Source organism: Glycine max, chromosome 2 (assembly GCF_000004515.6).
Source record: "Glycine max cultivar Williams 82 chromosome 2, Glycine_max_v4.0, whole genome shotgun sequence".
Taxonomy (NCBI): domain Eukaryota; kingdom Viridiplantae; phylum Streptophyta; class Magnoliopsida; order Fabales; family Fabaceae; genus Glycine; species Glycine max.
The window spans coordinates 8,899,918-8,972,006 of record NC_016089.4 but is presented as its reverse complement, the minus strand read 5'-3'; the positions used below and the strand labels follow the sequence as shown (position 1 = coordinate 8,972,006).

The 72,089-nt window shown below is 34.4% G+C and overlaps 2 protein-coding genes across 2 annotated transcripts; both read left to right on the top strand.

Moving 5' to 3' along the window:
• The first annotated feature begins 15,511 nt into the window (after nt 1-15,511).
• On the top strand, nt 15,512-40,535 carry LOC100801664 (mediator of RNA polymerase II transcription subunit 25). The gene is made up of 15 exons (XM_006574816.3): nt 15,512-15,977; nt 18,281-18,311; nt 18,762-18,825; nt 19,289-19,419; nt 24,940-25,149; nt 25,250-25,315; nt 28,804-29,008; nt 29,299-29,366; nt 29,486-30,328; nt 31,576-31,629; nt 31,828-31,856; nt 36,788-36,856; nt 36,941-37,025; nt 39,521-39,607; nt 39,699-40,535. The coding sequence occupies exons 1-15, from the start codon at nt 15,880-15,882 to the stop codon at nt 40,290-40,292; spliced, it is 2,634 nt and encodes an 877-aa protein (XP_006574879.1). The 5' UTR covers nt 15,512-15,879; the 3' UTR covers nt 40,293-40,535.
• Nucleotides 40,536-46,992: 6,457 nt separating this feature from the next.
• LOC100801117 (lysine histidine transporter-like 6) lies at nt 46,993-55,009 on the top strand. The gene is given in 8 exon segments (XM_041011884.1): nt 46,993-47,405; nt 48,373-48,589; nt 48,592-48,758; nt 53,578-53,971; nt 54,069-54,174; nt 54,476-54,567; nt 54,675-54,743; nt 54,843-55,009. Coding segments are annotated over 8 exon segments (1,266 nt in total). The 5' UTR covers nt 46,993-47,280; the 3' UTR covers nt 54,939-55,009.
• Nucleotides 55,010-72,089: the final 17,080 nt, after the last annotated feature.

Below are 72,089 nucleotides of genomic sequence, written 5' to 3'. Positions count from 1 at the left end.
GAATTCTTTGTCTTAACACATTGGAGCGTACATCCTTTGTGGTACAAGTAGAGCGTACATCTATTTGGGTTGTGATACTGAGAATAAGAGAGGGTACATCTCTTGTGGATCAGTTCAAGTGGAGCGTACATCCACTTGGTTGTTCAAAGAGAATAAGGGAGGGTACATCCCTTGAGGATCTTTGCTTGTAAAGGATTTTACAAGGTTATTGGAAATCTCAAGAACCGGTGGTTGCTTGGGGACTGGATGTAGGCACGGGTTATGGCCGAACCAGTATAAATCTTGTGTTTGTCTTCTTCTTCCCTACACTATTTAATTTTTGCTGTGTACTTTTATTTCCGCTTTACTTTTGTCTAAGTTATTGTTTTTGTTCTTTACTTCCTCATAACTTAGTAGTAAAGCCTAATTGAATCTAGTAACATTAAGAAGGATAAATTTAAAATTAGTCAAGGCACATTCATAATTAATTCAACCCCCCCTTCTTAATTATTCTGATGTCACTTGATCCAACACATCACACAGATAAGCCTTCAGGACAGTGTATCTAGCACACGTCTCATGCTTGATTTATTGGTAACCATATTTGTATATTGTGATTTGAGATTAATTGGTAAAGGGTTTGTGAGTACGTAGTTTGTGATTTTGAACGTCAAAGACAAAAAATATAACTTTCTTTTGATAAAGGGAAATGGATAATGATTTTTTGTCCAACTAGTAGTCATGATATTATGTATTAAAAACCAACTACTACACTCTTAATTATCTATATGTAGTGACTAGTAGCATATAATTAATAAAAAAAAGTGACAATAATTATAAAAAATTAATAGTATAGAAGTAATGGAAAGTTAATGTAAGTAAGAAGGAAAATTTGAAAAACTTAAGAAATGGTTTAAGGGTAAAATTGTCCAATGAAATGTGAACACCAAACAAGGATATTTCTTTTATTATTAATATTAATAGAATATAGAATATAAAATACACTGTTATGTATATAATCAAGGTGGTCCATTATGCACCATTATTTTTAGCCCTTAGATCAATCAAGGTGTAAAGTTTTATTATGCACCCTTCCATATTATAACTTTCCCATTTTTCTCTATAACCTCCTCCCTCTCCTACAATTTTCATGGTGCCTCTGCCCGGCCACTGTACACCCCATTACGGTGCATAATATTTTTCTTTCCTCTTTTAATTCTTTTCAAGATCCTTCAGATTCATCACTTTCCATCCTTGGCTCAAGATCACTTAAGATTCTGTAATAAGTGAAATTAGAGGCTTGATTAGCAAGTTAGTTGTCATTAGGAAAATCCATATTAAGAGGGTATAAATAAACGCCCTTATGTACATTCTCATTTATTCATAAATAAAGTTCTGAATTGTTCCTCTTATTCTTTGAGAATAGAGAGTGAGTGAGGTTTCAATTGGATAATTCTATTCCCAATTGTTACATTGGTATTAGATTAGCTCGGTGACGATGGTGACCACGAAGGAACTCGAGACTCGCATGGAATTCTATGAAAATAATCTCTCTGATCATCAAGAATCAATGCAGAAAATGTTGGAAACAATGCAGGTATCGATTGAAAGCCTCACAACAACAATCACAGCGATGAACGCCGGCAATAAAATCACAAACGACGAAGATCATCACAGTGAAACGCCGGAAACGGTTCTTTCAATAGCTGATAAAGCACAGATTCCATTTTTGTCCTTTGATGGCTCCAACTTTCAAGAGTGGAAAACAAAAGCAGAACAATTTTTGGAATTGGAGGGTACCCGTGAAGAACAAAGAAGTCGTTTGTTATTACTATGGATGGGTGGTAAAGCCTTTGCGTGGTAAAGACATTACATGCAGAACAACAATAACAAAGGGAATTCTTGGCAACAAATCATTCACGATGTGGGAAGCAGATTCGACACGGGTGCATTCGATGATCCAATAGCAGAAATTGCAAGATTGAAGCAAGATGGACCCTTGATCGATTACCTGGAAAACTTTGACACATTGTTAGCTCGAGTATTAATTAAAGAAGATTTAGCATTAAGTTTCTTTCTTTCTAGGTTAAACCCTGAGCTTGAGAAATTAGTAAGGGTGCATAGGCCAAAGACAATTCAAGAAGCTATACGAATTGCAAGATTACAATAGGGGGTCCTTCAAGAAATGGCAAAGAAATTCTCACCAGCAAAATCCGTAAGTTCCGAATCTCAATTCAGATATACAAGATCTTGGTCTTCTATATCTCCCCAAACTAAAAGTTATCCAATCACCACCTTACAACAAAGTCAATCTCAGAATCCTACATTTTCAACATTGCCAACAGATTATAAGGTATCATCCACAAATCTCAGCTCTAGGAAGCAAATTAGTGAATGAATTGCAAAGGGACTACGTAGATTTTGTGGTGAAAAATGGGATAGGGATCATAAGCAACGATGTAAAGTATGGGGTAAACTAACTGCTATTTTCAGTGCACAAGATAATATGACTGCTGAATTTACATCTGAAGATGAATGGGAGCAGGAAACTGAATTAGTAGAACAAAGTCTGGATTTAATTAGGGATGCAGATGTTCATATATCCCTTAATGCATTACAAGGTGTAGCTGGGGGGAACACCCTGCAAATGACATGCTTAATTAAGAAACAACCAGTGCCTTTTTTAATGGACACTGGAAACACACACAACTTCTTTAGTGCCAAGTGGGTAAAATCACTCGGACTTAAGTCTCAAAGCATAAAAATTTTTCCAGTTATGATTGCATCTGATAAACAAATGGTTATTACTAGAAGTTGTACTCAGGTAGAATGGCGGTTTGGTGATCAAATTTTTCAAGCTGATTTTTTAGTTTTGCCTAGTAGTATTTTTGGGGTGATTCTGGGTATGTAGTGGTTCAAGACACTAGGTGACATCAACTGGAATTGTGCTCAGCTGACAATGCAGTTTCAACATCAAGGAAAACTGGTCTGCTTACAAGGTGAACAAATTTCAGAGAACATCATGGAATTGGAAGGTAAATTAAAACTAGCTCATTGTCAAGCCATGTTAGTAGCACTGCAAGGACCAGTTTGCTATAATGAGATATCGGTGGAGGATCACAAGTTGACTCAAGAACAGGAATCTAAACTGCATCAGTTGTTTGAGACATACCAGCAGCTATTCAACGAGCCCACAACGTTGCCCCCCAAAAGACGGTATGATCACAAAATCTCCTTGGTTACTGATAAACCATTCTGTTTGAAACCCTACAGGTATCCACATGCTCAAAAGGAGGAAATAGAAGGACAAGTTAAGGCTTTTCTCAATATTGGGTTTATCAGAGAAAGTGGAAGCTGCTATGCATCGCCATTAGTTTTGGTTAAAAAGAAAGATGGCTCATGGAGATGTTACATTGATTTCAGAAAATTAAATGCTTTGACAATAAAGAACAGGTTCCCTATGCCTTTAATAGAAGATCTATTGGATGAATTAAATGGTGCGAGTTACTTTTCTAAACTGGACTTACGAAGTGGATACAACCAAGTCAGAATGGTAGAGGAAGACATTCATAAAACTGCCTTTAGAACCCATAATGGGCACTATGAGTGGGTTGTGTTACCTTTTGGACTCAGCAATGCACCAGCCACATTTCAAAATCTGATGAATGATATTTTCAGGGAGCACCTTAGGAAGTTCATTTTGGTTTTCTTTGATGACATCTTGGTCTATACCAAGACATGGTCAGAACACATTCAATGCCTGCACACTACACTACAAATACTACAAGAACACAACTTGGCACTCAACTACAAAAAATGCAACTTTGGAACGACCAAAATCAATTACTTGGGATGTTTGATTTCTGCCAAAGGGGTGCATCCAGATCTTGATAAAATTAAGGCAATCCAACAGTGGCCAAGACCTGAGACAGTACAAGAATTAAGAGGATTTTTAGGTCTCCTAAGCTACTATAGAAGATTTATTCAGAACTATGGGAAGCTTGTTGATCCACTTACACAACTACTGCAGAAGGACATTGAGTTCAGATGGATAGAAGACACTGAATCAGCATTTGCTAAATTGAAACAGGCCTTGACCTTGACATCTGCTCCGATATTAGCTTTACCAGAATTTGGTCAACCTTTCACAGTCGAAACAAATGCTTCAGGAGTAGGTATTGGTGTTGTACTTCTTCAAAAAGGCCACTTAATAGCCTACATTAGCAAAGCCATGGGCCCAAAGTATCAATTACTCTCAGCCTATGAGATAATGGACAAAATCAGGATAAATCAGGGTTCTTACAAGAAATACACATTTGATGGCACATTTCATAGAAGAAAAGGAAAAGTGGTAATTGGAGCAGATATGCAAATGAAAGAAAGGATCCTGCATCACTACCACAACACTGTAACTGGAGGAAATTCAGGGGACGATCTAACATATAGGAGGATTAAAGAACAATTTTATTGGAAGGGATTGCAGAAGGAGGTCAGGAAGTGGGTGCTGGAATGTCGCATCTGCCAGAAAAACAAACCATTGTTACAAATGCCTACTGGATTGCTTCAGCCATTATCTGTCCTAGATAGAGCTGGAAGTCCATTTCAATGGATTTTATTGTGAGGCTCCCTAAATCTAATGGAAGGACAATTATCTTTGTGGTTTGTGACAGATACACAAAGTATGCTCATTTTATACCATTAGCTTACCCTTTTGGAGCAGCTAAAATAGGAGAAGTATTTATGGACACCATTATAAGATTACATGGTTGGCCATTCGAGATCATTTCTGATAGGGTTTATGAGTGCCTTTTGGTCTGAGTTAATGCAACAACATGAATTTAAATTGCTTAAATCCACAGTCTTCCACCCTCAAACTGCTGGACAAATAGAGACATTAAACAAGACTGTAGAAGGATACTTGAGGTGTGTTACCGGTGAATTACCTAAGAAATGGACAGAATATATAGCCTTAGCAGAATTATGGTATAACACTAAGTTTCATACAACTATCAAGATGACACCATTTGAAGCACTATATGGCTACCCTCCTCTTGTGCCAAATATTATAGTACAAAGAGAATCATTAGTAGAAGCAGTAGCTTATACGATAAAAACCAGACAACAAATAACAAAGCTTCTATAGAACAATTTAACAAAGGCTCAGGAGAGGATGAAGAAGTATGCTGATCTCAAAAGGGTAGACAAAGAATTCAACTATGGAGACTTCGTTTACTTGAAAATACAACCATACAAGCAACTAAGTTTGGCAAATTCAGCATTCCACAAGTTGGCTGCAAGGTACTATGGACCTTTCAAAGTAGTAGAAAGAGTGGGCAAAGTAGCATACAGACTTTAGTTACCTCTTGGAACAAGAATACATGATGTATTTCATGTTTCACTGCTAAAAGAACATCATGGTCCTCACATAGCATCACAAGAACTACCACTGTACAATGAGGAGGGTGAATTTGTACCACAACCACTAGTGGTTCTGGATAGAAGAATGAAGAAAAAGGGCAACAGAGCTGTCACAGAGGTATTGATTCAATGGCAACATACCAACCCAGAAGATGCAGTTTGGAAGGAATTACACAGTATGCAACACCAATTTCCAGATTTTGATTGGAGAGCTAACAGGCCTTGAGGACAAGTCCTATGTTTGAAGAGGGGGAAAGTTGTAATAAGTGAAATTAGAGGCTTCATTAGCAAGTTAGTTGTCATTAGGAAAATCCAGATTAAGAGGGTATAAATAAATGCCCTTATGTACATTCTCATTCATTCATAAATAAAGTTCAAAATTATTCCTCTTATTCTTTGAGAATAGAGAGTGAGTGAGGGTTCAATTGGGTAATTCTATTCCCAATTGTTACAGATTCATCCACAAAACATGCATGAAATTAGGCTCTTAGCCTTCAACCACTCGAAACCGCGCCATTCACAATGACATTAGCAACGACACCGACACCATCATCTTGACTGCTTGCCACCAGCGTCTCCAAAACGACACCTCCAGCAACGGTGATGATGATGATAAGTGACTTCTTGGCAACAACATCGGCATGTAAAAAATCAAAATTTTTTCAACAAATTTTTTGTGTTCATAAAAAAAAAACCTTTTTGTTTAGGCGTAACTTTTTTGCCTCAGTTTTGTTGGATCGATTTGCATTTTTTTCAACACAATTCTGAACAATGAAGGAAGAATAATGTCCTTCAATGTCTCCTGCCTCAGTTTTTGTTTGTTCGTTGCAATAGTAGTAAGGGAGACACATGTGAATTTGAATCCCTAAATTAAGGTTCAAATGTTTGATACGCTTTGTTTCTTCTTGATATCATACCATGCTTTCCAAATTCCTAATTTGCATTGATTTAGCGAGATAAAAAGAGGAAGGAAAAATATGATGCACAATAATGGGGTGGGTGTCGAACTTATGGGTTCATTTTTTATTGAATAAGAATAAGAATTGTGTTTTGATTTTCATAGATAGTGGGTGGGTTTTGATTATCAAAGAGAAAGTGAAGGTGGGAACGGTGGATTAGAGGTTCCGTCTGAGATTGCGGGAGAGGAAGGGAGAGTATGGAAAAGGAGAAGCAGGGGAAAAGAAAGTGGCACTGGCGCCAGTAATCGCTATGATGGCGGTGCATGACCAAGAGTGACAGAGGCACCATGGAGGTTGCAAGGCAGGGAAAGGATTATAGAGAAGAAAAGGAAGGGGAAAGTTATAATATGGGAGGGTGTATAATAAAACTTTGCACCTTGATTGATCTGAGGGCTAAAAATAATGGTGCATAATGGAGAACCTATGAAGTTAATCCACTGTAGCAATGGCCTATAATCAATATTGCTTGTACTGCTAAAAATGCCAAAATATTGTATCAATTAACAATTGACTCCAAAATTATTTTAAATTTTTAATATCCTAAAAAAATACACAATTCACTCTTGTGATTCAAATTTTTTTAACTATTCTTTTAGAAAAATAAAAAATAATTTCAATGATCCAAAATAGGAAAGGATAATTAACATATTGTTAGCCCAAGTGAAACTAACCTCAAATTCCTTAAACAAGGCATTGAGTTCAAGTCATATAAATGAAAAACACGTGATTGAGAATGGAGACCCCAGTAAAGGTGCCCAACTAATTATTATAAGGCATTTTAGTTATTATGTTATTGTATGATATAGTAACATCCTTAGAATAGATTAACTATTCAAGGACTAAAAAGAATTTGATGTCACAAAGCGTTATGGATCAACCTTTGGTTCGGATAACACAATAATTACATAGGTTGAACATGAAACATCAACAACTTGAGAGGTATGGGCTTTTGCTCACCCAGGAAGGTGATGTGCTGCTTATGAATCAAGATGAGCCTATGACTTACTAGGTGCCATTATCGGGCCTGAATATGAGGAATGGCTTCAAGAAGAAGATTGGTTGATCCATCCGAAAAGGTAATGGAGTTTAAGTACAATAACCAAGTTTGGACCCTAGTTGTTCCACCCAAAAGGGTAAAACCTATAGGGTGTAAATGGGTCTTCAAGAAGAAGACTGGCATGGATGGTAAGGTGAATATCTTTAAGGTGCAACTAGTGGCAAAAGGTTTCAAACAAGTTAATGGTATAGACTATGACGAGACCTTCTCACTAGTTGTGATGCTTAAATTTTTTTGGATTCTACCTATTGTTGCGTACCATGATTATGAAATCTAGCAAATGGATGTCTAGATCACATTCCTTAATGGGAATCTTCCCAAGGATGTGTACATGACAAAACTGAAGATTTTGTTGATCCAAAGGAAGTTGGGAAGGTATGCATGTTATAAAGATCCATTAATGGATTAAAGCAAACTTTTAAAAGCTAGAATCTTGGTTCTGATGAAATAGTAAGATAGTTTGGATTCATCAAGAATGATGATGAGTCTTGTGTTTATAAGAAGGTTAGTAAGAGTGCAATCACTTTTCTAGTTTTGCATGTGCATCATATACTATTCATCAAAAACAACATCTTGACACTACAACATGTTAAGATATGGTTGGGAAGTTATTTTTTGATGAAATACTTAGGTGAAACATCTTATGTGCTAGGAATCAGGATCTATAGAGATAGATCATTGAGATTGTTTGGCCTTAGTCAAGTACATATATTGACAAAGTGCTTAGGCACTTCGGTATGCATGATTCCAATAAGGGATTCTTGCCTGCCACATGGCATATACTTGTCCAAGGGACAGTATGCTACTACATCAAATGAAAGGGAACACATGAGTAAGATTTCATATGCTTCAACAATAGGATCTATCATGTATGCCATGATGTGTACCTGACTAGAGACATCTTGTTTGCTTTGAGCATAGGGGTGGAAAAATGGGTTGGACTTAAACCAACCCATTCTAGCCCACTTCTTTGGTAAGCTGGGTAAGGTTTTCAACTTGTCAACCCACTTTAATCCGCCTTATTTTGACCCACCAAAAAATGAGTTGAGGGAAAATCGAGGCGGGCCAACCCATCAACCCGTGTTTTATTAAAAATAAATAAATTTAATATTTATTTTGATATTTTGTACATATACTATTAAATTTTATTTAATTTATTTTTGGTCTAAATAAATTATTATTCAAAATTTAAGGTAATATATTCATTTTTTTACTAAGTATTTATTATTTAATATTATAAAAGATAAATTTAATTAAAATATATTTATTATTTATTTTTTCTTAATTTTTCGGTTTTTGGTGGGCCAACCCGAGCATAAAAGGGGTAGACTTCAATTCTCAACCCATTTTTCTTATGCGAGGTGGGGCGGGCCAATCCGTTTTTGACAGGTCTGTGGCAGGGAAGGGTGGGTTGGCCCATTTTTTCACCTCTATTTGAGCACGTCAAGTAGATATCGATCTAATTCCAGTGAAGGTCACTGGACCGTTGTCAACAATATCCTTACTCACGAAACACTAAGGATGTATTCTTTGACATATGAAGGTGAGGAAGAGCTCGTTGTAAATAATTACATTAACACTAACTTCAAAATTGATATGGATGATTCCCAATAACAATTAAGATTTGTGTTTTGCCTGAATGACGACATTGTAAGTTGGAACAGTTCCAAGCAAGGGACAATCACCGATTCTACTACAAAGACTAAGTATATAGATACCTTTAGTGCAACTAAGGAAGATGTTTGGATTAGGAAGTTCATTGTTGATATTGGTGTCGTTTCTAGCATCACAAACCCAATTGACCTCTATTGTGATAACAATGGAGTAATCGCGCAAACTAAGAAACCTAAATCTCATTAGCGATTTATGTGACATCCCTGATTTTTTACTTCTTAGTGGCTCACACACTATGACACTTCACACAGTGACACTTAACTCAACATCCTTGTTGGTCAGAACCCTCTGTAGGTAGTCCTTTTTGAGACCTTGACGATCATTCCTACCTTCTTCTAGGATTAATAACTGACTCCACAACCAACACGAGAATTTTCAACGTGCTTTGTCTTCACTCATACACTTTCCATGAAAAATTCCTAAAAAGTCACACATCCTATAACTACTCCAAGCCAAGCACGCTTAATTGTGGAGTTCTTAAGTGATGACTACTGAAAAGTATATGCATCTTATTGATATAGGTAGTACCAATTAATTTCTTTAAGTCATCTTTAACTATATAGTCTCATATTTGCAAACCTTATGGATCCCTCTCATTTTGGTATGATTTTTCAGGGTGTTACATGTCCTCTAGGTTTCGCTTGGTTCATCCTCAAACCACACCGTATTGGGAGAAAGGTTTGCTCTGATACCATTTGTAACTCACCTGATTGTCGACTTTTCGGCGGATCTCACACTACGACACTTCACACGGTAACACTTTACTCAACTCCTCATTGGTTAGAATCCTCCATCAATCAAAATTCTCTGTAGGTAGTCTTTTCCAAGACCTCAACAATCTGATTTGCTTGCTTTTAGGATCAATGATTGTCCCCACAAACCAACTCAAGGCTTTTCAATGTGCTTTGTCCTCACTCACACGGTTTCTAGGAAAATTATCAGAAGGTCACCCAACTCATAACTACTCCAAGTCAAACAAGTTTACCTATGGAGTTTTTAAGTGATAGGCTCTCGAAAAGTAGATGCATCTTGTTAGTATAGGTAGTATCAATTAATTCATTTAAGTCATCCTCAACTATAAAGTCCAATACATGCACAACCTCTGGATCCTTCTCTTTTTGGTGTGAATCATCGAGGTGTTATAATCTAAACCCATATAATTATATGCTTCCATCTCATTCAAGAGATATGCAAAAAGCCAACGTTAAAGAATGTTGTTGACTCACTTATGGAGCACCTTGCTTAATAGAAGCATAATTCTCACATTAGATCAATGGGTATTATGTTTATGCCTGATTGGCTTGAGTGCTAATGGGAGATTATTGGAGTGAGCTATAGTGTCCAATCCATTTTAAGCTACATTTGTATCATGACTTTGATTTCTATATTTTATATAGGAGGCATTTTAGTTATCATGTTATTTGTTGTATGATATAGTAACACCCTTAGAATAGATAGACTATTCGATGATGTGAGATTCGTTGAATAATAGAACATGATTCTTAAAGTGTTTGTAGTAAAGTATTATTGTCAACCAATACAACAATAATACATTGAGACTATTGTGTGAACAATATGATGACCGCATCTCATATATAGGTCATAAATGAGATATCAAGGTGGCATACAAGTGTAAATATTATGAGTAATATTTATATTAGACTGGCCCACTATGAGAAGACTTCATAATAGTTATGTAAGTTTCATAAGTGCTTCTCATGGCAACCATTATGTGATATTAATCCTTCAACTTGAAGTCGCTATGATTCCTACATGCAATAATTGTAGCCTTTGATGATATCAAACATCATATGTAACTGAGTGATTATAAAGGTAGTAATCGGGCATGCAATAAATCATGTTAAGGGATATGAGTGATGCATATAGGATTCATCCCTCTTGCATAACATGAGTTATGTCTATAGATCTCTCGATAGAGTAAAACATACAATATGTGTGGCCATGCGTAGAGAATTTGAGTTCATTTGTATTTAGACGTCTACTTGGGTATCTGACTTAATGTCACTTTTGATCCATCATGTTTTATAATGGACCAAAAGTGATATTAAGCCAAAAATAATTGACAAGACTTAACAAGGATGAGACTCACACTCTAATGCCTTGTGTTCAATCAAGACATCTGAACGAAGGGATAAAAGCTACACAATGAAAATGGTTGCAGTAAGGTTGAAATCGAATCCTCGATTATCTTATAGGTTGGTTGGTAGCGATGCATTGATGGATATTAATCATTGTTTATACTATTATAAAGATAATATTATTGCTAGTCTAGTGGGAGCCTAGAGGATCACACACATAGAGTAATCAATTAGAGCAATTGAATACATTTAAATATCATTTAATTTAGTTCATGGTTAATTAAAAAATATGATTTGATTAATAAATAACATGTTTAATTAAATGATACACAATATCATAAGATAATTAATTATATATATTATTTAATTATTTATTTATATATCTAATCAAATATGATTTGATAAGATAGAATTGTGTCATATCTAATTAAATAAGATTGATGAAGATGTGATTGGTATTTGAGTTAGAACACTTTCCTATTTATGAGTGAGGTTAGTTTCACATGATTACATGAAATTCACTATTGAGTGAGAAAGTTTTGTGTCTATCAAATCTCACTACTTCTATCATCGGCTAACACTGAGACTCCGCTCTGATTGTTGCTTGCATGGATGCTATAAGGGTACATTTTAAACCCTTAGTGATTCTTGTGTAACGCGTGATCCATGACATGAGTTTATTTCCGCTCATGGTCTTTGTAGAATATTTTTATAAAAATGATAAACTGTGAAACCCCAACGCTTATGACAAAACATATTAAGTATACTAGTCCTACGTGACTCGAAATTTGATGGTGATTTAAAATAGATAATATTTGTATAGTTTTTAATAATACTTATAATGATATTAAATCGAGTTGACCAGGTCTTGTCTCATATATTATTTGGTCTTGATTGAGTTGGATTTGTGATAAATGATCCTAACAAATTTTTGGGTCAAATGGGAATAAATATAACTATGTTACAATTGTTCTACGCATAGTTTAAAAAATCGAATGGATCGTTAACCTGTGGTCAAGGCACTAGGTTGATGGGTCACTGGTCGAACCAATAGGTTAGTAGTTGAACCACATGAGCTGGTACAAGTAACATAAAATATAAGTATATGTATTAATGGTATTATAAGTTTAATAATTAACCATGAAGGTTTGGTGGTAAGTTGATCCATTAAATAAATTTTAGGTCATTGATTCAATTTTTGAGTGTGCTATATATTTTTATATTTTATTAAATTTTTTATTTTTAAAAAATAATTTCCGTCCAACTAATTGAGCCAAATCGGTTCACTTGTTCAATTGGACCGTATAACTTGTTCAACCATTGAATCAGTCGACCCAATTTAGGTCACATCAACTACACAATCGATCCGATGATCAAATCGACCTGGTTAGACCTCTGATTTGGGGTTGAATTGATTGGATCGGTTGAAGTGTTAAAACATAGGTTCTGCGCCTACTCCCACCAATAACATTATTAAGTTTTTTTCAAGGATTAAAATTAATCTTTTAAATTTTATGGGAACTAAAATCAAACTTTTAAATTTTATGGAAACTGAAACTAAACTTTAAGTTATATAGGGATTAAAATCAAATCTTAAATTTTAATAGAAATAGAATCAAACTTTTAAAATTTTTTAAGGATGAAAAAAAACTTACCATGTGGATAAAAAAATTTGCAACTTCCTTTAGAATATAAATTATGTCCACATTGGGAAAAAGAAAAATAATTAAGGATTTGATCTTGGTCCCCTTGAAACCAAATGTTGCCTTCACCACTGCACATGAATGTCATGTCATCCAAAATTGCTAAGAGTGTGTTTGGATGGAGAATTTCAATTTCTCACCTTTTAGAAAGAAATTGAAATTTCATATTTTTAGTTGTTTAAAATTCTGTTTTAAAATTCTAAAATTTTAAATTCTTCATAAAAAGCATCCAAACAATGAATTCTAAATTACAGAAATTCAAATTCTTTGATAAATTACTTTCCTCAGTTAAGATTCTCTATCCAAACGCACTCTAAATGTACAATGCTACATACAACTCCATTAGTCACGTTAGCACTAAGTTGACAAAGTTATGGTATGTTTGGGATGGCAATGCGGTGAATCAAATTTGATTGTAAAACCACGTTATCTTTGAAGCTACTTTAAATGCTTCAGAAAATTCACGTATCCACCACTATTTTATTGGATCTACCGCGATTTTGATGGTATCCAAACATGCTCTTAGACTTTGGATAAAAAACAACACATGTAAATTTTGAGGACTAAATAGGAGGATTTTTGTTTGCAAAAATAAAACTAAAATTGAAAAAATAATTAGAGTGAAAAAAATATAATTTATTCAATTAAAATTAATAAAAAAATAAAAAGCTAAACAATACTTCCCAAACATGTCATCAACAAAAGCAAGAAAATTAAATAATAATTAAATATTTGGAGTGAGAGCTTTAAAGTCCATAGTAATTATTTTTGGCTCAAGTAAGATTGTCTCCAATAGAAAATATTTGTGATTTTTAAAAAAAATAAACTAACACTTTTTTTATGTTTTGTCAAATTTCTTCTATACCCCCCTCTTTCTCTCTCTCTCTCTTTTTTTTTTTACTTCTACACTAACTCACTAATTATTTAAAAAATATTACATTAACATTCCTTATATATTATACTAATCCCTAGAGATGACAAAATGAATGAACTTTATGAATACCCTTAAAAGTATCCACAAGGGAGGATAATTACCCACTTATTAGAGTTGATGATGGGTATTTACTAACATTTTTTGTGAAGATGGGTGTGGGTACAAGTACTATAGTACCCACCCTGCCTCGCCCTGCATATATTTCATATATATTAGATATTAATGAAATTAAAATATATTACTTAAATAAATAATTGATATTATAATATACCCTTTTTTATAAAAATTATATTTTCCTAATTTTATAACTAGCTATAATAGTCTAAAAGAGAATAATGATTTCTGATTTAACATATCTTATATCAAATTTGCTTTACATTCTATTTAAGAATATTAAATTGCTATTTACTTTTATGTATAAATTTATGAATTTGTTGACAAGTTCTTTTAAGATTGACTTCCAATTGTGAATCAATATGTTGCTTTGTTTGATGCTTCAAATTAGTAGTGTAGATTTGTAACTATTTATTGATTGATCTTTGTACTGCTAGATGATTATATTTGTAATGTTATTTATTTATGACTTAAGTTTTGACTAATCAATGTTATGCTTGCTTGATTTTAATATTATGTGCACATGCTTTTAATGTTATATTTGGATTACTTAAGAGTAAAATTGTAATTTACTTGCACTAATTTTTTATAATATATTTCTATTGATTAATTAATTTTATACATAACTAAAATGCGTGTAGTGAGTATGAGTATATAGATATCCAACAGGTACAAGTATGAAAATGAATTAAAGTTGCTATTCATGTGAGTATGAGATTAAATACGGATATTTTCTTAAAACGTGGGTATAAGGACAAATATTATAAGACCTTACTTAGATCCTACCCATTGTCATTCCTACTAACTCTCATTTAAACAATATTACACTAGAGCCTTCATTTCACGAAATCTTGATGGATTTATGGGGATATAAAGATGGAAATATATATTTCCATGTGTTGTTACAAGCTTTTTTTTTTTAATTCTCGGGTATTATTAATTCATGAGGATGCTATAATTTTTTTTATCATTCTTTCTTACATCTATATTCACATGATGATGAGAGGTAAAAAAATGGAATTCCCATGAAAATATAAAATTTTATTGTCCAATATACATGTAATTTCTTTTTCATTTAAATTATTTTGAATTTTAAAAATTATTCCCAAAAATATTAAAATTATTTTGATTAAATATCCAAAAATGATATTCCAGTAAGAACATTTCATGAAACAAATGCTCTTACAATCTTATAAAAAAATTTATCTTAAATATTTTTTAAAAAAACTGAAAAACTATGCCCAATCTCAAACAACCATATAATTTACTCAAACAAAAAAAGTTACATAGTCTCTTTCATTTTCCAAGTTTAATTTAGATTGTCTTTGTCCCTTGGAGCATTCATAGCGCGCAGCTCCCTATTTTCAGCTCTCCATTTGACCTAAAACACCACATTAGTACATAATTCCACCTTATCTTCTTACCCATGCCATGTGAGAATCCTGTTACTAAAGATATAGAGACAAAAAAATAATAAAATATAAATTAAAAGGTAAATAAATGAAGCAAATTGCAATGGTATTGGTAAGAAACATTTAAATAGTTACCAATTTGATGACATCAGTCACAAACACAAACAGAACAAAACAAACAAACATCTTCAAACACAAACGACTTTTGAGTTCTGTTTGACACATCGAAACTAAAGTGCCCGAATCAGATTCATCAAACACCGAACAGCCAAACACTCCCCCGTGCTGGCCACTGCACTTGCCAACGTATTCATCAAAAAAATTAATTTCTCAAAAAAAAAAAAAAAGAAGAAAAGGGGAAGAGTGTGACTATTGATTATTCGTTTCACTATTATTATGGTAACCGTTTGAATAATTGAATGTAACCTTGTACTTTTCCAATTCTGCAAATGTGAGTATTTCAATTCCGCACATAAATTGAGATTTGAGACCAAACGCGACACAGCAAATCAAAACCTAGAATTTTCGACATGGCGGAGAAACAGCTCATCGTTGCAGTCGAAAGCACCGCTGCTATGGGACCCTATTGGAACACCATTCTAATGGATTATCTCGATAAGATGATCAGGTTCTCCTTCTCTTCTCTTCTCTTCTCTGTCGCTTTTTTCTTTCAATTTTAATATTAATTTTGATATTCCTTTTTTTTTTTGTTTTAAAATTTTTCAATTTGATCAAAATTAGGGATTTTTTTCTTTTTTTTTTCCTCTTCTTTTTGGTGTGTTGGGGGTGAGGGGTTCAAGTTCTGGTTTTGATTTTAATGTTAGTTAAGCCTTTGGTTTTGGTGTGGTTCCTTTTGGTTGATTGTTGTTGATTTTGAAAAAAAAAAGAACAAGAGAGATAGATGAGAAAAAACACAGATGTTGTTGTTCTTGGTAAAACCCTGTTTATTTTTATTTTATTTTTTATTTGTTGTTGGTGTTCGAGATTTGAGGTTGTGTACTACGTAGGTGTTGTGTTGGTGGTGGTGAAGTTGGATGAGAGTTTTAACGTTTTGTGATAACCTTTAGTGGCAGTAAAACTCTGATGCATTCTTTTACCTCATCACTGTTGTTGAGAAGTGAGGCTCTTTTCTGATGTGTTTTTTTTGGGTTATATGAACATGAGAGGTCTATTCGGGCAATTTGATAATCTTTTTGCAGGACTATTGAGGAACCATCTGTCTTTCTTAATTGTGTTTCATTCAAGTTTCTAGGAATACAATACTTTTGATTTTGGGGTTGATGTGTTTCTTTTGTATGCTGCTCCCTCTAGCACTGGATTAGATCGATGTATTAATAAGTTTTGGGATATAGAGAGGGTTGCCCAGTTCCAAAGTTAGGGCATGCCACAAGCCTCAATGGGGGATTTATATTTTAAGTGGCACTCCATCTGTCCCTAATTATAAGATCCTTTTCTAATTTCTAGATGCATCAATTATTTTTTCCCTGCCATTAATGAGAAACAATTAAGTGGATAGAGAGATAAGAATTAAGAAAGAAAAGAGTAATTTTGAAATGATAGTACAAATAATTGACAAATTTAATGTGATTAACTAAATTAACTACTTTTCTTAAGAGGCGCGAATTAGTTGAAAGGGTCTTATAATTTGGGATGAAGGGAGTACTTATAGACGACCTACCAATGAAGGATTGCCATATGAAATCAAACCCAATGCCTTTTAGTTGATGCTATTTGATCCTACCAGTTGAGCCAATCCTCAAATCCTTAATGGAATTCATTACAAGTTTTCTTAGCTCAAAAGAATATTTAAAACAAAAGCCATAGCAATTATTGGTTTCTAATCATGCTGTAAAAGCAAAATGTCACCAAGCATATTGTTTATAATTTGTACCTTCATATGACAAATGAGATTATAATATTTACTGCCGCACAAAAATATAAATAACCAAGCAAAAAGATCTTAGATGGCAATTGAAGGTTTGTTAGGCAGAAGACCATTTAAAAGAGGTGTTAAAAATATCCTCCTAACTGAGGCACGAAAAGAAAAAGAAGTAAAAAGAAGTGTGCTGTTTATGATGTCGTTTGGTGTAGTTAGTTGGAGCAGAACGACCACTTATTATTAGGGTTGACATTTTGTCCTTGTTATGGTTTAGATTCTATTTTCCTGATTGTTGCTCAAGATCATGGTTGTTCCAAGGAGGTTGCTGTTACTAAGATGTAGAGAGATTTGACATCCTTGTTACATTCTTATGTTTGTTTTATCTTGTCTTTTTTCTTTTGGAGGATTTCTTATTCTCACCCAGCTTGTATTTTCTTCAAGTTCTCTAAAAAATTTCCTTTTCCTATAAAAATAGTTACCATTACAATAAGGCTCTTTGATTGTGTCCCTTAGAGGCCATAGGCAGAATATCAAAGGAAGGTCAAGACAATCCTGCCCTACAAGAAATCTATAGATAGGGTAGAACACTTAAAATATCTAAACATTCCTTTGCAGTCTAATACACCAATAGGTAGCATGTGGGCATAAAGTCATCCTCCTTATTTCTGCTGAAAGCCCAAAAGAAACTGCTCTAACTCTGACAAGTGACAAGACTGAATTCACCAAAAATTCAAAAATCCAAATGATCTTTTCCTGAATGATAGTGGCTGCTATGCTAAATAAGTAAAGGTGTCTGATCAAGTACCAAAGAGTAGGACAATATATTTATTAGCCCTGTACTTGTAAAAATATTTTGGGAATTGAAATTCAACAGAAATCTTAGCTTAACATAGCTTATCTTGTTCCTCACCTGATTGGGACTTTGGAATTCAATAGAAAACATGCATCGACCACTATGCTTAAATGTTCCATTTTTGTTTATATGTAAATTTCAGTTTACTGTAATAGATGATACAAAGCACTTGTTTTAACCTATTGTGGTATTTGTACAGGTGTTTCGGTGGAAATGACTCAACTGGACAGGTAATATGCATTTTTTTGCCGATAAAAAAATATGCGTCTTTTTTATATGAAAATTTCACAATCTTTGGCAAAAATGAAAGAAAATACTATGTCTAATATTTCACTGCATGCTTTTGATTTAGTTGTTGTATATCTTGTTTTGGTAAATGTGTTGGTTATTTCATGGACTTAGAGAAATGCATTCTTTCCTAATTGCCTGCCAACAGAAGTAGCTATGCTTTTAGCCTAAAGTTTCTCTTGATGTGCCAAAATACAATCATACATATTAATACTATTAGTTACTAACAGAAAAAAGGTTTTGTTAGGTCATTATTGATTGTTTAGAGAAGTCAGAAGTGAATTTCTTGTAGTCATACTAGATGTGGTATTCTTTCTATCTTACCGAATGGTAATCGTATGGTTCTGGTTCTGGTTCATCATTAATCTTATGTTTTCCCTTTTCTTTTGCAGAAATTTTCTGCTTCCAATGTGGAGTTTGCTCTAGTCACCTATAATACTCACGGATGTTATTCTAGTATGGTTTTGCTAATTATCTTTTTTCATGTTACATGAATCATTGCTGGTTAAAAGCTGTTGATTTTGAAATTTTGGCAAAATTTTAGAACTAATGTTGTTCAGCTATCCTGTGCCACCAGTTCATTTTCTTTTTTGTTTACACCTGGTTTGCATTCCAAATAATTTCTTACTTTACCTATTAAAAAAAAGGAAATAGGAAAAAGACATTTCAAATATAAAGTTTCTGCAAATTGTTTGTGTGGAAGGATGTTTAGTTTCTAAATATAAAATTTATGCATTGTGTGTTTTCTTAATTTGAAGTTAAACTAGAAAGTTAACAAAGTTTATCTACGACCATTTATTGAAAATACAATCTCTTGGAGTATGCTACTTGAATTCTGCCTGGCTGTACTCTGGCGAATTTATATGCAATTGACTAGTCTATTGAGTATATATACTTAGTTGAGCATTATTGGATGCAGGTTGCCTTGTGCAACGGTCTGGTTGGACCAGAGACCCAGATGTTTTCTTCTCGTGGCTATCATCTATACCCTTTAATGGTGGTGGTTTTAATGATGCTGCAATTGCTGAAGGGCTTTCTGAAGCTCTGATGGTATGCATGATGGCTACATTTAGGTTCCTGTTTGCTTGTATTCTTTCAATGTTCCTTTGATATACATATCTCATCCTAATCATTCCTGTATGTTGTTTCCTTTTATTCTTTACTCTCTACAAAATGTGTCCTGGATTTATTTATTTTGATCAAAATATTCTTATGCAATAGATGGAATGTGGTCGACATTTGGGATATAGAGGATAAGGTTTGGATCACAGTGAGTGTTATGGTACTTGGAAATTTCCCCATGTCTAATTATTAGAGTAGTATATAGAGAGGTGCAGTGTTTAACTGCACTCTCACTTGACTGAGTTAGTTAGAATGTTAGTTAGAAAGTTAGTTAGTCATAACTGACTATTCTAGTCTATATATAGTCCTTTGTAACAGAAAGTTAAAGTACCAATAACAATCACAGTTTCTTGATTCTCAAGTTTTCTCTCTTTTAGACTTTATCTTTTTCTGTTCTGTTAAGAACTCTTTTACTAATTATTGGAAATGCATATAATATCTCAATAGCAATAGTTGAATACATGACAAACAAGTTTTAACCACAAAATAATTCAAGTATTTGAGCTAAAATAATGGTGGATCACAGTGATAGTGATATTGCTGTGCAGTGTTATTAGTGGATGAATGTATTTGAACAAAATTAATTTAATGAAGCTGATCAAAATAAACTGTCCAGGAGCTAAATTGGTTCACATTGGCTCATTTGTACCAATTTAGCTCCTTAGTATAATTTGAGCTAACAAGCTGAGTTGGAATGTCACAATATTCATTATAGCCAAACCATATTTATTAATAGCACCTTCGCAGTGCTATCATTTTTTTTTTTGCACAGCAAAAATCAATATATTATATATGAAATTCAGTACTAGGTGTACTGAAGATACAAAGATAACAATCAAGACAATTACAGTCTGCATCCCATTAGGAGAGACCGAATACAGCCCACAAAAATACAAACCCATCCCCTCTAAGAAAGAACACCCTTTAGATTGGTTGACCAGAAATTAAAGTGCATTTGGAAGTCCTTCACCACACATTTTATCCAGGACCAGGTGTGGAACAAGGCATCATCCATGACCTTTTGAGGAGTGAACAGCTGGTTCTTGAATATCTTGGCATTTCTATGGTACCAAATGGAGAAGGACAGGGCTAGCCACAGAAATTCCCATCTTTTGTTGGTACTATCTTTGCTATTCCACTGGGTGAATTGTAAAAAATTATTCTTTGGATCTATGGAATAGGAACCCACTCTATTAACCCATCTCATTGTCTCCCACCAAAGACTCCTAGTCTTTTCACAGTTGAACATAAGATGATAAATCGATTCTTCTTCATGTTCACATAAAGGACAACTATAAGAAGGCAGTGTGACCTGTCTCTTTCTAAGATTGTCCCTAGTAGGAAGTCTATTCTTGAAAAGTCTCCAAGAAAAAGCCCTCACTTTTGGGGGAATTTTCAATTTCCACATAATGTTAAGAACATTGTCTTCACTATCACTATGGTGAGCCTCCTGCAGCACTTTGTAGGCAGATTTTGTTGAAAAAACTCCATTAGTGTCTGGCTTCCACCAAAGGAGATCTCTACTGGTTTGGTGAATGTGAAGAATCGATCTCAGCTAGGAAATCAGCTGCCAAATGAATTTCATGATAAAAAAAATCCCTTCTCTCTGTTTTGGTGGAGTGACTGTCAGGCATCAGCAGCTACAAAAATTGATTCGTCATACGCTTTGTTTTGGTGGCCACAATCTAAATGGTTTATAGTACTAATTTATTGAGTGGTTTTGAAAACCCTTTTTGGCCCTTGGAAACTGTGTTGTGGGCTGTTTTCTGGTGCCAACCACCCTTCAATCTTCTCTCTGTTTTGAGCCCTGAACTCTCGACACCCTCTGTTATGTTCCATCTTTTCCTGTGTGTGATAGTGAACAGCTATGGCACCATGTCAAGGACCTTTGTTGTTATTTACTATGTTTTTGTTTACATCTATATGACTTTTTATTGTTAATTATAAATGTATCATGAATGAGTTTTTTTTATTCATTTTTGAGTATTTATATGTATAGAGTTGAAGTTTGAAATAATAAAGAATGGGTCAAAGACTGAGTGTACTGCACTCGGCTGAAGCTTTTATATATATATGAAATGACACAAAGGTCAACAAGTACAAAAGAGAGAGCAGAGGTGCAGACTAAGGCACCTTACAAAACATCTACAATAGAGAAAAGCTAACTACTACCAAGATAGAAATTAATATAAAACACATTATAATTTAACACTCCCTCTTGTAAGAGTGTATACTCAATATCTCCGACACGAACGATAGGGTTCTCCTAAGCTTTGAATCTCCGTCGTCCCCTACTTCCTCCACCATCCACACCCTATACTCAATATCTCCGACACGAACGATGGCCTCCTTCTTGATCGTCGGCGGAAGTGGTGTCCGAACCAGCAGGCGAGCTCGGTCCAGTCGGCGACGGTCATCGGTGTCGTCGTCAGGTTCGATGACGTCGCCGACGGTGGAGACGACCGTCTTAAAGTGGTCGATCTCCCACACCTCGATCGGGAAACCCCAAACTTGGAGCCACACAACTCGGTTGTTGGGCCTACATCTCGGCCGCCACTTCTCCTAGGAATAGAAAAGGGAGTTCCCGCTGTCGATCTCCATATTAATAAGCTCCTGCGCTTTTTCATCTGATAGCCTGGTAAGGAGGATCATATCATCTCCAAGGAATTTGGTTCGGATAAGCCCTGGTGCAGCGGTAAAGTTGTGCCTTGGTGACTTGTTGGTCATGGGTTCGAATCCGGAAACAGCCTCTTTGCATATGCAAGGGTAAGGCTGTGTACAACATCCCTCCCCCATACTTTCGCATAGCGAAGAGCCTCTGGGTAATGGGGTACGAAGAAAAAATTGTACCCTAAATCCCAAGCTATGCGGTCCTCCATTCTCTCCACTGCCATAGCTTTCTTTAACTTCCCAACCCATGCATTGTTGCACCAGTATCCCCTGCCTTCGTGGGGTGTGATCGAAATGGTGGGTGGTATGTCCTCACGTTTCGTCTTGCCACCTTGAATATTTCCCTTGATCGTCACTTCCGCATATGATCTCAGAGTTGGTCTGTTGGTTTTTTTCAGAGGTTTGCAAAACTCCTTGCTGGGTTCCCACCTATTGATAACCTTTTGCTTCAAAGCTTGAATCTGTGTTTGTCTTGCAAACCTAGGTAAGTTGACAAACTTCTGGTCATTGATGTTATCCAGCTTCACCTCCAGTCTTTTTGCATTCGAGACTCCCTTAAATCGCACAAATCCATATCTTCCGCCTTCCCTGCTGCAACGTTTAGCAATGTAGACCTCTCACACATCACCCCATGGTTTAAATTTTTCCCAGAGTAGCTTTTCATTGACTTCATCTGGGAAGTGAGTGAAGTAGTACGACGTGATGTCCTCCTTATTCCTCCAGTTGAGATGATGGTTTGTAGATTTAACCCGCGTCTCAGACTATGTGGTTGTCTCTCAGCTGTTGTTATCTTCTTCCTTTCCTTTGCTGTCCTCTTGCTGACCCCCTTAGTCCAGTTGCCTTCATTACTATAGCTATTATCTCTGCCATTCTCATTAATGCATTTCCTACCAAGTATCTTCTCCCTTTGTTCCCTGCTCCTCCATCTCCTTGAGTGACCTGTTGAGTTCCTTCTGTTTTCTCTAGTGGTGTCTCTGTCTCTGTTTCCCTGGCCCCTATGCTCCAGCTCTTTCTCTCGATGTTGGTGGCTCTCTCTCACACTCCCTCTCTCTGTCTCCCTCCCCCTCTCCCTCCCTCTCCCTCTCCCTCTCTCTCTCTCCCTCTCTCACTCTCATGTTTTCACAAACTATGATGGAATATATGACCACAAAATCACAATACAGCAGACTTGTAATTGTTATTGGTCCAAACATTTGAGGGACGAGAATCACCATAATATTGCCCAGAATTAGGGTAGGATTACTCTGACCAGAAGCACCATTGTACTGATTCTGAGGCCCATAATTCTGAGGTAGGATCATGAAGGACTAAAGAGGAATTTGGATGATAATTCCCATCAAAGGGAAAATGGCAAACAGAAGCAGTGTGCCCATACTTGTTATACACCTGACATTGGAAATTAGTGAAGTGACTGGCACCATGACCATGGCCACCGCCACCACCGGCGCCACCGCTGGCACCACCACGACGACCACCATTGCGGTTAAAACCGCCATGGTAGCTACCTCCACAGCTTGAACCGCCTTGAATATTGGAGAAGCTTTCTGGATCCTGTTTGTTTGACACCGGAGTGAGATTGATTGAAGGTGAATCAGAGGAAGACTGCTTGAACTTATTCAAGCGCGATTCATGAGCCAATAAAAACGCATCAACTTGATCAATAGGCTGGGGTTCAAATTTTCTTTCAATGATTGCAATGATTAGATGATAATCTGGCAAAAGACCTTCAAGAATAGAATCAATATGCTCTTGAAGCTTAATCGGGCTTCTAATGGAAGCAAGAGAATCATAAATTGCTCGAATCTGTGACAGAAATTCACGCATTGATTTGCCTGCAAGTGTCGTAGCACAAAGCTGAGTGGAAAGTTGATGAGCTACGACTATTGTTTGCTTGTGGAAATAATCATGAATGCGTTCCCAAACCTCATAGGAGTGGGTGCATCCTAGAACTCGCGATAAAATTGATGTAGAGAGAGTCCATTGAAGCCATGTGAGGAGCACTTGATCCTGTTGCTCCCAACTTTCATAAGCTGGATTTTCAATGCCAGCATCACAATCATCTTCAGAGAGGAAGCGGAGTGGAATGTGGGGATTCGCGACAAATCGTTGAAGTCGATGGGACTTGATAACTGGTTCAACTTGTTGTCGCCAGAGGAGAAAAGTTGAATCATCAAGCTTGTGAGAAATTGAATTCGGAAACGAAGAAGCAGAAGCAACACATTTTGTTGTGACACCATTGATGATCGTCACCAAGCTCTTGATACCATAAAAGAGTTCTTAACAAAACTGAAGAAGATGAAATAAAGAGAAAAAGAGAGAAAGAACCTTTAGAATCAGGAAATGTTATTATGATTGGGCAACTGATTTCTGTTACAAAGAGAAGTATATATAGAGTTCTAGAACAGTTAGTTATTACTAACTAACCTTCTAACAAACTCTTAACTAACATTGACACTTAACTAATTTGGTACCTGTCATAACTAACTAAGAACTAACTTGGTAACTGTCATAGTTAAGTGAGTGTGCAGTTGAATACTGCACCTTCCTTTCTACTATTCTAATATTTATGATAGCTCGAATGCATTTTTGTGTGAGAAGTCTTTAGCGATTTCAGTGGGATATGCCTTTCCATACTCCACAGTTCATAATCTATAGTAGGTTTTTCTAAAATAAAGTACATAATTTAAAATGGTTATTTAGAAAGTTGAAATTTTATGGGCATCTCTTTGGCCTCAAAGATGAATTTGGATACTCACACCTCAATTTTGGAATGCTTAGATGCTCTGGAATTCTCAAAGCGGAGCCCCTAATCAGCAGAGTGTGGATATGCACAAGCATTGTATCCTTGTTGCAGCAAGTAATCCCTATCCGTTGCAGACACCAGTTTATGTTCCGCGACCACAGAACCTAGAGCAGAGTGAAACCATTGACTCAGACTCAGGGAGCCATTTATATGATGCTGAAGCTGTAGCTAAAGCATTTCCTCAGGTATTCTTTATTTATTTTAATGGAACTCTTTTTTTGTTTTGTGTGAACTTAGTATGTGTCTGTTCACTTTGGTTGATGGTATGTGATCTTCTGCATGCAGTTTTCTATTTCTCTGTCAGTCATCTGCCCAAAACAACTTCCCAAAATTAAATCCATCTACAATGCGGTAAGGCTGGCATATCTCTCTTCTACTAAAATGTTAATGTCTTTATTTGTCTACTGTTAAAATAGGAGAAAACAGATATATAATGGACTAAACACTGAGTGTCAGAGTAAATAGCGAATGCTCTATTATAGAGGTCATTACAATAAATACTAATAATGAGAGGATATTTTGTTTCCTCAAAATCAGATTCTACTTTCCTACAAATCATATTTTCCTACTACTAATAAATGTATATTATTTTAACCTGGTTTTCAACATTCCCCCTTAAGCTGAAGGTACTATGCTCTCAGCTTGTTACAAGAAAATTTATTCCCAACTAATAAATAAAAAATATTAAAATTGAGTTCCACCATAAAACAGTGGTTTGAAAGACAACTCAGGGATGTTGGCGTGGTTGGGGAGTATTGCTAGAAAGATAACATTTCCAAAAAGTTGGAATAACCTTATAACCATCAACCTAAGAAAATTTATGGCAAGCAAAACAAGTTCCAACCTTCTTAAGAACCACATTCGGAAGCTTCAAATCAATAATATTGGAGGCCCAAATTATTTAAAACTTGAAACTAAAGACGAAAGCAGTTCATCTGGGATAAAGACAGGGGCTAATGCATCTGGGACAAAGACAGGGGCAGTGGAAGCCATTTTGGTTATGGAAACCTGAGCGGAAACGCAAAATAACAGTACCTGAAACACGAAAAAGTCACCGAAAAACATGCCAAAAAAGGATGGTGGCAGGATAGGCGATTGAAAAGTTCTTCGCCAGAAAATGAGCGGTGAGCAGAAGGGGGTGACTGGGAAACACACTGGAAAAAGACGACAGCAAGATAGGTGACCAGAAAGTTCTTCGCAGAAAATGAGTGGCGAGTAGACGACAGTGGCTTAAAAGCATGCTGGAAAAGGACGGTGGCAGGATAGGTGACCAGAAAGTTCTTCGCCGGAAAATTTGCTGAAACGTGGAACCAGGTCGTCAAAGGACAACCAACAAAAGGGTCCACTAGGGACAAGGGGTCCTCAGTGTGACATGATTTTCGTGCTGCCTTTCTCAAGTTCTAGATACCTTATTAAAATATGAGAAAACAAGGTATAATGGACTAAAACTTGTGTGTCAAAGTACACAAGGGATGCTCTATTATGGAGGCCATTATGATAAATACTAATAGAGGGTATTTTGTTTCCTCAAAGTAAGATTCTACTTTCCTACTAATAATAAATGTATATTATTTTATCCTAATTTTCAACATCTAGTTTTATAACGATGGCAAACAAAATGTGTTATGTGCATGTTGTCTAACATTAAGTAGTTGTGTGTTTGATTCGGCATTGAAAATTCATCACTGAATTTTGAGTTACAAAAAATTTATGCTGTGAAGTTCTATTGATTGAAATCATTTTTATTTTAAGTTCTGGATTTGTATTAAATGAATAAACTAATATGGTAATCTATAATTGTTGAGAATTGGGAATTTAATGTTTAATGATGTGATAGGATATGCTATCTGATTTTAAGGATATGATTTTAGAGGAAACTGAATATTCTAATTATGTGTAATCAATAATACCTGTCTATATAAACAAGCTCCATAGGGTCTCTTTGACACAATTTTCACACAAATATCCATCAGTTTATCTCATTTTACATGGTATCTAGAGCCAGGTTAAGGGAATAATGAAAACCGTCCCCCACCGGGGACCTACTGTCCCCAGTGGACCTTATTGGTTGTCGCATTTTTCTGGCCTTTGTCGGCCACCGTCACTTTTCTGGCAACCCACTGTCCCCGGTGAGCCCTTTTGCTTGTCTCCCTTCTTCTAGTGGACCCTTCCCTTTCCTTGACGTGCCAAACAATGCACTTCATCGGCACATGTGGCGTTCGTTTCGGCCGCTCTTCTGGCGGCGAGGTCGCCTACCTTGGATGATAATACCCTGGAGTTTGCCTTCATCAGAGTTGTTTTGCGTGCCCAACTCTTTAGCCTAGGTTTTGCATACGTGTTTCTTTTGAAGTTGCTGTTTGCTTGTTGGCTTCAAAACGTTAGCACCTTTGTTGCAGCACCTGTTTTTCTTGTCTTGTTTTAGCCCATTATGACACTCAGGCAAATCTTGCTAGATTTTTCTCTTTTTCAAGTTTTAAATAATTTTGGGTATTCACTAATATTTGTTTTTTCTCTTTTTCAAGTTTTAAATAATTTTGGGTATTTTCTAATATTTGTTTGAAGCTTCCAAATCTTTGTTTTTAGAAGGTCAGAATTTGCTTCACTTGCCATGAATTTTTCTTAGGCTGATGGGAAATCCGGCTCTCTGGCAATGTTACCTTTTTAGCAATATTCCTTGACTCCACCAAGATCCCTGAGTTGTCTTCAAAATATTGTTTGAAGCTTCCAAGTGTTGGTTTTAAGAAAATCGGAACTTGCTTTTCTTAGGTTGATGGATATTCCAGCTTTCTCTTTCTAGCAATATTCCCCGGCTTTACCAACATCCCTGAGTTGTCTTTCAAACTATTGTCTTGTTTAGTGGAACTCAAGTTTTATGTTTTTGTTGGGAATAAATTTTCTTGTAACAAGCTAAAGCTTAATAAGCTTCAGCTTGAGGGTAAGTGTTGAAAATCAGGAATTTAATGTATAATGATGTCATAGGATATGATATCGGATTTAGAGGATCTGATTTGGAGGAAACTGAATATCCTTCAATTATGTGTAATCAATACTACCTGTCTATATAAACAAGCTCCGTAGGGGTCTCTCTGACACAAGGTTTTCACACTAGTTTCCCTCAGTTTTTCTCATTTTACAATACTGAAAGAAACCATTGTCATTTAATAATTTTCACAAGGGTTGCTACTGAAAAATTCTAATTGCCACTTTTATGCTGAAATTTTTCAGCACCTTTTTAATTAAATTCCATCATTGGTGGTTCCAAAGAAGCATGACATTGACATGGACACTGGATGTGGCATTAACATGAATACTAAAATTATGACAATATATTCTATAGATTGTATAAGATATTGTAAATTCGAAATCAATTCAAATATAGATTTCTTAGAATGTGGAATATGGGCCTAATTGAACCCTACAAAATCGGTTTGTAAGGTGAGGGATGCCCCCAATTATATCCTCTATCTTGACATTATCTCTAACCGATGTGAAACTTGGGTCTTTCCCAATATGGTCCCGCCCAATAGTTTTGAGCTTGGTGCATGGATAATATGGTGGGTGACCCGTTTAATAGATCTAGGATAGACTTTGATAACATCTTAGAATATGAGATATGGGTCTAATTAAACCTTATAAAATCAGCTTGTAAGGTGTGGAGTGCCCCCACTTATATATTCTATCTTGACACTATCTTTAGCCAATATGGAACTTGGGTTTTTCCCAATAAAAATATAGATACTATGAGATATTTTGTAAATATTCTACGAGAGATTACTACTTTTTTTACTTCTATTCAATTTATTTCATAATATTGATCATATTCCTTTGGCATTGTGTAGGGAAAACGAAATAATAGAGCAGCTGATCCACCACTTGAGGCTAAAACGCCTCATTTTCTTATTTTAATATCAGAAGGTTTCAGGGAAGCCCGGGGTGCTTTGAGTCGTTCTGGGATCACAAGTTTGCCTTCAAATCAAAGTCCTGTTAAAGTAGATGCTGTTTCTGTAACACCAGTTACAGGGGCACCCCCAACTTCTATGCCAGGTCATTTATATATGCATGCTTTAATCATGACATTTTCAGTGTCATGTACTGCAATAAAATAGTTTGCATGGTTTATTTGTATTTCTTGTCTATCTTCACATCACATGCGTAATTTAATTAGCAACTTAATTGTACATGTATCTTTGCATTACATTGCTTTAGGGTACTAGTTTGTCATGTTTAGTTGGTCTATGGTCAGCAATTTATAACAAACGCAAGTGGCTTATTTTGTTGATGTTCTGGTTGAAGATTTATTATATAATTAACATGAGTTTTCTATGGATTTTTAGTTAATGGATCTATTCCAAATCGGCAACCAGTTCCTGCTGGGAATGTGGCCCCTGCTACTGTAAAAGTGGTAAACCTTGGATCCTTGAGACTATACTATTAACTTATTTCTAAACTATGGGTACCGGTTTTAATTTTTTTCTGACTCAATTATTCAAATGATCCTGGATTTATATAATAATTCTTTAGGAGCCAGTGCCTGTAACCTCCATGGTATCTGGACCGGCTTTTCCTCATAATTCGTCAGTTCCTCGTGCTACTAGTACTAGTCAAGGAGTTCCAAGCTTGCAGACGTCTTCTCCATCTTCTGTTTCTCAAGATATTATAACAAATAATGAAACTGCACAGGATACAAAGCCTACAGTGTCAATGCTGCCCCTTCGTCCAGTGAATCCTGTTCAAGCAAATGTGAACATTTTGAACAATCTCTCTCAAGCACGACAGGTGATGAACTCTGCTGCCTTAAGTGGTGGAACCTCTATGGGACTTCCGTCAATGGGTCAGACTCCTGTTGCCATGCACATGTCAAACATGATATCTAGTGGGATGACATCTTCTGTACCTGCGGCTCAAAATGTATTTTCATCTGGACAGTCAGGAATAACATCAATGACTAGTTCTGGACCTCTTACTGTTCCTGCACAGGTTGGACAAAATTCAGGTCTCGGTTCATTAACTTCGAACACTTCTAATTTGTCTTCAAGTTCGAACATTGGGATTTCACAACCATTGGGTAATCTTCAAGGGGTTGTTAGTATTGGACAACAGGTGTCCGGTATGAGCCAAGGAAACCTTTCAGGGGCCCAAATGGTGCAAGGTGGAGTTAGCATGAACCAAAATGTAATGAGTGGTCTTGGTCAATCAGTTGTTTCTTCTGGGACTGGCACGATGATTCCTACTCCAGGAATGTCTCAACCAGTACAATCAGTTATGCAACCACTTGTGAACAATGCCGCAGCTAATATGCCTTTGTCACAACAGACATCAGGTGGTATGCAATCGGCACAATCCAAATATGTGAAGGTCTGGGAGGTATGTTCACTTCCTCCTATAGCCTGCATTGAAGTTCACCTGTCAAACTTCTGTTTTACATCATCGTCCTTTTCTTTTCTCTTGAAAATTTCAGTCTGTTTGGTATAAATTTAACTTAATATGAAAAGGTAATTTCACCATTTTCTATTATTAACTCATTTTGTTTGGCACCAATAGGGCATCCTAGTTGCTTTATCATCATTTGATGTCTTGAGAATAACCAAGTGGTATTTCTCTTATTTCTTTTGAAGCTTGTATTTGAATGTTAGTGTAATGAGGTGGGCAAAGCATCACTTGTACTTTCTGTTTCATCCATTTTAACTTTCATTTAATGGACATTCAATTTGGAAAAAGTTGAACCTATTTCCAGATTTCTATTTCTATTTTAGTGCACTGCTCTTTCTGTCATGGTTTTTGATAGGAGCCCATCTCAGGTCAATCCCTTTAAGTTCTATTATTCCTGCTCTGATTTGGGGGAGCACTTGCTCTCATTTCTTTCTGTGCAATTCTCTGTTTATTTTCCTATTTTGCAGCATCTCTCAGAAACAATATGTATCAGTTTTTCTACAGCAATTTGGCATCTTATCTCTTGTTTGAATCTTGCTTGCCATTGTTGGCTTAAGTATATTGGATGTTGAGAACTTAAGCCTATATGTCATCAATATCTACTGTCTCTAGATCCTTGCCGTGTTTTCATTTTACTCACATTTTTTCATAGTTCAACATTATTACTGTTAAAACAAAACCATCTTTTTCTTATTTATTGTAAGTACATTGGTTTCTTTCCTTTATCTTTTTGAATTATTTATTTGATATAATTGTCTTCGTCCAAGATTCCTAATTTGTGACATACGATTATGTGTTATATATGGAGAAATATAAAGGTGGTTCTATGAATGCAGATTGTTGGAATATATGTAAATATAATTTTAGTAATTAAGAGTTAAGATATTAAGGATTCTTGTAATTATTGTATGAACAGTACAATGGTATATGATATAGTGCCTCTGCTGTGTCAAATAATAGCTTTTTCATGTCTCTTTTTTCTCTCGTCACAACATGGTATCTAAAACTTGATAAGAGGCAATCCTGAACTGTGTTTGCCTGGGAGACCCACTGTTGGTGAATTATATCTTTATAATTATAAATTAAAGAATAATTGGGAGGTTTAAGTGGTGGCAATTGTTTGGATTGTCTAGCATACTTGTGCATTGGTTCTTTATATTTAATAATTGAAATTTGTGCAGGGAAGCTTGTCTGGACAAAGACAAGGACAGCCAGTATTTATCACCAAACTTGAAGTATGTTCTTAAATGCATTATAAAATTATTTTATTCTGATATTGATTTGTTTATTTCTGTTTTTAATTTGGCCAGTCTATTTTCATATTCCTGTATGGCCTTTTTGGTCTCATTTTTAACAATAGAAATTGATGTAATTTTGTAGCAACTGTTGATCTCTTTGCTGTACGATCCTGATGCATAATTTCTTTGTAACAGGGTTACAGGAATTCTTCCGCCTCTGAGACGTAAGTTCAGGAAGTTTAATAATCTCTTCTCAGAAGTCTAGAAAATATTGAGTGGTTGAAGTTTATAATATTGATCCAAAATTATTGTTGTTATTTGCTGTTGAGTTGATTTTTTGGTTTGAATCAAGTATTAGGTATTAAGTTATAGTCGTGCCATTTGACTGGTGCTCAGTCCCCCAACACCAACTGCTGAAAGTTAGATTACTCGTCTAGGTTTATTATGTGAGTATTGTACTCAGTTAGTGAGTTATGAGCATGGAAGTTAGTAGTCCAGCTGTCAACTGACAGCTGGCAGCTAACTGTTAGATGCTTTCTCTGCAAGTCTCCTAAATCTAGTGTAAAAGCTAGTGTAATAGAAACTGTTTGGGAATGAAATTAGATTTTTCAGTTCCACAATTTTTAGTTTCTCTCTCTCTCTCTGTTTCTAATATGGTATGCCGAACTTGAAGGTCCTACAATGGCCGAATCTAATCCTCCACCTCCTGCTCCTCCTTGCTTCTCTTCATCTTCTGCTTTCGCGCACTCAATCTGAGAAGCTCACTGATTCAAACTTCTTGCTGTGGTAGCAACAATTAGAGTTGGTGATCAAAGTGCGTCAATTACACAAATACCTAGTTTGTCCGAATATTCCTCTTCAATATGCGAACCAAGCTGATCAGGATTCAGGCACCATGAATCCTGCGTACACTGCATGGGAGATACAAGATCAAATGCTCCTCACATGGCTTCAATCATTGTTTTCTAGCTCGATTTTGTCATGTGTTCTAGGGTCTGTTCACTCGTTTCAAGTGTGGGAGTAAATCCACGATCATTTTCAGAAATTAACTCGAGCAAAGGCTCGTCAACTTCGCACGGAGTTGCGATCTACAACTTTTGATAACAAATCGGTTTTGGAATTTCTTTTGTAAATCAAAGCTTTGGCTGATTCGCTAGCTTATGTCGGAGATCCGATCACATCACAACATGTTGATGTTATTCTTGAAGGCCTACCTTTAGATTTCAACTTTGTGATTTTGGTTATCGAAAGCTAATTCAAACCGATGCAAATTGAGGAGGTAGAAGCTCTCCTTGCGCATGAGATGCGTCTAGAAAAATCTCAGAAGAAACTTGCCTCTGAAACAGTTTCTTTGAATCTTACTGAAGCCTCTTCCTCGACTTTGCAACAGCAATCGTCCTCCTTTGCTAAGGCACATGTTGCTTCTGAATCTGTGAATTTGAACTACAACTTGAATTTTGGTTTTCACGGCTTTGGACGTGGTTGTGGTGGCCGGAACAATTGAGGTGGCGTCCGTGGTCATGGTGGCCGGTTTACTAATGTGCAGTGTCAAGTTTGTTTTAAGTACGGTCACCCAGCCTCGGATTGCTATCATCCTTATGATCAGAACTATCAACTTCAAGTGCCTGCTAATTTTCAAGGTTTTCAGACTTCATCGAATCCTTGGAATCAATTCCTGGCAGCACAGCAGCACTATGGTTCTTATCAACCCAATAATTTCCCTAATTTTGCTGATCCGTGGGGAATGATGCCAAGGAAATTGCAATTTCCTCAACAGTTTCAGCAATCTCACTCTCAAGAACAAGCACAAAATCCTCCTGGTGCTTTGATTACTAATTCTGGAGTACTTGGTTCATGTCCTACAACTAGCAGTACCTGGTTCCCTGATTCGGGAGCTTCCTATCATGCCACTGCAGACCAGAATAATATCCATCAACTTAGTTCCTTTGAATGTCCAGACCAAATCTTCATTGGTAACAGACAAGGTCTGCACATTTCTTCCTCTGGATCCTCCTATTTTAATCACCTGTTAAACCTGATCAGTGTCAGTCATTTTGCTAGAGATAATTTAGTTTTCTGAGTTTCATGCTGACTATTGTCTCGAAATCTTTAGCAACAAGAAATTCGGCTTCAAGGCAAAGTGGGTCCTGATGGCTTGTACCAGTTTCCAAGCCTCCACTTGCAGCCTCAGTCCAAGCTGTACTTTCCAGCAAACTGTTTAGTCTCTCATTCTGATTCACAAACAAATCTGTATCTACTGTTGCTTCTCCTAGTTTTAGGTTTATGTGTCATGTCCGTTTGGGACACCCCAATGATCATATTCTCAAACTTGTATTGATTCATTGTAATATACCCATATCAAATAAAGAGACTACTTTCTTTTGTTCTGCTTATGCTGTTGGCAAATCTCTCAGATTGCTCTCTTCTATATCTACTACTACTTATTCTAAACCTTTAGAACTGGTTTACAGTTATTTGTGGGGTCCTTCCCCTATGTCTTCTTTTGGGGCTTTTCGCTATTATTTGGCTTTTGTTGATGCCTATTCAAGGTTCACTTGGATATATCTTCTAAAATCTAAAGCTGATACATTCACTGTCTTTAAACAGTTTAAAAACATGGTTGAGTTGCAATTTAGTAATCCTCTTAAGGCATTACAAACAGATTGGAGGGGAGGGGGGGAGAGTTCAGACCTCTCAACAAATTTCTCACAGATTTGGGGATAATTCACAGACTTGCTTGTCCTCACACACATCACCAAAATGGTGTGGTGGAGAGGAAGCATTGCCACATTGTAGAGTTAGGTCTTACTCTACTTAGTCATGCATCAATGCCTCTTGAGTTTTGGGATCATGACTTTGTTACTGCTGTCTATCTTATAAATAGACTACCCACTGCTTCCTTAAATTTTTCTGTTCCTTATACTGTTCTGTTTGGTCAACCTCCTTCATATCAGCAGCATCTTAAAGCCTTTGGTTGTGCTTGTTTTGCTTTTCTAAGACCTTACAACTCTCATAAATTGGAATTCAGATCTCATGAGTGTCTTTTTCTAGGATACTCTAATCATAAGGGCTATAAATGTTTGTCTCCCAGTGGAAAGGTATTCATTTCCAAAGATGTGGTTTTTAATGAGACCAGATTTCCATATACTGATTTATTTTCTAAACCTAGTTCTCATTCATCATCATCACCCTCATCTTCATTTTCTGCAAACATTCCCCTTGCTGGTCTAGCTTCCTTTATTCATCGTCAAACCACTATACAGTGTACATCAACTTCTTCACAAAATAATGTACCCAATCCCTTTTCCCCTCAAGACATTGCACCCAATCCCTCTCCTTCTTAGTCTACAAATATTGTTTCTGAACCTGTCACTCAACCAGTTGCTAATGATTCTATCCCAGAACTTCCTTCTTCCACTGCTTCTGCATCTGATTCCTCCTCCTCCTATGAGTCAGCCTCCCATTATCCTATTCCTCACAATTCTCCTCCTATGCAGACCAGGGCTAAGTCTGGTATTGTGCAAACCAGACTTCATCCCTCATTATTTCTCAGAGTCAAAATCTGTCAAACAGGCGTTTCAGGATCCTAATTGTCAGGCTGCTGTAGTGGCCACAATCGCAGCCAAAAATAGTGTATGTAGCAGCTATTGAATTGATATTTTTGGAAAAACCCAATTTTACCCTTAAAACAGCCCTCAACCTCTTCTTTTCTTTTCTCTGAGCAACATCCACCCTAGTATATATTGTATTTGAATCTATAGAAATTTTTTTGTTTCCTTGATTTTTATTATTTATTTGTATGTTTTAAAACCTATGGCTTTTTGTTGTTAATAATGAATATGTCATGAATTTCGATTATTTTGTTGATGCCTGAGCATTTATATGTATATAGTATAAATTATTCAATCTGTATATAAAATATCGGAATAGTGGCCATCCTGCTATGCTTTATACCGATATACCACTTTTAGGGTCGGTCACTATGCGCGCCATCCGAGATTGATAATTATGGTTATTTTATATGCTCTTTGGTGGATTCCTGATCTTTCTGTTTCGTTCTTCCTGTCTTAAATAAACTCTTTTATAATACAGAAAAACATATTATAACCCTTGTTCTTGATTTGTGTGCTTGGTATTACTTAAATGGTATTCTTAGGCATAAACTTACTAAATGTTTGTGAAAAAGCTTTTATTATTTTGAAAGCTTTTATGAGGGAGGCTTCGGGCAACATAGATGCTTTTCAATAAAAGGCAACATTTGTTAGATGTTCTCTTGTGTCCATACTTTTGCAGTTGTCGTTTTCTCTGTATTATTTATTTCATAAAGCCATTAATGTTTCTTTATGAGGATGATTATTTTTTGTGTGCTTGAAATTCAACTTTATTGGAAAAATGAAAATTTTTTGGCCAAGTGATTTTGTGTTGCTAAACGCATGCCATTATTGATTTCTAATGAGAAGGTCATAAATTTTTTATTATAGTTGCAGCCTTTGGATGTGCCCCTTTCCTTAATAAATTTGTAAAACCTACATTGTCACTTAATTATTTCATTAGTGACACTGACACATAATTAATGCATATGCAGCACTTTAAAAGCATAATTTTGAGCATTACTAATTCAGTACTGAGATTCATTTTCACCAAAAATTTAGTAAATAAATTGTGTACTAAAAAATCAGTTTTATCAATCACATGCTAAATTAACTTTAAGATTCATACCAAAACTTCTCTTGCTTGAAGTGTTGGAGTGTCACATGTTTCCACAACACTTGTACGACACATGTTAGACACTTCTCAATAAGTATTTAATTAAGAAATTATTTGTGTGGGCTTGGATACTTGAGTTGATACTTCCATATGGATGGACACTTCAACAACACTTTTATTATAAAAAAGATTCAAATTTTTTGAAATTAGAAATGCCAACTTAGAATATAAAAGATATTTTATCTGTCTATATTTTGTGAGATAGATTATCAATGGAAGAAGGTTATGCAATTCTTGATTACCAATTTAGATCTTTTGTTATGTTTGTCAGGGTCCATGATTCATTGATATTGACATGGTTATCTGAGTGAATCATCATCAGATGCTCTATGTCCTATTAAATTCATTAAATTTCTGGATTTACTTACATTGATTTAATTGATATCAGACTTGCAGCAAACTGGCCCCCTGTAATGCAAATAGTTCGGCTTATATCTCAGGACCACATGAATAACAAGTAATTCCTTATTTCAACTTTTTTCATGCTCATCTCTCTTTCAGACTGTGTGTATTGGTCCTTAACATTTTGTTCTGCTGCTAGACAATATGTAGGAAAGGCAGATTTCCTAGTTTTTCGGGCAATGAACCCACATGGATTTCTTGGTCAGCTGCAGGAAAAGAAGCTGGTATGTTATCTTTGGGTGTTTCTATTTTTTTCCCTTTCCTGTAAAGCTCCCCTTCTCCTAAATGCTTTTCTAACTCAGTCACAATGTCAATTCTTTCCTGAATTTTTTCCCTTGATGTCTTCTTTCAAGTTTTTGCTCCTGAAAGATAGAAGAAATTTAGGTTTGGTACTATGAGCATTTCAACTCAACAATTTTATGCCAACTGATTTTGGTTAATAATACTTGTAATTCAAATAATATTAATGTAAGGTGCATGACATTCTCATCTGTCTCAATGATTTGACTTGATGGCCTGTCAAGGGTCAATTAACCTATAGGCTTGAGCTGTTTGGAGAAGATCTGAGACTATTTTTATTTATATCTGAATCCCTTAGGGTTATTGTGGAGTGCTAGATGTGTTCCTCTACTCTGGAGGATGCTTTGTTATGAAGGCTTTGCCAAAAACAAAATTTAATTTTTTGGTAGTGTGCAGTTTACACAGTTCATTGGTGTGTTTGGAATATAATGCTTATATCTTTGAGGGTGTCTCTTTGCCCATAAACTTGTTATGGGAGAGTTTGTTTTTCCCCCCAAATGAGGTAGAGTCCACATTCTTCAGCATTGCTAATCGTCTTCCCAATTCCAAAGCCTGAAATTTGCACAAGTTAGGTAGAAACTTAGTAACACAGTTTAGACTTTGTCATTTTGCTTATGGGCAGCAAATTACAATCTATACAATCCATGAGTTGATTCTTCTCTAACTAGCATTCAAAGCATTTAAAATTTACCTTTTTTGTGCTGCATATATTTTACCAATGTTATTTCCAACATCTTGCATAGTCTGCTGAAGTAGTTTCTATAGAATTTCCATCTGCTGCTCCCTGCTGAAAGAGGTTACATCAGAGGTTTCCCCTTGTCAAAGATATGATTTGATATGTTTTAATTACAGCATTTTAGTATGGGTTATTTCCACTAATACTCATTATTGTTTCCTTATTTTGTAATGAGTACATCCCACTTGTATCCTATGTGTGACATCTTCATTAATTTCTCCATCATCTTAACCAGCTATAAACAAAAATTTATAAATACTAATACTAAATAACTTTTTTTGGGGGTGCTAAAAGCAAGGGCTGGGGCCGCCTTATTCTTAGGCCAGCCCCTGATTGAAAAGCCGTATAAGCTTAGATTGTCAAATGAAAAAGAATTGAATGAACACTGCTAAATTTATTCTATTTGAATATTCCATTATTTATTTGTCACTGATTCACGCTGTGCACTCTATTTGATTGTTTCATTGCTTTCTTTCCATTCTTCCAAAATAAATTCTTCACAAACTTAGATATAACCAATAATTTTGTTTTATGAGTCTTATAGTTAAGTAGCTTTAGCTATTTCTAGTTTAAAACTATTACATTGAACACTATAAATCATATATATGGTATATTTTAAGTTATTTTTGTACAATTTGATTTGATACAAATTCTATTAATGAGTCAAATTATGTTGGTAATCCACAATTTAAATCTTGATTTTATAACCTTGGTTAGGATATTTGTGATCTCTATATTTATTTCAATAACTCTATATGATCCAGCCCCTGATGTGTAATTCAAACCCAGATTTCAGCACGTGTCTTTTTCTCCTCACTATTATCAATTATTATTGGATACTCGATATTTTTTTTTTGTACATTATTTATGAGGGGGAGCCCTGGTGCAGCTGTAAAGTTGTGCCTTGATGACTAGTTAGTCATGTGTTTGAATTCGTAAACAGCCTTATTACCTAGGCAAGGTAAGGCTGCATACAATGAGCCTCCCCCATACCTTTGCATAGCAAGGAGCCTTCTGGCACTGGCTTACGTTATCATAGTTTATGTTTGGCCAACATCGAGGGGTTTGCCAATAAAGTCTTTATCAAGATGCTTTTTTATTTAACAATTTCTTTGTATTGTTTTGGTAAAAAAATTTCTAGTGTTTGGAATGAGTACTTGACTTGACTACATGTATATGGGAATGGGAGTACATTGTCATGGGGCAGTGCTAGTCATTAAATATTATTTCTTGTGCACACATACCAAAGCTTAGTGATTCTATGGTAGGAAATTTCCTTGATTACTTCTTAAACATTTAATCTCTTATCAATGTGTGCTTCAAACATGTTATGTAAGCCTCACCTATAGAAGGAATTTTGAGCGCATCTTAACAATTCATCATAAAGTGTTGGCAACAGACATAAGCTCTAGGAAGGACCATTTTCATATCTGTTGGAGTATTCGTAGATATCTAGTTACATCTTGGACACAGTATATTTACAAATTTCCTGTTTTCATTTAGATTCCTGTAACACTTATCTGTAGAAATACTTGTTCTAATGACTGTCGGGTCTTACCCTTATAATTTTTTAATTTCTTTGTAACACTGTTATACGAAGAATTTCTCTGCCTGTGGACCATTGAATTCATGTCTCGCAGGAGGGATTTTTTTTGTGGTACTGAATTTGTTGCTCGATTTCAGTGTGCAGTTATTCAATTACCATCACAGACGTTGCTACTATCTGTTTCTGACAAAGCCTTCCGCTTGATTGGGATGCTTTTTCCTGGGGTAACATTTAGTTGCTTTTTGAGGTTCTATTATAATTATGGATCAATTATACCTTGCCTATTTATTTACTCGAAGCCTTGAATGCTAGCAGGATATGGTTGTATTTAAGCCGCAATTGTCGAGTCAGCAGCAGCAACAAATGCAGCAACAACATCAGCAGATGCAAAACCAACAGCAGCATCTTCCGCAGTTGCAACAACAGCAGCAGCTACCTCACATGCAACAACAGCAACTTCCTCAGCTCCAACAACAGCAGCAACAACTTCCTCAGCTGCAGCAGCAGCAGCAGCAACTTCCTCAGCTCCAACAACAGCAGCAACAACTTCCTCAGCTGCAGCAGCAGCAGCAACAACTTCCTCAGCTGCAGCAGCAGCAGCAACAACTTCCTCAGCTGCAACAGCAGCAGCAACAGGTCCAGCAGCAGCAGCTTGCGCAGCTGCAACAGCAGCAGCTTCCGCAAATCCAGCAACAGCAGCAGCTACCTCAACTTCAACAACTCCCACAACTACAGCAACAGCAGCAGCTTCCGCAGTTACAGCAACTGCAGCCGCAGCAGCAACAGATGGTTGGGTCAGGAATGGGTCAAGCCTATGTTCAAGGCCCCGGGCGGTCACAGCTGGTTTCGCAGGGACAAGTTTCATCACAGGGAGCAACAAACATAGGTGGAGGGGGCTTCATGAGTTAACTCAATTTTTGATAAGTTTCCCCACATCTAACGCAGGGTATATTTTGGGAAGCTATTTTATAATGTTATGGCATTTGTATGAACATGAAACTTCGGTGCTAGAAATGTTCTAGCATCCAGTCACAAGTATTTAGCTCACAATTTATGTCACAAATTGATAGGTCCTTCGTTTGATTTTCTTCAGCAATTTAGCCATTAAAAACTCAGCTAAATAATTTATATTGATAGAATGTTTGAAAGTTATTTTGAACGTCTTGATTTTAAAAGTTGGGTAGAATTGATTTTAATAAATTATTTTGAGCTGTAGAAGGTAATTGGAATGTGTGGTGGATTGATTGTTTAGAAACCGAGCATAGTTGTGTTGAAAGTCATGTTTTTAAGTAACTAATTTAAAAGTAATGCTAGTTGCACAATCTTCACAAACAAGGCAATGAACGATCTTGTGGAACCACTTGCTAAGATGTAGCACAATTTGAGGATGCATTGTATGACCAATGCATTTCTTAGTAGGTTGGGACGTTGGGTAAAGATAAAGTAAGAAAATTTCCAAATGAAAAACAAACTTGGATACTTTTGCATGGAAACCCGTTGATACGCTAGGAATCGACCCAAATCTTTTCAATCATAAGTTCATGGTTGACCTTCAAGCTAAAACGGTATGCCACATCACAAACGATGAAAAATGGAATTGGAAAGGTGCTGGGAGATCGAGAAATAGGTTTCAGACTTGCTTTAAGCAGGATTTATCTGAGAAATTAAATACATGACATAGCTGTGAACGTGGTCCTAGTATGTGTAGATTATGTGGATTGAAAACAAGCATTGTCCAAAGGATTCTTATCCTCTTCCTAACATTGATCAATTGGTTGACAATTCGTGAGGATTCCAATTACTTTCATTTATGGATGCTATTCTAGTTTTAACCAGATTCCTATGTATCCCAAGGATGAAGAAAAGATAGCTTATATAACGGAAAATGCCAACATTGTTATAAATTAATGTCATTCAGGTTAAAGAACGTAGGTGTCATATACCAATGCATGAAGCATGATGAATGATATTTTTGAAACAAATTGGTAGTAATCTAGAAGTGTATGTCCACAACATGATCGTGAAAAGCAAGCAACATGAGCAACATTGGGCACTTTTGGAGTACAAGTTGGAAACTTCCGTAGTACTCACCAAGCCTGAAAATGGTAAGAGTGTTGCTCGGTGCACGCAGCATTATTGCTGGTGCACCCAGCATTTTATAAAAATGACGAAATTATCCTTGTTTAGTTTTCCTCTTACGGATCAAGTTGATCCATAACTTGATCCGGAAGTGACTTTCGGATTAAGTTGATCCGTAAGAGACTCCGTAAGAGACTTCCGGATTAAGTTGATCCGTAACTTATGGATCAACTTGATCTGTAAGAGGAAAAATAATAATTTATTAACTACATATTTAAAGATATTGTTTAAGGTTATTTTATACATATTAATAAAAATCAATAAATACATAAAAGATAATAATAATTTTATAAAATTAATATTATCATCATTAATTTATTTTTTATTTTTATAATTAATCATATCATTTATTAATATTATAAAGAATATAAAAAAAATAATTAGTATTATATTAAAAATTAAAATACTAACTACTTTATAATACATTTTTTTACATGATCATTAGTATAAGTGAGAAAATAGTAATTATAAGAAAATTTAAAAATATTAGTACGTTATATAAGATCTTAGATAACGAATGATGTCCATTTTTTGTTTAATTTTTTTTACACCCTTTTCAACTTCTTTATTTTAATTATATTTAAAGTTATATTTTAAATTATTTTTTATTAGTTGATAAACTAAGTTAACTAGATCATTTATAATAATTTACATATACTATAACTAAGTTAACTAGACCATTTTAATAACACGCGTGTATATAGACACAAATGGAATACACAATGAATGAAAATAAATAAAACTAACATTAGTAATGAAAATAAATAAAACCAACACACACACACACAACGATAAAAAAATTAATTTCCTAAAATACCCTTATATTTAATTGCAAAGAATAAAAAAAGAAAGTTGTTAAAAATAAAACTCTAATCAAATAAATAATATTTTGGAGATAATATCAAGAAAAACTAATTTATATTTTCTTATATTTTAGTTCATCACACATGATTTTTTCTATTTTTTATATTTCTATCCGGAGGAACTAACTATTTAAAAATTGTCAATTATATTCATTATTATAGGAATCAAGGTTTTGGAAGGCTTTACATGTTGATTCTAAAAATTGTTTCTAATTGATAGAGTCTGTCTTGATTTGAAATTGTTTTGGCTGGCTTATGAAGGCTTTAATATCTACTTTCTGATTGCAAAAACTAGTAAAAGACATGCTTCATAGGTTGTTCTTTTTTATTTTTTATATTGTTAATATTATTTTACTTTTGAAAGTAAAGCAATTGATAAATTTGAATCATACAACTAATAAACATAAATGCGGGAGCATAGATCCCTGATTTATGATGTCTCGTTCTCGATCGGGAACTTTCATCCATAGACTCTTAAAACCAAAACAAAAGAAAAGCTAGTAGATCTGATGCCTTGTTAATTAGTGATTGGTTCACAAAGAAGAATAAACGATCCATTCCTTCTTTGTTAATTTTATAAGTTGGATTGTTCGCAACGTATATGGTTCTTGTGCTTTGTTAGTTTCATATATAGGGCTGTCCTTCATCAAATGTGGTTTGGTGAGGAAATTAGGAAAAATGAAAGAAATTTTTTTCTTTTGTTATTTTTCACACGCATTTGATGGTTCTCAATTCACTTGCCCTAATTAAGATGAAGTTTTCGTACGTCAAGTTTGATCTGTATATTTTTGTTAATGACTAGCTTACATTATATGATTGTTGCAACTCCCATATATGTTATTCATTTTCATATATTCCAAAGTAATTTTTATTAATTGAAATATTATTGTTGTCCTTTTATGTTTCATTATTTTATTCGCTTACTTAATTGCTAGAGTAGAGTGAGCAACTTGTTCATTTATGAAGGGACAAGAATTTGTACTTTAATGTCCACTATCATTATTCCTTCATTTATTTCAATAAAATTGTCATTTAATATATTGTATAAATATTATGTTATTAAATATTTTTAATTTAAACAAACGTAATTACATTTAAGTATATTAATATTTTACTCACCAAAGATTTAAATTAGCTGACAAGATATTATTTAAACCTTATTAATGATAGTTAATTTTAGTCTTTAAAATGTGTTTTTTCTTAATAATTCTATTTGACTTTATGATTCTTAATTATTTTACCTTTTTATTTGCAAGAATTAAACTCAGATGTTAAAGAATTTTTTTTTGTGAAATAATTGTTTAATCAATTGAATTAAATTTCTTTAGTATTGTTTTATTTTATCTGAATGCAAATAGGATGAGTCAAACAAGAAAATTATAATTTTACTTATTTAATATTTTTATTTTACTTCATACGTAATATATAGAGATACAAAGTGTTAAAGATAAAAATTTAAAAATAAATATTATATTTTGTAAGCAACAAATAGTTTAAGATAAATTAAAACTCTTAAAAGATTTATTACTTTTAAATGAAAGCTATATCATTTTAACAAATTATTCAGATTGATTTAGCAAACTGTAAAGTTAAATAATTTACAATAATTGGTTTAATCAATCCTCATTATTCAAATCCAAAGTTAACTCGGATAGTGAGGAGCCTTTAGAAAAAGAAAAAAAAAAAAACTCAGTTGGTGAGGAACATGATAAATTGAGAATCATTCTAAAAAATGATTTTAAAATATTTTTTATTTTTAAATGGAAGAAACTAGCCAAATGGTAAAAGTCAATAATCGGTTGAAATATCCGGAAAGGCATTGAAATTAAAATATCAAGATTTACCTCTGTGTTTTGTTTAAAAAATGAAAATAATAAATAGAATAGGAAGAGAATAGAATAACATTTAATTGGCCTCACCTAATGTCCATAAAATACAGGTTCATTGATATATATAAAATATGTATTTATTCACAAAAAATCATAAAATATGTGTTTTGTTCCTGCGAAAAACTTATAAGGAACGCCGAATTTTCCGTCATCACTCATCAGTGAGTAATAAAATAACTTTTGGAAATAATTTTACGTTTTAAAAAAACTTAAATACGGTTTTGGTGTCTCAAAAAAGGATCATTTTAATTTTGTTCCTTAAAAAAATTATTTTAATTTTAGCTCATGTAAAATTTAATATTTTTATTTTATTGTTTGTTCTTGAATAATAGCGTTAATCGATGATAAAACAATAATATTTACACTCGGGTGAGTAATCACATCGTTTGAGAGTCTCACGTAATAATCATGTGTAATTTTTTTAATAGTTTATATTTTTAAATTTTACATCAATTGGCTAACATCATCTATTGATTTACAAAATATATTGAAAAACATAATTTACTAAAGAAATTATAATAACGGAAATACATATGATAATTTAAAATTATATGATAATGTAAAATCTTTATATTGTTGGAACATAATTGGTGATCAGATCATAATTTTTTATATAAAAGAATATGATAATATACGAGAGCAGCATAATAAAATAAGAATATATAACAATTAAATTTTATTTAATGTTTGAGGACATTCAAGATAATAAATCAAATAATATTAGTATGCTTTCATGTCTTGTATTTAATATGAATTAAATAATGATAGGATATACAAGATAAACTAGACAAAATAAACTATGCGCTGATATTATTTATTCATAACTTATCATAAATGGTAACTTTATTAGCTTTTAAATAATTATTTTAAAAATTACATCAATATTAATTTGTAATTGAATGATAGTATTAAATGAATTTACATTATTCAGGTATGATCATTAAATTTTATATATTATATTAAAATGATAAAATTATTATTTTGTTAAAGTTATGTTATTTATCTTTTAGAAAAAAGTAAATTTATTTAATTTTTATAAATTATAAAAAATTAAAATTTTACTTGTTCTTGAACAAATCAGCTTTAAGTAAAAAATTAAATGCCAGTATAAAGTATATAAAAGAATCTTTACTCTAGTATAAAATACACAAAAAAAAAAACTAGCTTTTTACTTGAATGTCAGCATAGCATAAAGTATATAAAACAATTATTTTTTAAGCATGATATTAATATAATACGATAATTTTCATTAAAAATAATGATTAATTTTTATTGGAATTATGATACAAGTTAAATATTTTTTTAACATAATTTATTTCATATTTAAAGATTAATCATGATTTAATCCTTAAATCATTTGATTAAAAAATACAAATTATTATTATCAGTTGTATCAATTTCTATTGGTATATAAAAAGAATCTTTACTCTAGTAAAAAATCATTTTATGGTGTTTCTCTAATAGTAATAGCTTAGAAATTGCAAGATTATACATAATACTAATAGCTTAGACATTGCAAGATTATATGGAGTAGGTTGGGTCAACATAAATGCATTCGTGAGGCGTTACTTCTCACTCCCGAGTCCCGAGTCCCGAGTCCATGCTTGTTTCCTAGAGGGATTTGCATATATATTTTTTTAAGTTATTTGCCAAAACTGCATTTTAAGATAATATATTTCAGCTTTAAAACAGTGATAGCTTTAAATTCGGGTATAAAGGGTTAGAAATAAGACCTTAGTTGAGTCAAATAGTCAAATTAAGCGATTAAAACTTATTTAATTAGCTCATATTATTTTATTCTCATATTAAATTAGTTCTCATTAAAATATTTTAAGTTCATTAATTTAGCATTTAATAAATATTTGTATTTTTTTCTAATCGTGATATTAATACCCAATATTCAATATTTCTTTCTATTTGATTAAAAAACATAAATCACTATCACTTGTTTCAATTAGTATTAATTAATAAATATTTATATATCATAAAATAAATATAAATAAAATAAATTTTACACATGAACTTACGCTAATTATAATTTTTAGATTAAATTACATAATTTTTTCTTGAGATTTTGTAAAATTACACAAATATTTTCCTTTTTTAACATTTACACTAACCTCCCTTTAAGGGAACCTAATGTAATATTTTTTTAAAATAATTAAGGGGTGTTAATGTATATTTTTTAAATAATATAAGAGGTAATGTAATGTATAAGGGGTGTAAATATATATTTTTAAATTAAACATATGAGGGGTTAGTATAGAAGTAGATAAAGGCCAGGGGTATTTATATAATTTAAAGAAACTTCAGGTGGTATTAGTTTAATATATTATAATTTTTAATATAGAATTAACATTTACTAAATAATAATAAGATATTAATTATTATTATTTCTATCTTTTTCTTATTTAAAACTAACATTTTTTGTTATTGCATAAACACTCAAACCATGATACCGCTCCACGAACTTTGACATGAACAGCATGCCTTAAACTTTAATCATTAACTAAAAATTAGATGGCTTTTTTGTGAAGCCCTTAGTCAAGATGGGTAATGATAAAATATTAGTTCCCTTTCACTTACCAGCAAATGTTTCCATCACTTGTCAATTCCAAAATTTATAGTACATTTTAGAAAGAAGTCCTTAGCATCAGGGGAAAATTCACATTTTCAATTTAAAAATATATCATCCATTAGGACAAATTGGACCATCACATTACACCTCTATAAATCCTCTAATTCCCTCAATAGACCAATTTACTTACCCCACTAAAAAGTTAAGAAGTTTCAGGCCGGACTAATTAGCAATAAAATCTTGTTTACAAGGGGCAAGCATGTAGGGTGCTGATATGTTCATCACAAATACATGAAACTTTGAAACGGTTTATATGCATCAACCGCTTCATATAAAAGTTGTGCACATTTCATTTTTTTTCACCATAACTCAAAAACTCAAGGGAAACCAACCCTCTTTCTCTTCTCTGATTTTTTAAGTGTATCAAAATGGTCTCAGCTTCTTCTTCTCCCCCTCGCAATGCCAAATGGTGGTACTCAACTTTTCACACTGTGACGGCCATGATTGGTGCAGGTGTTCTCAGCCTTCCCTATGCCATGGCATATCTAGGATGGTAAAGTACAACTCTGACTTCGAGTCTTTAACATATCACAAACAGGTGACAACTTGAACATAATATTTTTTTTTAAAACATGGTAATAAGATTCTTTAGCTGAGGAGTCCGAGATATTTTAAAAGTTATCATTTTTTGTCATGAAATTAATTTTCTATTTTAAATCTAGACATATTTAAAAAATTTCATCTTTATCCAAAGATGTATTACGTGGACATGGAACTTAAATCTTTTTTCATAAACTTTGAAGAATATATGTTGTACCTTTTGGTTAGATATTTCAAAAGTTAATTTATTCTTTTAATAAAATCTATTGCCTATTTTAATATGTACTAATATTATATTTTAATTGAAATTATTATTTATTTTAATTACATTAATTAGCAATTATTTTTTATTAATTACAAAAATATATTTATACTTTTCATTTCTCCCTAATTATAAGATTCTTTCAATTAATTTACATCATTTAAGAAAAAAAATTAATTTAGTTAATCATAATAAATATGTCAATTATTTATATTATTATTTTAAAATTATCATTTTTTATCTCTCTATCCACATAGTTATTTTTTATTAATTTTTTGAAATTAGGAACGGGTCTTATAAGATGACAAACAAATTTCTAAAAAAGTCTTCTAATTAGGTTTAGAGAATAAGAGCCTATCTTTTCTTCATCCTTTTCTCTTTATTTGTGTGAATTCCTAGGTTTTTCTCACATAAGAGCTCGCTAGTTCTGTTGTTCCAATAATTGGAAAGAGTCTGTCATATCTTGGGCGATTTGCACAACATGCGGATAAAATCTTGAGGATAGTGTGATTTTTCACATTGCAGATTAATTTGTTCGTGATCATACAAGTTTGTGTAGACGTGATTTGTAAATGATCAGGGAGGTTGTGATTCGTGATTGACAACAATAAAAATATATGTAGCTAAAAGTTATACATTTTTTTACTTATCTTTGCAGGGTGCCAGGGACCTTGTTTTTGTTGATATCTTGGTGCCTGACCTTAAACTCAATGTGGCAAATGATCCAGCTCCATGAGTGTGTTCCAGGAACCAGGTTTGATCGTTACATTGATCTTGGAAAACATGCTTTTGGACCAAAGTTAGGGCCATGGATTGTGCTGCCCCAACAACTGATTGTCCAAGTTGGGTGTGATATTGTTTACATGGTCACTGGTGTGGGAAGTGCCTGAAGAAGTTCATGGAGATTGCTTGCACCAATTGCACACAAATCAAACAGTCCTATTGGATTCTCATTTTTGGTGGCATCCATTTCTTTCTTTCGCAGCTTCCCAATTTCAATTCTGTTACTGGGGTTTCTGTAGCAGCTGCTGTGATGTCACTAAGGTACTTCTTGTTCCCCACATTTCTAGGGGAATTTCCATAGTGGTCCCAAAATATTAGGAACCATTACTAGTTTTAAATCTAGACCATTTATTTTGTATTATAAACATTTTTCTTATTGATTAGTATGAAATGGGTGGTTTTGATGCAAGGATCATTTTTGGCCCTTGTGAATTTTGGGTCTGTTGGAAAAGCCACTCACCCATGCGTATACTTTTCTTGAGCACTTACCTTTGAAGATCATTAATAATAATTCAGTTTGTTTTAATTTATTTCTTACAATAAGTGTTTATTTTAATAAAATAAATATTTTATTTTTATTTTTTAGTGTGTTTGTTTAAATTGTTTCTATTTTTAAAAAAATATTATTTTAAGAAGAAATAAATCATATTTATTTGTTAAAAAACACTTATATAAAAAATATTTATTTTAATTTTTTAAAAAGTTTAAACAAATTCACACTTATTGTTTAATATTACTAGTTTTGAATGGTCGCCGATCAGGCTTATCACTTTTCGTTCATATTTGAAGATTCTTTGGAAAAATGTTTGGATTCTTTACATAATAAGTTAATCATGTGGAAACCAAAAAGTTGTCCTAAGGCTCTGAATTTGATAGGAAGACTATTTTTTTTTTGTAGAAAGATCAACAAATTTACCCTTTTTGGTTATGTTTATGAACAAGCAGAGCCATACGGCTTTTAAGACTTTGCAGAGTCGGTTGACAAAAATTGAACTTTCAGATCCATATATGGCTTTCAGGGACATTATGATCAATTGTTAGTCGTAGGTATCAACTTTGATAATGATGTGTTGGGACTGTTCCTATTAATAACTCTACCTGATTCATGGGAGACCATTCCAGGTTTCCATGATTAGTGTTGCTCCTAATGGTATTGTTCATTTTCAAATGGCAAAGACTAATGCTCTTAATGAAGAGATGAGAATGAAGACGCAAGGTACTTCTTCTCAGTCAGAGGTGTCTGTTACTAAAAATAGGGGGAAAAGCTAGAAGAAGAAGATGAAGGGTGATAGAGACAAGAGCAGGAGCAAGTCTAGGTCTTGGTACAACAATCTTGAGTGTCATTATTGTCACAAAGCATTGCATATCTAGAGGAATTTTTTTCTATGGAAGAAGGAGAGTAAAGACAAGAAGGATCATGATGATGACCGTGTGACTACTGCTACTAGTGATGATCTTGTTATTCAACATGACATTGATTCGCTTAATCTTGTATCTGATGAAAGCATGTGAATAATTGATAGTGGTGTTACACTGCATGTTACAGCTAGGAAGAAGTTCTTCACATCTTACACTCCAGGTGATTTTGGAGTCTTGAAGATGGATAATGATGGTGTGTCCAAGGTGATTGGTGTTGGTGATGTTTGTTTGCAAACCAACATGGGAATGCAGTTGTTACTTAGAGGAGTGAAACATGCTCCATATGTTCGCTTTAATTTTATCTTTATGCAGGTACTTGATGATGCTGGTTATGATAACCACTTTGGTTCTGGAAAGTGGAAACTCACCAAGGGTAACCTGGTTGTGGCCAAGGGGGACAAAATTTCAAAGTTGTATTGGACGAAAGCTTTGGTTGCCAGAGACAGTGCGAATGTTATAGATATGGAGGCATCTTTGTGGCACCGAAGGCTTAGTCGTATCAGTGAGAATGGGCTGAATTGTTTAGCCAAGAAAGATATGCTCCCAAGATTGAAGAATGCAGATTTAGAGAAATGTTCTCATTACATGGTTGGTAAGCAAACCAAACTATCCTTCAAGAAGCATCCTCCCTCTAGAAAATCTGAGTTGCTTGAATTGGTGGATTCAGACATTTGTGATCCTTTAAAGGTGAAATCCTTTAGCGGTGCACTTTATTTTGTTACCTTCATTGATGACTATTCCATGAAACTTTGTCTCTATGCTTTGAAGATAATAGACCAAGTTCTTGAGAAGTTCAAGGAGTTTCATGTCTTAGTTGAGAGGTAGTCAAGCAAGAAGTTGAAACGCAGTTGTACTGACAATGGTGGTGAGTATTATGGACTATTTGATGTTTACTATAAGCAGCATGGCATTGCTCATGAGAAAACTCCTCAACTGAATGGTTTGGCGGAGAGGATGAACAAGGCATTGAGTGAGAGAGTGAGATGTATGCTCTCTGAAGCAAAGTTACCCAAACACTTCTAGGGTGAGGCACTATACACGGCGGTGCATGTTATCAATCTTAGTCCTGTTGTTGCTTTGAATAGTGAGGTGCCGAACAAAATTTGGTTTGGTAAGAATGTGAAGTTACCTAAGGGTAAGAGAGCCTTGGATAATAGGTGGATCTATAGGGTGAAGCATGAGAGTAACTCTACATCTTCGAGGTATAAAGCCAAATTAGTGGTGAAGGGCTATAGTCAAAGGAAGGGTGTTGATTTTAATGAGATCTTCTCTCTCGTGGTGAAAATGTCATCCATTAGAATCGTGTTGAGTTTGACTTCTACTCTTGATTTGGAGGTAGAGCAAATGGATGTAAAAACTGTTTTCCTTCATGGTGATTTGGAGGAAGAGATCTACATGAAGCAACCTGATGGTTTTTATGTTGAAGGGAAAAAAGACTATGTGTGTAGGCTGAGAAAGAACCTATATGGTTTGAAGAAGGCTCCGAGGCAATGATAAAAGAACTTTGAGTCTATTATGTGTGAGTAATGCTACAAGAAGATTACTTCTGACCATTGTGTCTTTGTTAGAAAGTTTTCTGATGATGACTTCATTATCCTGTTATTGTATGTTGATAACATGGTTAATGTTGGGAAAAATGTTCCCAAGATTACAGGTTAAAGAAGCAATTGGGTGAGTCATTTGTCATGAAGGACACAAGAGCTGTTAAACAGATTCTTGGTATAAGAACCATGCGTGACATAAAAAAGAAGAAGTTGTGGTTGTCACAAGAACACTACATTAAAAGAGTGTTGTAGAGATTCCAGATGGAAAAGGATAAGGTGGTGAACACTCCTTTTGCTACTCATTTTAAGCTGAGCTCTAAACAGAGTCCATCAAATGAAGCTGAGAAATTAGATATGCAACGGGTTCCTTATGCATCTACAGTGGGAAGTTTGATGTATGCAATGGTACGCACAAGACCAAATATAGCACATGTTGTTGGTACACTCAGTAGATTTTTGTCAAACCCAAGTAGAGAGCATTGGAATGCTGTGAAATGGATTTTGAGGTATCTTCATGGTACTGTTGATATGAGGCGTTGTTTTGGTGGTGATAAGCCTACTTTGGTGTGGTGCTCAGACTTAAATATGATTGGAGACATTGATTCCAGGAAGTCCACTTCGAGCTATTTGATTAAATTTCCAAAGGGAGTTGTGACTTGGTAATCCAAGCTGCAGAGGTGTGTAACTTTGTCTACTACAGAGGCAGAATTCATTGTCATTATCAAAGCATGCAAGGAGTTGCTATGGGTGAAGAAATTTTTTTAGGAGCTTGGTTTTGTTCAGAATAAATATCTACTATTTGTGTATATATCTACTATTTGTGGATAGTCAGAGTGTTATTCATCTTGGTAAGAACTCAACCTTAGCATATTGATGTGAGGTATCATTGGATACGAGATGCTTTGAATGCTAAGCTATTGAAGTTGGTCAAAATTCATACTGATGATAATGATGCTGATATGATGACTAAGGCATTACCAAGAGGGAAGTTTGAAGATTGTTGTGAGATCGCCGGTTTGGTGGTCACCTCCATATAGTTGTGAGGAGGAGATTTGTTGGGTTTTTTTAGCTCCCTTCCTATGAGGAGTAAAGGCCCAAATGAGGAGGCTCATTTTGTCTCACTTATTTAAGTGCAAAGGGATAAAATTAGGGTGAGAGAGAGACTCATTTGTGAGGGAAAAACAATTACAAAACATTTAGATAGAAAGGAGATAAAAAATTATTGTGATTTTTGCACACCTACCAGAGAGTGTTTTTCAGATTGTAACTCCGGATTCGTTCACCATTGGATCGAACTAATTTTTGGATAGTAGGTTCTACACACATGATACTTAAAATTGTTTGGTTGAATTGTCAAACCAATATCTGGAGAGGGAGATAAGTGTTTCGCATTCTCTGTTCTGCGTTTTGGGGTTTCATCTTCTTGTCTCTATTGTAAGCATTGATGCTCTGGTTTGATTTAGCTGATTGTAGTACGTTTCAGTGCATTTGTTGAAGACTCTCTTGTACCTTTATTGATTATAGTAGAGTTGTTTAGTGACCTGTGGTTTTTACCCTTGCATTGAGGAATTTCCACGTTAAATAAATTGTCTCTTGATTTCTATTTTACGTTCTATTTTTATTAATGTTCCTCATAGTTCTTGCAAGTTTTGAAAATTTATTTTCGCTGCATATTGCTCTATTATTGAATTTGTTATTACATTGACATGTTTTTCCCATGAGGTTGACAAAAATTAAACTATTAAAAAATTTGATATTTGCTAGAACATGGTTGAATTGATTAAAATAAAATATAGTAAATAATCTTTTGAAACTCATTGTTTTTTGTGAATCCAGTGGCTTCTAATTAGGTTGTAACTTATGCAGTCTATGATGCTTAACATAGTTTGGTCATGCTGCTGATATTACTGATTTTCAAATTATATTAAAAATTATATATACTGTTTAAAGAATCAGCCACCACTTACCTGACATAACATAGTATCTTCTGTTCTTTTCTTTACCAATTTGGGATAAATGCAATAAGAACACGTGAGACAAAAACAAAATAGTTAATGTGATTTATTGCTTCTAGTTTCAAAAACACTACCTTACTCTGATGTACTTTTTCATTGCAGCTATTCAACTATAGCCTGGGTGGCTTGTTTGGCTAGAGGTCGTGTTGAGAATGTTAGCTATGCATACAAGAAAACCACTTCTACTGACTTAATGTTCAGAATTTTCAATGCAATTGGTCAAATTTCATTTGCATTTGCTAGCCATGCAGTGGCCCTAGAAATCCAGGCCATAATTCCATCCACCCATGAGAAGCCCTCAAAGATACCAATGTGGAAAGGTATAATCGGTGCCTATATCATCAATGCTATATGCTATTTCCCCGTTGCACTTGTAGGATATTGGGCCTTTGGAAGAGATGTTGAGGACAATGTGCTTATGGAATTTGAAAGACCTTCATGGCTCATTGCCTCAGCTAACTTGATGGTGTTCATTCATGTTGTTGGTAGCTACCAGGTACTAAAACTACACAAGGATATGTTATATGTTCTTACCCAAATTAAACTACTCTAGTATTTGACTATTTTATTAATTTGGAAACATTGGATTCCAGGTTTATGCTATGCCTATTTTTGACTTGATTGAGAAGGTGATGGTCAAAAGATTTAAGTTCCCTCCAGGAGTAGCACTTAGACTTGTTGTTAGATCTACTTATGTAGGTGAGATTTTCAAAACCATCTATGTTTTTTTTTTTTGGTTTAAGGCCACAAGTATTTTTCATTTAAGACAATCATATTTGAGCCGGATAAAATTACTATAGATGATAGCTCTATCTCCGAGTATTTAATGCAACTGCTCACAAGGAACTCGAATTCGAGATTGATGGTTAAGCTAGAATAAACTAATAGTTAACGGCACACTCATAACCATCCATGCAGTCACTGCAAAGCTATTTTTTCCCCATAGTTGTTATTTGTATGAAAAGTCTTGAAGTAACCAGAGATTGTTAAAATGTTGCAGCTTTTACATTATTATTTGGGGTCACATTTCCTTTCTTTGGTGATCTTCTTGGGTTGTTTGGTGGATTTGGTTTTGCTCCTACTGCATTCTTTGTAAGCCTCTCTCACCATATCAATTTCCTGATGCTTATATTAGACTATATATTTACAAGAGTTAATTCAGAACACGGGATTAATAATTTGGTTTATCGATTGTTCAGCTTCCTAGTATAATGTGGCTGATAATCAAGAAGCCAAAAAGATTCAGCACCTACTGGTTCATCAATTGGGTAATGATTAATTTACTTTAACACTCTTTTTTCTATAAATCAGTGAAAGAGTATGCATTGGAGTTACATTGACCCTCAATTTTTTGTGTTTCTTCTCAGGCTTCAATATACGTTGGAGTGTGCATTATGTTGGCATCTACAATTGGTGGCTTAAGGAATATTATTACTGATGCTTCTACTAAGTTTTACACCTAAACTATTTTATATTATTGCAAAAATATGTAGCATCAACAATTAATCTAGTTAATTAGACTGGAGTTGGTGAATATCTAGTTGACAGTGTCCTTTGTTCCTATAAGCAACTACACTACTAGAAAATACACTTTCAACATCGGTTATTTAGAACATTCTACATCGATTCTAAAACCGATGTTGAAAGTGACGATGTTGAATGTATGAATGTTAACATCGATTTTGGAGAACCGATGTTAACATACATATGACAACATCGGTTCTCCAAATACCCGATGTTAAACACAATGAACAACAACAAAAAAAGTGTAGGCATGATGAACGTTGACATCGGTTTTCCAGTAAAACCGATGTAAATATGTTAGTTTAACATCGATTTTCTAGAAAAACCGATGTTAATATATGCCCTTAACATCGGTTTTGCTAGAAAACCGATGTCAACGTTGATGATGCATACACTTATTTGGTGTAGTTCTTTGTATATAACATCGGTTAATTATAAATAACCGATGTTAATATTCAAATATTCACATCGGTTATTGATAATTAACCGATGTTAATGTGCACTAGTTAACATCGGTTTTCTACAGATAACTGATGTTAAATTACAAACACTGACATCGGTTATACACAAAAAACCGATGTTAATATACAAACGTTAACATCGGTTTTCTATTATAACCGATGTTGGTTATGATATTAACATCGGTTTTTGTTAATAACCGATGTTGTTTTCAAATATTTTTTTTATATATACTTTCTGTTTTTACAGTAAACCCAAAATTGTACCTGTCAAATGCAATTTCAGAAGGCCCAATTCACAGCAAATAAACATTTTATTCTGCTTTCAAGCAGTTTTAATGATAATAAACATCAAATAATTGATTTATATATTATAAAGAACTATCAACAAATGAATTGAATGTTCATGTTACATAGAAAATGTAAAAAATGTCAAAAATGTTAAAAAAATGTCCCTAAATCCTAGGCCTGATCTCTAATTCGGAGATAAAACTGTGCCCACTGGATCCGCAATGCTTTTAATCTCTCAGGCTCCAATGGTCTAGGGTCGTTAAAATACTGTATGATTAAATAAATCATATTAAGTTAATAATGTAATACAAATTATAAGTAAATCGATTTTCTTTGAAATAAACTTACCGCTTCCCAATTATTTGTAAAAGTTCCTAAAATGATGGTGGACATCTAGTGCATGAGATAATAGCCGCACTCAGTAGTTCCTTTTTGTCTATTACACTAAATACATAATGAAATTTGGAAATTAATTAAACAACTAGTGTACAGACACATAAAGAAATATATATAAGTAGAAGTTTTATGTAAATGACGTACCTTGACGACAATCCACCTAGCAGGAGCCTTTGATTTAGGCTGTGGAGCATCATCAAGACCCTTGATAGCACTGTTCCATATGAGTAACAATTAAAAACTGGTGTTGTACATTGAGGTATTACAATGCAAATGTATTGAAAACAACACTAACCTATTAATAATCCCCTTAAGATAGTTGTCTGGCCTGTTATGCAATGAACAAAACCAGACAACTAAGTGTTCCTTGGGCAGGATGACCACCCATCTGCCATGTCCGCTGCAGTGGAACCTAAAATGGGTTAGTACATTAGTAAACATTAATTAAATTTGTTATTTTGTGACTTACCCATTTAGGTAGGCTCCAAGATACACATGCGTTGTGAACTCTGCATCCAACTCTTTATGTAACTTTCAGATTCAAACTGCGATTGTCCCAGACCTCTGAATGGACTGAGGCTCGAGGAATCCATAGATATCAGAATTCCCCGCTCGCATACATGTTTCAGTGAGATGCCTGTTTATGTTAAGTCAAAGTTAAATATTTATGAATTGAAAGCCATAACTTAGGTAAATAAAAGCCTTTATATAAAGACTTACAGAATCCACAACTGTAACACTGATATGCTGACACATTGACCACCGTGTGCGATTTCGGAGAGGTCTTCGTGCTTTATGTACAGGGGAAATCTGGATTAACGACCCCGAACACGGTGGCATCCCATCTAACCTGATAAGGCCTCAAGAAAAGCTCTGGGATGGTCAATGTCATCAGATAAAGCGGATCATCGACCTCCGGATCGGGCTTCGAAGGTGGTTTTGGCGGAGACATAGCTACCTGTTCATGAAACAAAGTTAAATAGCCTAATTTGAAAAGAAGAAACATATAGTAAGGACAATAAGTACCTACTGTGATAAAGATTGACCAGATGTGTCGGCCAAGCAAAGAAGGTGTGAAGTGCCTGCCCCACTAAGGAAACCTCATCAGTGGGTACAGGAACTGGAGCATCTGCATCTTAACCTCCTCCACACTCACCTTTACTTGGCCAGGCAACAAAGGAGTGTTATGAACAACAGTGGATCCCTCATAAACTCTCTCGATGGCAACCAGGCGTGCAGGATCTGCTTCTATGTACAAGCCGTACCTGTCAGAGTCACCGGTCTCAGGATCATTTCCTGAGGGATCAACACAACTCCCCTTTGTGCTCACTCGAGGACCGGAGGGACCAGGACCAACCACAGGCTCAGGAGGCACTGCAATCCCTGAGATTGCATCTACGACTAAAGGTGGCTGAAGGATGCCATGATCTGCCTCGTCACTTTCTCTGTGATGGACTCCTCTAGCTGGTCCCTGATCTGCTGGGTTAGCTGCTGTAATTCGTCAGGAGGCAGGGAGGAAGCGCTGCGGGACGTCCATGGAGCCGATCCAAAGTATTGCTTATGGTGACACCGGCTCCAGCAGCACGGACACGTCCAGGGTGCTCTGGACGTCCAATAGCAGCGGCCAGAACATCCGGACGTCCATGGGGGATGAACGATCCCTGTGTGGCCTGCTCCTCAAAGAATCCTGCACAGAAAACACACAGTGGTACATGGCATTCTTAAAATATTCAAACATAATTGTAATGGTTAGTTGAACATGACTTACAATCTTCTCAGCGATTTCCTTTGCGGCCTAGTTGTCATCTCCCCTGTCTTCTTCGTGCGACCATCTTCCACTTCACGTGGCGTCTGATCGGGGATGGAGGGTCGATGACGCCATCAACGCTTCCTGACTGTGCAGCTTCCTGCATCTTCTTCTTGGTCTTCTCAGCCAGGAGCTTCTGCTACAAATAATCATAACCCCACGAGACAAAACGTGGGGGGCAGTATTTGCTTCTGGATGGCCTATGCCTTCATGCGCACATCCTGAAAAAATTAAACAATAATGTTTAAATGGGTAGAATGAAGTATAAGAACATCATGTTTAATATGAAAACAACTTAAATGGCAAAGGAACATACCTCCCAAGAAGGGTTTCTGCGAGTCTGGCAAAACTGGGCCCACTTTTCCTTGCTGATGCCATATTTGTCACAGACAGTGTCCTCGACACCGTCCTGATGGACTGCAAGGGCCCATTTCCTCGTGAGGTCTGATTTAAACTGCCTCCATCTCTCCCCCACGGTCTATAGTAACTTCTTTTCGTTCTACTGTTAGAAGCCTCTGGGATATCAAATTCCGCCTGACAACATGAAACAAAGTTTATTTGTTACAATAATGAATTTTTGGCTATTAATTACACACAATCAAATAAGAAAAGAGAAATACCTGAATATCCTCCCAAATCAGGTCCTTCTGAGCAGTAGGGACCTCCTTCTAGTTCTCGTAGGTGATGTCCACCTTATCACGTGCCACAATCCCAAATATGTTCTTAATTTCTTCTTGTGGGGACCGTCGGCCTTCCCTGTAGCAGGATCAACATGCACCACTGGTCTCTCAACACTAGGTGGTCTAGTGGACAATGATCGTAAGCGTGAGGCTTTGCGTGTCCGCTTCACGACAGACGTCGAAGCTAATGCATCCGAAGTAGGAGGAGGAGGAGGAGAAGGAGGAGAAGGAGGAGGAGGAGGAGGAGGAGGAGGAGGAGTGGAGGCAGGTGGAGAACCCATGATCTTTTATGCAATAACATACAAAATTGGATTAATGAAAAAAGGATTAGTGATAAGTTTTTTTTGGAAGGCAAAAGTATAAGATTATTAAACAAAACCCCACCACATAAGGAGACAAGACAAATTAACCAAAGGACTCTGAAAGATAGGTAGTTGTGCTTTTTAATTGTGATTTCATCCATGTTTTCTTTGATATTGATTTTCTTAGGACTTCATCCATGTTTTGACAACATTTGATTTTCTTTTTTGCAGAAAAGAAAGAGGGGAACGAGCAACAATTTGAAGGTTGTATATTCAGGAACTAAAGAATTCAAAATAGCTAGTAATAAGAGGGATTTGTTTTTGGGATTTTCTGAGCACCAAGAGCGGCTACGCAAGAAGCTTGCACTTGAGGAGGGAAGGATATTTGCAGCTAATGAACAACTTTCTTAACTATTTGTCCTTCAGATTTTACTGTTTTTTTTTCTATATGTAAATATAAATAATATAAGGTTATGCCATAGGACATGGTCATTTTTACCCCTAACAATCTTAGAAGTAAATATAGACCATGTTTTTACGCCATACCTTATACATTTATATTTACATATTAGCAAAAAGAAACAGTAAATCTTAAGGACAAATAGTTAAGAAACTTGTTCATTAGCTGCAAATATCCTTCCCTCCTCAAGTGCAAACTTCTTGCGTAGCCGCTCTTGGTGCTCAGAAAATCCCAAAAACAAATCCCTCTTATGACTAGCTATTTTGAATTCTTTAGTTCCTGAATGTACAACCTTCAAATTGTTGCTCGTTCCCCTCTTTGAGAATGAGGAGGATCTTCGTAAGACTTCATCCAGTTGATGTTTGTCGGCAGTTTCATCATCCACCACCCTTTTCTTCTGTGTCTTCTCACGTTCATTGTTGTTAAACCCATATTTATGCCTTCTTCCCTTCATGTCTTGTTTGATCACAACTTTAGCTGAATCTCCCATCTTCAGCATAGTTTAATCTCCTGTCTTATTGTCCAATGCCAAATTTTGATGTCCTGTATCTCTTTTGTTCGTATGTTCTACTGCTTCAGCTTCACAATGCATAGAGCAATCAGAATTTTCGAGTCATCACCAAAGGCTTCTGCATCGGCGTTGACACTCTCCACCCTCTTTGGTTTATGCTTCTGTGTTTTCTTCCATGCTTCCTCCTTATAATTCTCAGATTTATTGGAGGTCCCACTAGAAGGATCAGCACCAATCCGTGCCTGTTCCTCCTCTACCAGCTCAATATCTTTCCTTTCACCTTTGCTTTTGAAAACTACACTATAATTTACAAAACAAAAGTTGAAAGGAAAGATATTGACCTGATAGACGAGGAAGAAGCACAGATTGGTGGTGATCATGCTAGTGCAACCTCGAATAAAGCTGAGATTTATAACGAGGAGGCATGGAAGAAAACACAAAAGCATAAACCAAAGAGGGTGGAGAGTGTCAATGCTGATGCAGAAGCCTTTGGTGATCACTCGGAAATTCTGATTGCTCTATGCATTGTGAAGCTAAAGCAGTAGAACATACGAACAAAAGAGATACAGGCCATCAAAATTTGGCATTGGACAATAAGACAGGAGATTCAACTATGTTGAAGATGGGAGATTCAGCTAAAGTTGTGATAAAACAAGACATGAAGGGAAGAGAACATAAATATGGGTTTAACAACAATGAACGTGAGAAGCCAGAGAAGAAAAGGGTGGTGGATGATGAAACTGGCGACAAACATGAGCTGGATGAAGTCCTAAGGAGGCAAATTGAAACAAAAAACCGATGCCTCAATAACAGAAAAATGTAGTTGTCACTTACTAGGTTTGGTGACCTCTGTCTCTGTAGAAAATTACATTAGCCGATGTTAATCAATTCTCCTTCATCATGATCATTTCGATTTGCATGAACGTCGTCAACTTCTTCTTCTCCGACAACGTTACCAGTGATTTGAGCAGTCAAAGGACTAACATAGGTGTCCATGTATGAATCATCATCTTCTACATTAACACCAACTATTTTGCCATACAGAACCACGCACCACCTTTCATCACAAGGGTCTTGCACGTAAAATACTTGTCTAGCTTGTTCTGCCATGATGAAAGGGTCATTGTGGTAACTAAGTTTCTTTAGATCTACCAGGGTAAATCCTATATCATCGGTGCGCACACCGGTGTTGCTGTCAACCCATTTACATTTGAAAACACATACTGTAAATTTCACATAATTAAGGGGAAATTGAGCTCAAGGAAACAAAAGGAGGAGCGATTGTTACTTACCAACTGAAATCAAACAAGGCAACTTCTAGGATTTAGAAAACAAAGCTTCTATTGAGGGAATCTCACTATTGCTAGCTCTTAGGGAGGAAGGGACTTGAAGTACAAGAGGGAAAAATGAAGAAATGAGATGATGAGAAGGGAAAAGACTTTTTCAATGTTGAAGGGATTATGAGAAGAGGTGGTTGATCCCTATTTTTATCTAACTACCCATTTCTTTTATTTTCATCCTTTCTACATGTTTTTGTGACTAGATTTAGGGTCCAGAATTTGCCTAAGCCCACTAACACTCAAGGAATATCAAAGTCATACATTTCAAATTAACCGACATCGCAATTAACATAAAGTCATATTTAATTTCATCTTACAATTAACATTAAATCATAACAATATATATATATATATATATATATATATATATATATATATATATATATATATATATATATATATTCAACATCTTTTTAAATGAATCTATTTATATTAAAAAATTAATATTAAATAAAATATAATTATTACAAATTTAATATAATATATCTCATAAATTTTATTTTTAATTATCAATTTAGTAAATTCTTTTAAATCTAATTATATTTTTTTAAAAAATATTTATTAAGTGAGGGAATAATAGTTTAGTAAATTAATATTTTACCATACATTTTAATTAAAATCTAATGATGAATATTCTTTAGTGATGTTAAGATAAATAGATTAAATTGTTTATTTTAACCTAGGATGAGAAGATAATGTAATATTTATTCCCTTAATAATTGGTAATATAATATATTTTATATTTCAACATAAGAGAGGATGATAATGTAATACTCATATCTCTTTGAGTGGTGTTACGTTGAATAGGTTGTTTAAACATAAGAGGGAAGAATAGTGTAGTATTAGAGAAAATGGTTCCTCCAAAGTGCAATATTTTCACCCTCCATTATATTAATGGTCTAGATCTATCCAACTCATTTAAAATTTAGCTTTTGGTTTTAAAAAATATATATCATCAAACAAATTAAAAAAAACAATTTAAGACTTTAAGTCTCTCACTTTCCCAGTCTATCCCTTTAGTTCGTCGTTTACAATCTCCGGCCTCCCACTACCCACAACCATCATCGAGAGAATCAACCTCCTTTGTGACGATGATCGTCGTGTCACCAGTGAAAAAACACTGCCTTAAGAACTACCGCACTATCACAAAGTCCATACCTTTACGACTCCGACACCAAGATCTACATTGTCATTCTCATCAACATCCCCGATGGGAACACCAAAGCAGCCAACCATGGCAGTGACAACAATTCATACTCGTGGTGAAAGAAAAAAACATTAAAGAAAATAATGAGTTGTGAAACAATTACTCCCTCAGAAGAAGAAAACCATAACTATGTGTTTGGATGAGGAATTTAAAGATTTCTAGGAAATTCAAATTCACAGCATTTTGATTGCCTTGATTTAAATTCCTTTCATTTTGTAAATATTTTGTTTCGATGAGGCAATTCAATTTCTTGTATTTTAATTTATTATTGAATGAAAATAAACATGAGTCATTTTTTAAATAGTTAAATATTTAAAATAAATTTAATGTTATAAAATATATAATAATAATTTTTTTTAATACTTAATAATTAAATAATCAAAATAATTTTAATGCTAAACAATTTTGAATCTTATACAATATTTTTGTAGTAACACAAAAAAACTTGGATTAAACAATATTGCAAAATTAAAAGATGAATGATATGTAATTCTTTATTCTAGTTTAAAAAATTAATTACCTAGTCTTGAATAATTTTAAAAAACATATTAAAATTAAATAATTATGTAATTTAAGGACAATTATCTCGTACAAAATTTAAATGATATTAATTTCGTTGTTCGTACGGAAAGAAAATTCAAATTGTTAATAACGCATCAAATTGTTAATAACGCACTAACGCATAAACACGAATCAACACAAGCATTACAAGGTCCTAATTAATCAAGTTCCAAACAAAGATCTTAAACAAGAATTACAAGGTCCAAATTAAGAAAAAAAAAAAGAAAAAAATGTTCTTCATTCCATAATCTTCATTCATCATCAAGTGTAAAAGGTCGAGGAACCTGAATAATTAACATCCAATGCTGCCATTTAGGGGAGAAGAAACAAGATAATATAAGTCACAAGAGGAAAGACAAATAACTATAGTGAAAATATGAGCTCAATTAGGCATAAAAAAGACAAATTTATAATTTGAAAATTGAAATTGGAAATGTAGACAAAAGGTTACTCACCAAGTTTCATTCTTCAAGATGTGTTAAAACATAATCTGTCTTTTGGTGAATTGGAAGGGCTTTCACAATAGCTAACTGTTTTGGATCGTCAGCCACCATTTAATAGCTTTAGCCCATTGTTGTCTATTAAGATCTAGTATCAAAGCTGCCTCACGTAATACTTCTTGAATATCTTCATCATCAACTTTACCATCCATTTTTTCCACCATTCGGTTAAAAGAGTTCGTCATTTTATCCAAAGAAGTTGTTATTCCTTCTTTTTCTCCCATCTTTCTCTTGTGAGGATGTGTGCCAGAAGAAGTCGAACCTTGTCTCTTTTTCCTTTTGTATTAGAACTTGGTTCTTCTAATCTATGACAGTAGCACCTAACCCCATGAATTCCACTTCATTTGTTTCTCTACTCATCACTTCATCAGCATCCATAGCAGTTTCAGCTCCATGACCGGTGGCTCTATCTTTAGCACACAAATCCACTATATCATCCCAATTTTGAAGCACCTTGTATCGAAACGGTTTAGCTGATTTATGCGACTGGAAAACAAAGAAAAAGTCAAATCCAATCTACTTTGAAAAACAAATAGCAACATATTAAAGGATACTTACAATGCAATATTCATTCCAAGCATTTTCATTCTCAACTGTGATCATGTGCTTAGTGTCATCCCAATCAAATCCACTCTGGCCAAGGATGTCACTTACAATACCATACCATGATCTCCATAATTTGATACGGTTTTTGACATTATCTGATGTGACATTAACATTGAAGCTTGTAGATAACACTGCGGCTGCAACATTCAATGTTGACCTTTTCCAACCTCCGTCACCCTTGTTGTCCAAATTCCTTTGATCTCTAAGTACATCAGTCAATACACGTTCCATTTCCAAATTCCATGTAAAATAACTTCTTGTTTCCTCATTATTTTTTCCTAAAACTTTTCTTTTGTCCGTCATTTTTTCATTAGATGACTCCATTGAAGTTAATGTCACTTATTCAACCTGCACATAACTAGTAGATATGACCTACTTTATTCATTTGACTAGTCCACTTCACAATCATAGAAAATATTTCAAGCAAAGTTTTTATGCAATAGCAAAGTACGTAAAAGTCTATCTTCAATAGAAAAGTACAATAGAAACAAAGCACACAAAGTTTGTCGGCAATAACAAATTACATTTAAAAAAGAACTATCCCTAAACAAAGTTTCTCGTAACTTGATAGTTAGCAAACATATTCATAGCTAATGTATCTGGAAATCTTGTCCATTCCTCGGTAGCTTGAATAGTTGTGATATCATCTATGAAATTATTTTGAACTTCTTCCCTTGATTGATGGACTAACTCTTCATCAACAACAGATAAAAATTCTAAGTCTTGAACTTCTAAAAGTTGATCAGTTTATTGTTCGTCTCTTATGAAATTGTGTAACACAAAATACTGCTATGACATCTCAACAACTTATGCTTTCCATTCAAGAGGAGGATTTCATAGAATTGAATGATATTGCATGAATTGATTGGCTTTAAGAGATAACTGGTAAGAAATTAGTATTTTTCACTCAGTTGAAATTAGTATTATTAATCATAACTGCTTGCAAAGAATAATTGAATGTGCCGACACTAAAATACTGCTCCTCGATGTATAATGCAAAAGGTTTAAAATTAGTGATAAAAAATAATTAAAAATAGTGGATAAGTTAGATGATAATTGAAAATTTAATAGTTTATAAATATAAAATGAAATGAAAAGATTTTTAATTTTCTTACTGAATTTCAGAATTCGTTACTGTACATATTTTTAGAAGATAATTATTTTATCCTAAAAATTAGAATTGTAAATTTTTTACTTCTAATTTTAATTTTTTATGAAATTAATTAAATAAATGAATTTATACTATAATTTATTGGTTTTGTATTGTAAAAATTATATATCTATATAAAAATATATAAATGGGGCATTTACTTTTGATGTCCATTTTTATTTAATAGATTTTGCTCCAAAATTAATTAAGAAATTATTAGTTCCTTCTCTTCCATTGCTCATGCACCCAACCTCAATTGTTATCACAGTAAATAAATTAAGGAACAAGTAATTTATCTAATATTTATATCTTTTGTTATATTTGTGGGACCATCAGAATTTCCTCTCTCCACTGTAGTAGCAATACCTATTTGTTACTGTTTGTGCTACTTTCATTTTCCAATCTTGTTCAAGAGGCAAATCAGATGAATTCCAAATTGTAAGTGTTACAACATAATGATAGTTTATGAATTGACTTAACCTTCTTTGTACTTTTGAGGTTAAGCTAACTAATTTTATGTTCTTCATGGTATTTTTGTTTGGATAAATCTCTCCATAAATACTTATGAGAGAATAAAATAAAAGAAAAAATGAAATAAGTTTCTCCATAAACTAAAACTAGTTTATGCATAGGCTAAAAATGAGCTTTTGGAGAAGTAATATGAGAAAGCTTCTACTCATTAGCTTATGGAGAAGCTTTTTCTTTTTAATTTTCTTCTCCTACTAGTGCTTATAGAAAAGCTTATCCAAACAAGGTCCACTATATATTCTGCAATCTGGTATTGTGCCATATATATGGATGGTGGTGTTGGACATTTGGATTTGTGTAGTTGTTGTTAATAACAATGATGCTTATGCCTTTGGGCATGGGTTTGGACTAGTTGTATCAAACTATGTTTGTGTATTGGTATTTTGGGGGAGGATTTCCACTTGCTTACTGCATTTTTACATGTATACTATGTAACTGGTTTCATTTTATTGCTACATGTGAGGTATAACTATTCTGTTTTTTAAAGTCATTGCATTCTTTTTTTATTTTCTTGTGTTTATGTCATTGTGGCCTTATTTTAAAAGCATGGTTTTGTTGTACTAATTATAAGTCACATCAAACTTCTGTTTGAGTTTTTCTTAAAGGCCGAGTGTGATGAGTTAGCTCAGCGTGCTGAGGCTTTGAAGGAAGAAAATGCTTCTCTCCGGTCAGAAGTAAATTGAATCAGGAGTGATTATGAGCAGCTAGTCTCCGAGAATTCAGCTCTCAAGGTAATGTTAGAATCTTATATTGCTACTTTTTGGAAATTAGAAGTTTTTAAACGGAGGGAAAGAAATAAAGAGGGATGGGATGGTGGGGTCATTATTTCCTCTTGCTCAAATGTCTAACTAAAGAAAGGAGAACTAAGGAACTCTCTAAAATAGTATTTAATGAGAATTAAGGCATAACATTCAAAACTTCAAGGATTCCATTTAACAATACTGGAACATAGACGTTAATAATAACAAGAGTCAAGTAATATAAAAGAGAAAAAAAAGTACAACAAAAAAGGGAAACATATGGTTGCCTATCTAAACATGACAGTGAAAAAAGGAATATAAAATAGAACATAGACCTCTCTTTGATGTGAACAGAGTAGAGACCACAGAATGGTGTGCCAAAGTTCTAGAGTGGGCATGTGGGGTTGTCCAGAAACTCCACTGGTATGCCATGAGTTGGCAGGAAATGCAGCTGATAGCTTTGGATCATGTTGTTTGTGTTGAAGAGAGAAGAGACTGGCGTTATTTAGCCTTTAAAAGGAATGAGTTTCACATAGGTCTTGGATTCTAATGAAATTAAAGGGGGGCAAGATCCTCCCCAAACAGAATGAAACAATATCATTCAGGGGTTGAGGCCAAAAAAGGAGGACTTTTGTGTCTAATGCAATAGAGGTCGTGTTGCCTGCTTTTCATTCATGGTGCTCCACTTGGGACAGCGAGCTGCAATGCAATGGGGTTCCACTTAGTGGCCCATATTCATGATGCGCTACAATGCCATGCCAGCACTAGAGAGTGTGATTGATTACTTTGCTGGAAGCTGATGACTTCTTGGGTTGCCATCTAAACACTAAAATGGGGAGGTAAACAGAGATTGGAATTTACCATTAAGGGAAATTGGAGAACACAAACAAGCACAGAGAGGAAAGATACAAATAGACATGAGGCTATGAAATAACATAAAATAAGAGAATGACCAATTTTATGTTATAGGATAGGATTGTAGATTTGGGGAATTCGGCTTTGGCCCATGTGCCATCACCTTGATTTGGGGTTAAGGCTGCTCAATACTATCAGCCTATTTAAATCTCAATGTAAGTTCAATCCATTGAACCTGTGAGTTAAATGGATTAGATCAAGTTGACCCGTGAACCAATCCATTTGTAGGATTGTGTTATTTTACTTTTTGTTTCTTTTATTGGAAGCTGATCTATTACTTTTTATTCAGAAGAATCAATGCTACAACATCTCTGAGGATACCTAGCAACAAGTTCTAGCTTTCAACGAGTTTACCTATGAAAGGACTAAATGCTTAGTAAAAACATAAACTAAAAAGAGATCCAAAACCAAAAAATGGAAAGTAAAGTTGGACAAATTTTAAAGGAAGCAATAGGACATGTCTGCAATCCATGGTAGCAACAGGGTCTGTTCTTCCCATAACGCAAATAATTATAATGATGGGCAGCATAAAGTGGAAGTTGCAATCATGAAATCGTTGTTTAGATAAGAAGAGATGCTTCATAAAACAAACAGATCCAGAGTTGGTGGCAGTGGTTTGCTTCATAAAACAAACAGATCCAAAGATGCTTCATAAAACAAACAGATCCAGAGAAGTTTCAATATAGGCTTTCAATCTCATAGAAAATGAAACATAAATCAAAAAAATCAAGCAATCCTTATAACTACAAAAATGAAATCAAAATCAAACAAGCATAAACTTGAAAAAAGAAAAAAAAACAGAGATGAGTGAGGGAGAGAGGAACTTACCAGCGAGAAGAAGAAAAGTCACGGAGAGGGAGTGGTAGCTCGTGACGCTGCTGAGAGAGAAAGAGAGAGAGAGAGAGCTTGTGATGGTGTGCTGAGGGAGAGAGCTCGTGCGTGCGATGAGAGAGAGAGCGCTCGTTCGTAGTGTGTGGTGTGAGGGTTACGGGGAATTTTAAATTCTTTGCTTTTTAATGAGAATTTCAAATTCTCTGAAATTAGTATATGAAAATACTTTGTAAAAATGACAGCATTTTAATTACTTTTAAAATACCCCATCCAAACATATTACATTATTGAAAGACAATTTAATATCTCTATTGAAATACTTTACCTAGTTAAATTTCCCCATCCAAACACAGGGTAAATGTAAAGCACATAAGGCATTTTTTTATTATTTTAAGGATTTTTTTTTTGAAAAAAACTTAATTTAAGTGGAAATCTTAAATGAGTTGGAAAAATCTGGACCATTAATATAATGGAGGGCGAAGATGTTTGCACTTTACGCTCTAAAGCGCATGGTGCACTTTATGCTAAGAACTTGGTTCTTCGAAGAATTCTCACTCGAGCAAAAGGGAGGTTCTCCACGGTGGAAGAACCATTCTTGCACAAGAATTTTGAACAAAATGTCTTTTTCATAATAAAAAAAAATCATTTTTATATGTTTCACTTCAACTAGTTTTAGAGGAAAACCAACGAACAAATCAAGAGCCAATATGAAGAAAAACAACAATTCATCCCAAACAACAAAATCAAAATAAGCAATAAAAAAGAATATTTGAAACAAAACAAAAAAAAAAACCCCAGATATGGTTCAAATTTGATGCCACCATGGAAGCTATCTGAAACTGATCTTAGCAACCTAGGGAAGGAGTGGCTGAAATGGAGTGCGAAGAACATAACAACAACAAACATGAAGAAAAATAAACAGATCTAAAGAGTAGGATAACAAAGGGTGTCCAACACTACCATTGTATCAAGGGGTGTTCATGGATTGGGTATATGCAATTTTATTAACAGACTCAATCCAAATCAATCCAATCATAAAGGGTTGAGTTAATTAAGTCTGAATATTTAAAAGTTATTTTTTATTTTGTAAAAATTAAAAAAATTAATAATAATTTGTTTGTCTAAATTTTTTTAAATATATAATGACTAAACACACTCGAAAGAAATTAAATTGTGATAATATTTGATTAATAAAATTAATGATTTCAATGCTATTACAAATTTTTATTTTAAAATATTATATTAATATGAGAAAATATAAACTAAATCAAAACATAGATAAAAATAACAACTTAAAAAAGAAAAAATCATGGTTAATGTAATATAATTATTTAATAAACTATGTTAACTAAAATTTAATATATTTTATATTTAATAATTAATTTATATATAATAATAAATTTAATTATACATTATGAGTTGAATCGGGTTCAAAAAATAAAACTTATTACTTGACTCGTACATTGATTGGGGTTTGAATGGGTTGGGTCAGGTTTAACCCAAATCCTAAAAAAACCTTAACCAAACCAATTGGGTCGGTTTAGGTCGGCTCGGGTTTTTAGATTACCACGTACCCATGAACACTTTTAATTGGATCACGATAAGGTTCAAGATACGCATTATGGAACTGCACTGCCAAGTTTTGCAGTAGTATCCATTGCCACTTCTCCGACGTGGTGCGACAGAGTTTTGTGGCCAATGCTTTGAGGTAATTAAGCAGTGGTGAGTACTGTTCAAAGGGAGAAAGAAAAATGAAAAATATGATGGGACCATTTAAATTAAGTTAAGGAACTTAACATTGGATTATACAGTTAGAGTAAAATACTCTTAAAGTTCTTAAAAACTCACCTATCACTAAGGGTCCATTTCCATTTAAAAGTGGTTAAGAATCCAAATTGGGTTCTACCATTAAAGATGCTCATATCTCTTCCAATATTAGCATATCTAAGAGGAATAAAATTTACTCACGTTTTAAATTTGGGTAAATAATAATTTTCGTTCATAAACGTGTAAAGCGCTAACAAATTCGTCCCTGAAAGATGAAAATTTAAATTTTAGTCCCCGAAAGTGAAGAAAGTGTGACAAATCTATCCATCTGTTAACTTTCAACCGTTACTGTTGATGAAAGAGCCTACGTGGCACATCTATGAATGAATTCTTCAACACTCTACACATTAGGGAACGGAAATGACTATTTATCCAAAATATAATTTAATCTTTATCTCTCTCCTTTTTCAATCGTTGAAAGCATAACATTACAATAAACACTTAAAAATAGAAAAATAAGCATAAGTTAGAACAAACATAATAATAAGCATAATATTGCTTAATAAGCATAATTTGTCTATTGCTCTGAAATTTCAAATGTGACTATCTTATAAAAAATATGAGATTCAAACAAAAATGCACAAACATTAAGTTAATCCTTACAAAAAAAATGAGACCAAACTTAATTTTGTCACTACCTAATGTTGTCACAATAGAAATTTGAGAACAACTGACAACTTATGGTTATTAATCAATATTATGTTTATTATTATCTTTGTTTTTCTATTTTTTTAAGTATTTATTGTAATATTATGCTTGCAACGATTAAAAAAGGAAAAAATAAAGATTATATTATATTTTGGATAAATAATCATTTTCGTCCCTGAATGTGAAGTGCATTGACAAATTTGTTTCTGAATATGCATGTAGACTCTTTCATTAACGTTAACGGACAAAAAGTTAATGGATGAATGAATTTTTCGCACTTTTTTCATTTTCAAATACTAAAATTTGAATTTACATGTATGAAGACAAATTTGTGAGCGCATGGAAAATCACTATTAATACTTTAAATTTTTAATGATAAGATTGAAAGATAAACGATTTGATCCATGGAGTACCTAAACTCGTTGACTGCATGACTGATGGGATTCCACCTTAGAAGCTCAATTTGCCTGTCTCGACTTATGCTGTGGATGATAGCTGGAATTGGAACCTCTTGAACATTCTTCTGCCCCCTGAAGTTTGCGCTAAAATTGCTGTGATCCACCCTCCTTTTGCAAATGGGCAAGATATTCCGGTTTGGAAGAGCTCCCCAAATGGCCTTAAGGAAGCCTACAAGTATCCTAACAATTCCTCTGAATCTTCATTGGGAATGACAGACACTTTTCCACATATTTGGGATTAGGAAGGTCCTCAGCGAGGAAGGGTCTTTATGTGGAAGCTATTACAAAATTAGCTTGCTGGTAAATAGTGAAAGAAAAAGAAGACCCATGACAGATGATGATACTTGCCCAAGGTGTTCCATGCAACATGAATCCATTATGCATTCTCTTCGGGACTGTGATGAGCTTAGAGGATTTTGGTCTAGACGGATTGATGATGATCATTGGGCTCGCTTCTTTAGCCTAGGATCCACTTTAACCTTACAACGAAGGACTTGAAGCTCCGACGGGAACCTAGGCTTCTTTCTTTGGTATAACTATACTCAACCTCTGGTATGATAGAAACAGTCTGGTTTTTAAGAACCAATCTAATTTACATACTAGTCTTGAGCAGCAAACCTTAGCACATGTGTCACTTATTAAGAAAGCTGCTCACTCCCCGCTTAGATATCTCCATGTTGCTCCTAAGATAGAGAGGTTCCTATTGCCTGGAAACCTCCACGTGATGGTTATTGTAAAGTGAATATCAACGACAACGAGTCTTTTTATGCCCATTCCTTCCAAGCTGCTTGTGGAGGATTAATAAGTAATTCTATGGGTGTTCCTATTTCGACCTTCCACGTTAAATTAGGCTACTACAACTCCTTGTGTGCAG

Bases quoted from the DNA above. Each gene is read 5' to 3' on its own strand.
- LOC100801664 (XM_006574816.3), top strand. From the start codon at position 15,880: ATGGCGGAGAAACAGCTCATCGTTGCAGTCGAAAGCACCGCTGCTATG. The intron at 25,150-25,249 runs GTATTCTTTATT...TTCTGCATGCAG, and splicing joins TAGCTAAAGCATTTCCTCAG to TTTTCTATTTCTCTGTCAGT. The intron at 29,009-29,298 runs GTCATTTATATA...ATGGATTTTTAG, and splicing joins ACCCCCAACTTCTATGCCAG to TTAATGGATCTATTCCAAAT.